The sequence below is a fragment of the Rattus rattus genome, chromosome 7, assembly GCF_011064425.1.
Source record: "Rattus rattus isolate New Zealand chromosome 7, Rrattus_CSIRO_v1, whole genome shotgun sequence".
Lineage (NCBI taxonomy): Eukaryota > Metazoa > Chordata > Mammalia > Rodentia > Muridae > Rattus > Rattus rattus.
The window spans coordinates 32,516,973-32,589,061 of record NC_046160.1 but is presented as its reverse complement, the minus strand read 5'-3'; positions in this window follow the sequence as shown (position 1 = coordinate 32,589,061).

The following is a 72,089-nucleotide window of genomic DNA, read 5'->3' as shown; positions in this document are numbered from 1 at the left end:
AAAGAGTCTAGTGATCTCACAGCTTTTGAGGTTCCCTTGACCTCCTGGGCTCTGAGAGTCTTCCCTGGAACAGAAGTAGCTTTTTCGAGGTCTGTGAATGGAACGGTTCTTCTCTAGCACAGAAGAGCATAATAAGTATTTCACATCTTAATTTTTTTTATAATTTTATATCCTGGAGTAACAGTAGGGAGATGGCGTGACTTTATTATTATTAATTATTATCATACTATTATAGTTTCCCAGTCTGGCCCTTTGATATTTACAAGTTCAGACAACGTGTGGTTTCTAAGCCAGATTTCATAACCTTAAACTACCTTCCCACTTGGCTTTCATCCATTCTATTCCGTTTTAGATCTTGTTTATGTTTGCCCTGAATAACGAATTGGCGGTGAAGTTTATTTTGCCACATGGATGGAAAGCATCAGAGGAAGACAGTTTGGATGGCACCTACAACGAAGCACAGCTACAAAGTTTGGGTGTCAATGTTTGCCAGTCCCTGGCTGGGTGGCTGAGTATTGAGATGCCCACTGAATTCTGTCTGATCCCTATCAACTGCCTCATGAGTCTATAAGCATCATGCCTACAGTCTGGAGTCTCTGTTGAAACGTAGAAAGTCTCTTTGCTACCAGACCTGGCACTGAGAGGCACACATCGTAAGTGCGTCTGTGTGTGGCCTGACGTGAAATAACATGAAAAGCCATTCTGGGAGGATGCTCTTGAAGATCCTAGGTACCAGACTGGGTTTATACCTTTGAGAGTAGGGCTGTGTGTTCCTCGGGACAGCATTGAGGCCATCTGGAAAATTGTTACAAATGCAAGTTCCCAGGCCCTGTCCTAGACCAACCGTATCTAAGAGTGCTGAGATATCTGAGCAGACCTTCCAGGAGCCTGTGAGCTACTTTTAGTCTACAAACCACTGGTATAAGAAACAGGAGCTAAAAGGAATGTGTGAAGCTGCGAGCAAAAGGGTCATGCATGTGCATCTAGAAATCTCTTATCCTAAACAAGGAGACACATCGGAGCCAGTACTGACTCGTCAACCAACCACAACTGCAAAATGTCTGTGCAAGGACGCAATGAGTATCTGAGCCAGGATGTAGCGTTGCTGCTAAAGCTCACCGAACCCAGCTAAGAGATGGCAATGAGATTTAATGTACAGTGCTTGGTCACTGATAATTGTTGAGTATGAGGACGAGAACTCAGAGATGATTCCTAGCTTCTGACTTAGGGAGATAGCAATGTTATTTAACAAAATAGAGGATATTAAGAGTACCCCATTTTTTCTTCAACCACCCCCCCCACCAAATGCCAGAGGATAATAATTCAATATACAGTTGTATTTGTGTGGTTTGGTCTGCTTGGCTAGAACTCTGGAGGAAGGATTCTGTTGAAAGGTTGATAATAAAGTATTGACCACAATGTCATGAACACAGCAAGGCTTATTGAAACCACATGCCTCCTGAATGGGAGTACATGTTATGACGGGTCTGTCTTCACTTCTCTTGGGCACCTGCATTTTCAGTTAAAGACTTGACTGTGGAGATTTCCCCGAGCCTGAGTACAGAGAGAGTCCTGTTAGCACACTGGTGCCAAGGGCTGGTTTGCGTAAAATAATGCACCCTTCACCAGGCCATGTCAGACCTTTGACACTGGTTAACTTTGCCAACACCAAGGATGTGGTTTTGACCATGGTCTGTATAAATGTAGGTATTAAGAAGCTATGCAAAAGAGTGGTTATTCTGTGTGGTCATAGACTTCAAAAGGTCAGAGCACAACAGGGTCACAGCATTTGATGGCAGAAAGAGCTCAATGATAAGTGATCAAACCTGCTTATTTCATAGATGGGAAAATTAAGGCTCAGAGTTGTTCAAGACGAGGGGCCGACTCTTTCAGGGTAAATACAGGATGCTTTTCTCCGGGACTGCTTGCACACAACCCCTAATTTTGTTGCATATCTCACTCAATGGCAGTGATAAGGTCAAGCATGCTAGGTGCAAGTAGGCACAGCAACATGTATTTTCCATGTCTCATATCCGTCTGAACATCAGAGAACATTGGAAATTCTTCCTTTAGCAATTGGGCATACAGATGTTAAGAGCATCTGGGATCTTGTTAAATCATATGGATGGCAAGGTGTTATATGGGTCACTGTTAGGGTTTGGATGTGTAAGGCTCCTCACAGGCTCACTGGGTCTCCAATTGATAGTGTTGATTTGGCTTCTATACCTTCCCCTACCCCCCCTCAGTTCTTGATGTCTTTGTGGATACCGTATCAGCTTGATGTTGTCCTGTACCCCAAGCATTGTTGCCATGTCCTGCATAGAGTCCATTGCCCCATTTGATTACAAGCTTGAGGATGAGGAGAACACACCTAATCATTTTATTCATATCTATGCATGTACCTGACACCTTTTCAGGAAGCAGGACCTCGCTGGAAGAAGAGGGTGTCCAGGGGGCAAGCCTTACGGGTTACACCTCAGCTTGGCTATTGGTCTTAGTCTTTCTCGACTTCCTGGTTCATAGGCTGTCTTAATTAAGGTTACTCTTGTTGTGATGGAAAACGATGAGCAAAGTAATTTGGGGAGGAAAGAGTTTATTTCACTCACAGTTCCATATAATAGTTCATCATTAAAAGGAGTGAGGGCAGGAACTAAAGCAGGGTAGGAACCTGGAGGCAGGAGCTGATGTAGAGACCTTGAAAGAGTGTTGCTCTCTGGCTTGGTCCTCCTGGTTGCCCATACTGATTTCTTATACAGCCCAGGACTACTAGTCCAGGATGGCACCACCCTGAATGGGCTGGACTTCCTCCATCAACCACTAATTAAGAAAATGCTCTACGGGCTTGTCTACAGTCAAATCTTATGGAGGCATTGTCTCAGTTGAGGTGCCCTTCTCTCAAATGACTTAAGCTCGTGTCAAATTGACATAAAACAATCTAACATACAGACAAGCAGCTTTATGTTCCTGCTGACATGGATTCTATACCTTCTCATATTCCCCCCAGCCCTGGCCTCCTTTGTGGATACTGTATCAGTTCATGCTATCCTGGGCCCCCATCATTACTGCGCTCCCGCTAGAGTCTGCTGTCCCATTTGATTACAAGCTCTAAGACTGGGAGGACATAGCCAGTCCATCTTGCTCATAGCTGTGCACGTATCTGACACCTAGTAAATGCCAAATGAATGCTTTTTTGAGAGAAGGAGTTGGGGGGGTGGTGTGTGTGTGGACTTTTCAAGGGCAGTGGCCATGAGATAGCCATCCCATTTTCCCCAGGCCTCAGGCTCTGGTGTCACCATCAAAAGTTTTTTCCCTGCAGAACTGAAGAAGAAGAATCATTACTTAGAGATCTCAGGTTCAGGAAGGAGATGCTTCTTCGGGGAAAGAAGGCAGTTGGTTCAGAGAGAACAGAGTAAAGAATCCAAACAAAATGTTAGGGTGAGCTTGCAGATGCTCTCCCATGCAGCATACTGTAAATGTGAGGGGAGTGAGCTACAAGGAGAGGAATGAAGCTTGGCTTTGTGTAGTACGCATACTGCTTAGCCTGCTTTCTTCCCGGGTCACACAACTGCCAGGCGTCAGTCTGAGGTATCTCACAACACTCATGCACAGTGGGCATACTATAAATGATAAATTGGTGCTTGTGAGAAATGATAATAGTGTAAATGTTTGTTCAGCCTCTCCTCCAATCTAGTTCTCCAATGGAGAGTTTTTGGCTGTAAAGTAGATTACCTCAGAGCTGGAAGAAACTGGTGTCCTGGGGGATGGAGATTGTGGTGCCTGTACAAATGGTAGGTAGCAAGGGGAGTCTGGCCCCAATCACATACCCTCCAACGCTTCCAAACCTCTAGATAGCTGGCTGTGGGTAAAATGTCATGGAACTGCACAAGGGCCCCAGGAGCATCCTTTCCTTGGAGAGCTTACTTCTATGCATTCAAGGAGCCAGAATGGTGCTTCCTGAGAGCAATTATTAATCAGCAATAACAGCAGGGAACCTAATGAAGGGTCATAGCACCAAGGTGTGGCAGCCTACAGGGCACTGAGTAATGATGGTTAGTTAGGGAAAAGCCCGTTTCCTTTCCTTGTAGGTGATCTCTTGCTCTTCTCAATAGATAGCCTAGAAAGTCCTGCCTACATAAAGTATGCTCTAGAACGTATCACGGACACTTGTAGGTAGACAAGGAATTGGCCAGACTAATGGAACAGGAAGAGAGGCATCTCGATGGGAGCTGTCTCCCTAGGGTCTTTGTTCCTATCCTCTCATACTCTCTCACCTGAGACTCAGCATCCTCTCAAAGAGCAAGAACCAGGAAGAAAAGACAGGCAGGGCCGGGTGAGACTGTTCTCAACACCATTCACTACCAATGGGCTGCCGAGCTGTGTGGTCCCCGGGAAACCCTTTCAAGGCTGGGTCTTTTGTGTGTGGAGAGGATGGTGATAAAGCTTTCCTGCTCCTGTGGACCCTGAATGAAAGTCAGTGGTTGAAAAGAGCACGTGAGCTGCCTGAGTGGGGAGGCAGCCACTGAGGGCTCCCTGTGGCATACCAGCCTCCGTGAAAGCCGGGCTGTCTGACCTGGTGTTTTGGCAGCCAAATCACTTGCTTCAGGTATATGTGTGTGCACTTGAGTGTGCAGGTGTCTGCGGGTGTTTGCCGCTGCAGACAGGGCTTGTTAGAGGGAGTGACAGTCTTGTCATCCTGTTTTTCTAACTCTGTAGGATAAACCCTGTCCCCTAAGTTTAGTCCTCTGCCTGGCACCTATCATGTGAACGTGTATTGATATATGCATGGCTCGCATGTGTTCATGTTCATTTCTGTTCTCTCTCTCTCTCTCTCTCTCTCTCTCTCTCTCTCTCTCTCTCTCTCTCTCTGTGTGTGTGTGTGTGTGTGTGTGTGTGTGTGTGTGTGTGTGTGTGTGTAGAAGCCAGAGAACACTTCTCGGGTACTAACTTGACACCATGTTTTTAAGACACAACCTCTCAGCATCCTACACTGGCCATACAGGCTGGACTGTCTGGTGAGCTGCGAGATCCACTTCCCCAAGGGCTTGGATCAGGTATGTCTCAAAAGGTCAGACATCCTTTTTACTTGGGTTCTGAATAAACTCTGGTCCTTGTGCTTGCAAGGCAAACACTTTACTGAGTGAAACATCTCCAGAAGTCCAACCTGTAGCTTTTAACTCTGCCTTCCCATGACTGAGTCCTTGTCACTCAAGTGTCTTGTCCTGAGAGCAGGGACTTGTATCCACAGTGCTCTGCAAACTCTCAGTTCACATGTGTGAGACTCACTGGGAAAATACAACTCATAGTGTAGTAAGGAAAGGAAAAAGAGTTAGTCCCGTCTGATGTCTCACTGCCTTCCATCGTTGTCCTAGACACTCTAGTCTGGAGTCTTTCCTTCTCAGATAGGATTCCAAGAGGGGGGTATTCCCCTCCCACTTTACAATGCAGTCACCAAGGCTGGGTGATGAGATGTGAGCACCAGTAGGGGAACCCAGGGCTTTTATTTTGTTTTTCTGTCAACAATTCTGAGCCATGACTCTCAATGCTTCCAAGCCCACTGACAATGGTCCCGTCTCTAAGCAGGTTCCCCAGGTGGGAAGCTTGTTCCTTTTCTTTGGATCATCCATGTTTGAGGCCGATTTTCTCTATGTTCAGCCCGTTCTCATTCTCACTCTCTTATTTCCATTTTATCTGGAGCAGGGGAGATGGCCAATGTAGAGTAGGAGGAGTTGAAAGACGGAGGAGTTGAAAGACGGAGTTCTTCACATCGGCCTGTACAACTGTAGAGAAAGTTCTTTCTCAGGTCTTATGCCTCTCTGTTAGTGATGTAAGCTTAGTCTAGAATGCTATTGTAGGGCCTCTCCGGCTCTGCATTACATCCTTAAAACATTCTTCTTTTCTGAAATCCTAGCCTCTCTCGCTGAAGCTTCATCCCTCTGGCCAGCCTGTCTTAAAGCACAGCGCCACCTTCTGGTGATGAGCTTAATACAGATCCACAACCTGCCGCCCCCCTCCCCCACCACCACCACTCCCAATCCTCCTCATACACACATATACACATATCCTTTTGGGCTAGAGTCTGGCTCTGGTTCCTCCCTTCTCCGAATGCCAGATGAAAACCTAATGAGTAACCTGTCTGTTGGCTGTGGGGACCACTCTTCAAAAACTTGCTAGGCAGAGCCAGTGGTGAGCCACAGCTTTCTTTCATCCAGAGGTCCTGATGCCTTTCCAAAAGCTAAGTGCCGAGGTGACTGAAAGCACACTGAGTCCTGAGGCCCAGGGGTGGGGGCAGCTAAAATATGTAAGGGGTGTGTTCCTTTGGAAATCAAAGGCAAAAGTAGGTAGGGTCCCCTTGCCCCCACATGCTTCCTTTTTCATTTTTTGTTTGAGGGGTAGAAGTAGGCATCAGAAAAGTATCCAAGGAAGTCCCCAGAGTTATTTATGTGTTTATTTATTTTATGTACGCAGTTGGAAAAAACAGTCAAGAAAAAAGACATAGAAGGGGCATATTTGGAGTTGTCTCTGGGCACCTGGCCTTTGTCCATTTGATGTCTGTCTTAAGTACATGCACGTAGCTACTCTCATGGTGTCCTACCCAGACTGGACTGAGGACTCAGCCACAGCCTGCCACAGGCTTTTGTTCCAGGAGCTGTCTGCTAATTACCTGTGGGATGAAGGTATATGTGTGTGCACTTGAGTATGCAGTACGGACTAGTCTTTATGTTGGAGAAACTCAATTGCCTCCAATCAGATAGGCTATGTGTGGCTCTAAGAACCTAGAAGTACACCCAGCATCCGTCTGGGGACATTAGCTGAATAAAGTCTAGACTGACAGGTAGGAAGGAGCTCTGGTCCCAGAATGACCATGTACTCCCTACTTTCTGTGTTTGCAAGCATCTTCCCTCTGCCGTCTAGAGCACCTTACTTTGCAAGGAGAGAGTAGAAACCCACTTTTAAGTCTTCTAAACTTCCTTCCAGTCCATGGTTCTAGGAGTTAGTTACCTATTGAGTTTTTATTCCGACTCTGCCTCTTAGCATTAGGCATTGTGGTAAAGCAGGAGCAGGGAAGTGCTGGGGTCCATTGCTGTGTGTGCTTAAGCTTCTAGGTTTCCCCTGTTCGCAGGGTTCTTGGGAGACATGTAGTGCTATGATGGGGCATTGCTATTGTTGATGGGACGGTTAGCACACACAGGTGCTTAGGCCAGGATGGAGCTGTGTACTGGGGATAGGGTAGGCAGAAAGACCTATTTGGGTTGTACAGGATTCCATGCTTAGAGTCACCAATGACCACCAAAGAGGTTCCCATCCTAGCTAAACTAAGGAAGTTGTGAACAGTTGAAGTGAAAAATGTAAACAGTTCCCAATGATGCGGTTGCTTGTGTCCATTCAGCCTGGTGGTCCTGCACAGAAACACTTACTTGTGTGCATAGGTGCTAAATGACAGGGCCCACAGGGAAGAAGTCCAGAAGGGTGATACTCTGCCGCCAGATCTTAGCCCTGTGGCAATTGGCAGGAGCTGTTGGTAAATCACTTGGAATCCTGTGGGTACCTTACCGTGTTCATTGAAGATATTAACACCTTTTGTCTAGAGCCAGAAGCCGGCAGTACATTCCCCCAGTGCTAGACTTAGCTTGTCCGGTGGTGGAGAAATTAACATCATAAAACTCAGTTAACGGAGATGCTATGGGTTTAATTAGTTCCTTAACAATTAAAGAAGAATTATGAGATCTTGAGTTTGAGCTACAAGAGCAATTTGGATGGATTGATGTCACTGGCTGATGTCTCCCCTGAAATTCCTGCCCGACCAAGTGATTTGGGGAATTATTTATGTTCTCCTGCTTCTAGGGGAATACATACACTTTCCTATAACCCCAAAGGAAGTACTTCCTGGTCACCTCCCTAGCAACTCATTCAGAGCCTGAGGCTTGGGGTAAAATTCGGCGAATTCTATCTTTAGAATTCTGTAACTCTACATTCCTGCCTCTCTCTCTCCTCAACAACCTCACACTGATTCTGCCACTTTCTAAGCTCTGTGGTTAGGTGGCATTATTGGTTTTCCAACTACTTCTTTACTGTATTCATTATGCACTTCTTTAGGAGACATCATAAGTGGGAATATGGCCATTTTGTTGTTTATCTGCGGCAGGGAGATTTAGTCATGGTAAGTCTGAGAGTGGGATAGCTAGCATGGCCAGTGCTTATTCTGGAAGCCTATAGTCTTCAGCCCATCAGCCTTCTGCTTTCTTCATGATGGGAACCACAATTCTGAGGTGTTCTTTGGATATGAGTCTCTTCAGTCACTAGATATGGAGCCAGCCGCTCTATAATCTTGCTAGTATGGGCTCCTGACTTTCAACCTACTATCATGTAAGGTTGAGGGCTTATCAGGAACACCTTGTCCCATATCTTCTGCATTTGACTATGTGCTCATGCAGGCTCTCCTGGCATTTTTAAGAGAATGTGGAGGTGTGAGACGCATCGGCTATCTCCCAGATTTGCTTGTTAATTCAAGTGAAGACTGGGCAGCCCGAGTTTTCTCTTCCTTAATTCAGAAGATACTCTTTCCTCCCATACATCCCCTTCCTCCATCCCTCTCTGGCAGCATCATTGTCTCTGAAGCTTCCTTGGTGGTCCAGCTTCAGCATCTTGCCAGCCCAGGCAAAGACACCGTGCCACACACTGACAGATGGCCCTAAGTAGAACAGACAGCAGAAATGAACATTTATCAAATTTGGGTGGAGAAGACCCTGTTCTCTCAGCAGAGGCGTCAAACAGCTGTCATGTGGGAACATATGGTCCAGCGGTGAGGGCATAGGCCTGGCTAATCCCACTCTTGTGGAGATTAGCTCTGACGAGTGAAAAAGTTGCGTTGTCACCAGGGGCTACTGATGAAGGGATGGTTGGGAACAGCATTGTGGCTGTTCCCAAACTACCTCCCCTATAATATAGGCTGAAAACGACAAGGTAAATCACACCAATAGAAATAAAACAACAATAATACAAGAATAATAGCATAGTACACCATAACAATACACCTACTGCTTATCAGTTGCCTGCTGCTGTGTGTCAAGTGACATACCAGGTTACTTACCTCTGCTATTTTATTAACTTTCCCCAGGAGTACTTTTAGGGATGTACTATCACGTCCATTATACAGATGGGGAAAATACATATTTGAGATGCAATTTTGGGTCTCAACGATGTCTTGGCAGATGAGGCCATACTCATGCAGACACGTGCACACTCATTGTATTATGTACAGGGCCTTACTTAGGAACCTGGTGATTGCGCTTTAAATCTGCTCTGTCCTCCCCAGCCCCAAGGCTCAAGTCTTGAGCACTTGGCTCTAAGCTGGTAGAGCTGTTTAGGGGAGATTATGGAAACTTTAGGATGTAGGGTCTAGTTCTTGGCCACAATGGGCAGGGTTTTGAAGGTTATGCTTGCCTGTCTAATGCTAGGCTTCCTGAACTGGTTGCTGGGTGAAGAATTCTGCCACACTCTCCTGCCACGTCCCAACCCTACTGATGCTTCCATGCCTTTACTGCTGCAGTAGATTGGACGCTTCCAAAACCACAAAATAAACTCTCCTTCCTTATGCTGTTTCTGTCAAGCCTTTTGTCTCAGTGATGAGGAAAGTCTTATGCTTTGCTGCATCTAGGACAATGGAAGCCAGGACTGTCAAACCTGCCTCATTCTGTCTGGTCCAGCTGCAGTGTCTATATGTCCTCATTAGAAACACAGTTTCCAGCACTACCACCCTTGTGACCGTACATCCAGGTGCCGTCAAGCAGAAGTGGGCAATCCCAAGGTTCTAAAAGCAGAAACACATTCTCATCATGCAGCTTTCAAAAGGCAAGCTTTCTTGTAGACAGAGGTCATACAGCCTGGCCATGAGGGGTTCCTGTAAGTGGAGAGAATTAAAGTAGGGGCAAAGGAGAGAGAGAGAGAGAGAGAGAGAGATGCTCTAGTCTACACTGGGGACTGGAGAGGGAGCCTTTTCAAGCCGGAGATGGCTCCAGGTGGCTGGCATTTCAGAAGTCATTGTGTTTCCTCAGCTGAGGGCTGCTCTTTTTGGATTGCCAGGTGCATTTCTCTCTTGGTCCAGGAGTGGAAGCTGAAGGGCTTGGAACCAGTTCCAGTTAGCAACTTGCATTGAGATTCTGATCTGATTAGGACTAGTGGAGAGAGAGTGCTGAATGCAACAGCAGACATTAAAACATGTCTATGTGTGCTTTGTGCTCAGAAATAAAGATTACTCAGGCCATTCCTCAGTGAAAACTCAGAAGGCTTCCTCAAACTTCCTTATAGAGTTCAATACATTGTCCTAGAACATGCCTGTAGGAATTCATAATTAGACTAGTAGGCAAGAGAACACTCTGTTCAAAGCCGTGTTTGTTTGTTTTTTACAATTATTTCTATGTGTGTGTGTGTGTGTGTGTGTGTGTGTGTGTGTGTGTGTGTACCTGTGTGTGCATGTATCCATAGAGGCAAGAAGATGACACCGAATCCCCTGGAATAGAGTTATAGGTAAGCTGTCTGGCATGGGTGCTAGAAGCTGAACACAGGTGTTCTACAAGAGTAGTGAATGCCCTTAACCACTGAGCCATCTCTCCAGCCACCAAAGTCTTTGGTTTTTTCTGCACAGTATAAAGTATTATAAGAAAAAAAGCCCTAAGGGTATGATATATACATCATGTAAGTTATAATCAGAAAAAAAATCAAGTCCATGACATATACCTTTGTTGTAACTTAGTGGGACGAGTAATAAGGGATTCTCTAAACACGTTTTTATATGGCAAAAGAGGATGTTGTAGAAGTGACTGAGTTAAGGTCCTTGAGATGAGAGATTAGCTTGGGTTATTTGAACCTGATGTAATCCAAAGAGCCCTTATAAGTGAAAGCAGAAAGTGTCTGTAGAAAGGGTGTCCTTGCTAGAATTTTCTATTGTTGTGATAGAACACGATGACCAAAGCAACTTGGGGAAGACTGGGTTTATTTCAGCTTACAGTGTCATAGAACCTTCTGTCATGGAGGGAGAGGAGGGCAAGGACCTCGACACAGGAGCTGACACTAAGGCCAAAGAAATGTTGCATGCTGGCTTGCTTCTAGTGGCTGGCTTAGCCTGTTTTCTTATAGCATACACTACCACCCATTCACTATGTTACCATTCCCTGTGGGATACGCCTCCTCATATTGGTCATTAGTCAATATGTTTCCCCACATACTTGGCCATAGACCATTCTGGAGGGGTCATTTGGGATGCACTTTTCCAAAGTGCCTTTAGCCTGTGTCAGGTTGACATAAAAACTAGCTAGCATAGAATTTATGGCTACAGTTCAGAGCCCTTGATGAGTTTGGTTCTTAACACCCACATGGCGGCTCATAACTGTCTATAACTCCAGCTACAGGGATTCTAACGCCATCTTCTGGTGTCTTATAGCACTGCATTCAGATGACATATATATACATTCATGAAGGCAAAACATTCATTCATATAAAATAAATCTTGGAGGAGGAGGAGAATGAGGAGGAAGAGGAGGAGCAGAAGAAGAAGGAGGAGGAGGAGCATGAGGAGGAGCAGCAGCAGCAGGAGCAGGAGAAGGAGGAAAGGGATACCACAGTGTGAGGCCAAGCCAGAAAGATGTGATGCTATAGTAGCAATTAGAAGAATACAGTCCAGAAGCTGGAAAAACAGTAGCAAGACTAGGGACTTCAGGAGATGCACAACATCCTTAAACATTTTAATTTATCTTAATGGGACCTATTTCTGAACTCTTGAGCTATAAGCTCATAAATGTGTATTATTTGAAGCCACTAAGTTTTTAAATGTTTGGTATAACAGCAAAAGAAACCTAGCACAGGACTCATTCTGAATCATCCTTGTGAGAATGGCAAGAGGGTGTGTCACCATGCTGGAGAGCCCAGTCAGCTGCCAGATTTCTGCCAACCCATAAGTGTTACCATGCTGGTTTGCCGTCTTGGAAACAGTAACAACCCTGGAGTCTTTATAATGTACATTAGAAAGAACATAGATTTTGGGGAGTGGGCTTGCTAGAACCAAACTGAGGGCCTTGTACCATGCTAGGCTAGCACACTGTCCCTGCAGCTATGAGGGGGGGATGTGGTACGTCGTAGTAGGGAAGTGGAACAGAGCTCATATAGAAACATTAAGAGCTTCTACTCTGATGAGTGTAGAAACTGCTAGAGGTCATGCTGGGAGAGTCAGAAAATGTACTGTGTTCAGTTTGAAGGACTGATTAAAATGCAGGCAGAGTGTCAGCAAAGACTAGGACTGTACCATAAACAAGGTGTTCAGTTCTCAGAATGTAGCTGTAAGGTTCTACACGATATTTTCTGATCTGGAAGGAATCTGGACATTGCCTACAGAGAAGATAACAACACACCATCGGCTCAGCATGCTTTAGATAAGGTTGAGGAGATCAGTTTTTGCTCCTCAAAGATCATATTGGCCATGGAGAGAATTACAGATGAAAAAGCAAAGGCCTCCTTGGAAAAAAGTCAGCTGCTCTCTTTTATCTAAGAGGAGCATGGTTCTTAGAGCAGACCCCGGAATGCCTCCTTCCTCTGTTTTGCTTGCAGGAGTAGGCTTTGTGCTCGACTGCCTGGCCCCTGAAGAACGAGGCCACACGTATTTCTAGGTCTGGTCCTTGGGTCAGGCCCTGCTGTAAGTACTCATACTTACTCCGAATGATCAAAAAGCCTGGGTTTGCTGCCTTCTGTTCTGAAGACTTAGAAGGTCATATGGGTTTCATAGCTCTTGTAATCTATCCCAAATCACAGTGGGAAGAATTCTGCCCTAACTGTAGAAACAGCCAATACATTTCTGTTCTATATAATGTGCAGTACCGAAGACTCTGGAGGCTGGAGGTGAAATAAAAAGTGCTTTGCATTGGAATGAAGGCATTCTGAATGAAGTTCACTGACCGTCAAAATTAAAACCAATGCGTCACAAAACACCTGCCCTTCCATTCTCCAAATTCCAGAGACAGTCAGGGATGCAGATCCAAAATCACTGTGACTTACAATGTCAGAAACCAACAAAGGAACACTCACTGTGGACCTACTGTGGAACTAAGGAGTGGTTGCTAATTCTGAGAGGGATAGGGTGCTTTTCTGAAGTCGCAGGAGCAGGATGGTGAGGGGCAAGTCCTTGGTTTATCTCACTTGGGTGCTTGAAAGATTCAGGGAACCTTAGCTTCAGAATGAGTCAGAGGGACAGGAGAGCTACCGAGGGCGAACAAAGAGGACTGAAAAATTAATAGTGTTAGGAGAAGTACCACATTATCATGGAACATTTGAGCTGGAGCTCTTGGCGGCCCACCCACTTGTGTATTTAATGATTTATTTCTGGGTGACTATTTGTTCACAAACTCTGTGAGAAGCAGAGAGGGTACAGGGCAGGCTTCTCTAACAGGTGTTTCCCTGGCAACGGGTCTCAAAGTGGAACAAGAAATAACGATAAACAGTAATTTTGTACCTGGCCCCTTTTCATACCTGTTAGATAGACGCTTCTTGTAGGCTCGGTGTCTTAACTTGCAGAGGGATTTCTCAACAGCTCTTTGATGGTATTTAGTTTGGAAAAGCGCTCCTTGCACTGTCATTTCATTAAGACGTTGTTTTCAAATCTCGAGATGGGTTTCCTTTTTAGACAAGTAAAAAAAAATCATCAAAAACTATCATCAAAAAATGATGTGCTGACATTCAATCTTGGCATCTTATTCTCAGAGTGAACACACACACACACACACAACGCACATGGACATACACACATGTGCATGGACACACACGCAAATACAGGCACCCAGAGGATTTCTGTCTCTGAAGTAACAGATTTACAGTTTCCAGATATTGCTGAACTTGCAGAAGCTGCCTGACATAACAAAAGTGATCTTTTCTTTTATATTATCCATTGAAGACACCATTTTGCGCACGCGTGTGTGTATGCATGTGTGTGTGCGTGTGTGTGTGTGTGTGTGTGTGTGTGTGTGTGTGTGTGTGTGTGACTACAGTGTAGTTGTCTTCAGACACACCAGAAGAGGGCATCAGACCCCATTACAGATGGTTGTGAGCCATCCTGTGGTTGCTGGGAATTGAACTCAGGACCTCTGGAAGAGCAGCCAGTGCTATTAACCACTGAGCAATCTCTCCAGCTTGAAGATACCTTTAATCAGATCACTTCTTCCAAAACTATAACCTGTATCTGTTCCCATACAGTCGGGTTGTTGTGAACAAGCAAAATGACTCCAGTCTTCAAGATTTCTTTAAAGCCTCCAAAGTCAGGAGACAAACAATCAAGGTTCAGTTGTGGATAAGGAAGGGCCCAGTTGACCCCCAGGGTTGTAACCTATGTGACTGTGTCCTACATGTGTTATTTGGGGTAAGCCTTCTGTCTGTTTGAAACCTTTATCATAGCACACAAACCAATTATCACCACTATGAAATACTTGGTGACATGTAAACTTTTTTATGTAATTTTTTTTATTCTCTGTGTTTTGCCTACATGTATGTCTATGTACTGTGTGCACATCTAGTGCCCATAGAGGCCAGAAGAGGACAATCAGACAGTTGTGAGCCACTGTGTGGGTTCTGGGAATTGAACCCAGGTCCTGTGGAAGAGCAGCTAGTACTTTTAACTGCTGAGCCATTTCTCCAGCCGCACTGTAGCATGGTTCTCAGTGACAGATACAAACACAGTGCTTTGCCCACATGACTGTGCTACACATATACCTTCTGGCCAATGGTGACCATTGTTCTTTCTAATTGCTCCTGCTAGGGATGCTCACCCATCAGTATTAGGTCTTGCAGGAAGTAGGCTGATCCCCCTCCTCTCTCTGAGAGCAGTATTTGTCATTAGCTTTTGGGTAGCTTACAAGCTCCTTGGCGACAATGTAATCGTACCTGTGTTTGAGCTATGAAAATTTCAAGTCAAATAATGCTTCTCAGGTTTCATTTTTCTTTTACATTTGGTGATACAATTTGTTAATTTTCCATGGAGAAATATTTTATCTAGCTTGTTCTGAAATGTTCCATTGGCTTGGCAGAAATGTCAATAGACTTTGTTCAAATGCTCCTTCATGTCGTGCTCTGACAAGGTTCCATTCATTGTGCTAGGAACTAAGGATGAATAGGTCTTCCATCCCAAAAAAAAATGTTATTCTTAGTATAAGTCATTATCCTTACTAACTGTATCTTTTTCTTCTTTCCTTTTTTGTCCCTTCGAATAAACCATTGTCAGTGGAAGTGTCACTGCTCCAAAGTGTGTGGAAACATATTCTGAGTCACGCTTATTTGTTTAGGTTTTGTTTTCCTTTGGTCTCGAAACAAGGTCTCTCCATGTAGCCCAGTCTGGCCTCACCCTCACAAATAGCTGGGACTGTAGACATGTACTACCTGCCCTAGTTCAGGTCATTTAAATGGTAGCAATGTAAGAAAAAAAGAAACTCCCTGAATCTCCAGGTACCCTCTCATCACACAGAGTACATCCGTCATACAAAGCACATCCATGAGGAAATGGATGGGGCTTTCTTTCAGTGTTCTGAGTAAGAATTCCTGATCTATAACAACCTAATGGGTACCAGCTGAAGGATACCAGTTTACAAGGCCTATGAACTTCTGTTTAACTAATCTAGGCTCTCATGATCTCTTTCCTGAGGTCCATTGAATTATTAAAATGGTTCACAGAACTTGGAGGAACACATTAACTAGTTTATTAACAGAAGACATAGGAAGATAACCAACTGAGTAGCCAATAGAAGAGGTGGCAAGGAGTGAGTTTTATCTATGGTGCCTTAGCAGTCAATCCATAAGTCTCTCGTTCTGTCTTTTTGGCGGAACTTTCACTATGTAGGCATAAATCAGTAACATCCCTAGTCAATGGGAATAACCTTGACTGACCTCCAGGACTTTCCCCTTTCAGGTTGAGATTAAAAGTGAATGCCAACCCTGTCTTCCTAACTTGTTCTTTCTGGACCTCAGCTACCATCTTGAGCTACTAAGTAGAAATGCTATCAATAGTCACATAGTTAACTCACAAAAGACAGTTTTAAAATATATCGGAGATCCCAATCATTTTAGGAGCTGTGTGTAGAAAAATGGAGATGAAGATTTGCTACTGTCACGGCAGCTTCTTATTTCCCATTTTTTCCATGCCCTACCTTTGAGCCAATAGTTGACCATTTTAGGATTTGGAAAATTTCACAACAAAACATCGAGAATATATTTCACTAAATTTATAATAGGCTATAATAGAATGAAGGAAACATTGCCAAGATACCCTAGTAACAGACTATCTTAAGCAAACCACACGATTGTTAAGCATTTAGTGATCATAAAGAAAAATTTCTTTGCCAAATCAGAAATAGACTTCCACTTCTAATCTGTGAAATGTGTGTGAACATCACTGGTTCATCTCATTTTCGTTTGGAACCATTCCACCACCTGTAGGCAACTGTGAGACCACTGGGGACCTCCAGGGACATGAGGACCACACTTGAGAAGTGCTGGGCTTCTTGGAGCTGCGGCCTTCCCATATGGCATTCAGTGTGGAGTACTTGGGCATCCCCTGAGTGCCACTTCTCCTGACAGCTGCCAGTATTTGTCACGGACATAATTTTTGACCTTTCAGTGGCTTCCACCTGCTCCTGGAATGAAGTCCAGCTTGCTCAAGGTAGTAGCCAAAAACTATGTGTGTGGCCTGCGGTCTCTCTATGGTGATTGCTTCCAAATTCTTTGACTCTGCTTAAGTGTCCTGTTCGTGTCTTTTCACTCAGGTGACGTGTCCTTACCCCTCCCACGTTCACTGGCCCACCTGTGAATACATGATGACAGCCCCGTCTCCCTGAGAAGTACCCATGGTGATGCCACACACTGGCATCACCTCTTGCCTTCACACAGACACACTGACATGATGGTAGGAAGACGACTGACCAGTCCTCCTCACAGCACCCTGAGTTTTGTCCTGACTCTGTGCCAACATTTTGTGATGAACATAGTAGTCTCCTTTAATTCTGGATTTTTTTTTTTTAATTTCATGAGAGCTGTGTACCTGTTCCATCTGTCCATAGCTAGAGATCCTAGAGGATCCTATAGTGACCAGAGGGTGTCACTTTGTCTAGTTCTTAATTTTCCTAATGCTGAGACCCTTTAATACAGTTTCTCATGTTGTGGTGACCCCCAATCATAAAATTATTTTTGTTACTACTCCATACCTATAATTTTGCTGGTGTTATGAATTGTAATATAAATGTCTAATAGTCAGGATATCTGAAAGGCAACCTCAAAGCAGTTACAACCCATAAGTTGGGAGCCACTGCACTGAAAGGCCATGATTTAGAGACCAGCTGACAAGACTTTAATGGCCGTTTGTATCAGGGTCTTCCACTACTCAAACACATAGGCCCATTTGAATCTGTCTTGTTCACTGTCCACAAATCCTTGAACTTGACCTCATTTGCAGCGAGGACCTACTTAGTCCTGGACTCTGGGGTGTCCATGCCTCTGCATCCCCTGTACTCCCAGAACGGAGTCCAGTTTCCTCAGTGCAGCATTCGTGGTCTTCCACAGTGAATGTCCCCTGCTCTCTTCACAGATCCTCCACACCTCCTCCCCACTAGACCTGATTGTTCCTGAGGGTGTCCAGTGCTAGTCCCTCTCTAGACCGTTGCTCTCAGATTCTTCAGGACTTTCTTCAGCACCATGAATCCTCAGGCTCCCCTGGCTCCAGTGCCTCGTTCTGCCTATGTTCTCTCAGATCCCCACCAGCGTAGGTTCTGACGTGAGACAGACCGAAGTTCACACTCTAGATCTGCCTCTGATTCATCTGCATCCTTTCGTGGCTCATGTAACCGACCTGGGGCTTAGCCTCCCACCTCTGCAGCAAGAGCAGTCATCCCTGCCTTGGAAGGAAGTTGTCAAAGTAAAAGCAACTGTTTTTCCTGCCGATTCCTTTGTCTACATTCCTTTACTGGGTTGATTTTTCTGTCTTGGTCTCTATTTAATTTTCTTCATAACCAGGAACATTATTCTTCTGGGCCTGATTTGAAGTAGGTGCCGTGTGAATTTCTGATGATCATAACTGGAATCTTTGTTATCGTTTATGCGCGATTTGCATATGCATAATTTATGCATTCGCTTTGGAGCAGTGATGATGAACACAGAACAGGTCTTGCTATTTCAGTTAAGGGCACGGTTTATCAAGAAGAGCAATTTTTTAAATTTAAGATTTGGGAATACGGTGCTGTGCAGAGAACAGGGAAGAATTTGAGCGACTCTCTACCCCAGGAGAGTAAAACAGAAAAACAAAATGGACAGGAATGTTAGAGGAAAACGTAACATAGCATTCTGAAGCTCATAGTCCAAACATCTCTACATCTCTCAGATGCAAACTATCCGTGGTTGTTTAGGCAAAGAAAGGGCCAGGGTATCAAGGGAAAACATGTCTTTTATAAGTCGATCCCAGATACTAGAGGGTTAAAGGCAAAAACATGCATATAGACACACACAACTGTTTCCCCTTGCAAGATTAGAGTTGCCTGATTTCCCCTCAGCCATATTCCTATGTGATGATCCTTTGCCACACACAAGACTGTCATTGTATATTCATTCATTAGAGATAATGATTTTGAGTCTCTGTCCCCACTGACCTGTGGACAGATGGCTAGCATGAATGCCATGTTTATCTGGACACCAGATCAGCCCGGGCAGCCCTGTGATGGGTCTGATCACCGTGTGGCAGCTGCATGTCAGACCTCCTCTTTTCTCCTCTCCTCCCAGGATGGGGGCGGCGGGGGACTGCCAACTGGGTGCACTGCATGTGAACTTCTGCAGAAACGGGCCTTCTGGTCATGACCAGTTTTGCTTTCTTTTCATGACTGTCCGATAAATGTCAGGGCTGCTTAGAGCTAATCAGTTCTGATTGGAGGGAAAACAATCTGAAGTTCTAGATTGTGGCAAGCATTACTCAGTTCGGAATAACAATTGCTTGCCCCTCTCCCTTTCTCTGCCTTAATGTGGATGTGTTGGAACAGAGCCTGGGTTGAACGGTAGGGTTATGTCTGTGGATCTTACCTGCTGAATCTGGGCTGCGTTTGAATCTCTGACTGCTGGGGTGGAAGGAGAGATCTGTTTCTGGCTGGACACGTTAAGGTGTACACGATCACTTTATCATTGTAAACACATATATTTCTGCAGTGATTATTGTTAATATTATTTTAACAAACATTGTTTCTTTTACTAAGAATGTATACAACAGGGCAGTTTAACCCAACTATTTCCTCTTAAAAAGATACTCTATGTGAAATTCACAGCAACGCTTTCCAGATTTATATGAAAAGAGCAAATATATTAATTTTTGCCTGAATTCTTTGTTGTAAAACATCTTATGAAGATAGATGAACTCAGGGCTTTTTGGAGGCTGCTATTAATTTGTTAGATAAATAATTTCAGTTAACCTCTGTATGCTGAGTTGGTTTTTTTACCTCTGTCAGGGAAGATAGACTGCTTCTCAAACTTCACTAGGAAAGGAAGAAGGGGAATTCCTGCTTAGAGTGCACCATGAATTTACAGAGCTTGTTCCGATCCATCACGGTGTATGCAGCAATTTTCTCCCTTTCAGTGTATTTTGAACTGAGGTTCTCCATGTGTAAAGGCCCTTAGTAGACGATTCCTTCTCCTCCCATTCTGGATCTTTTCTCGGCCAACAGTGGCTCCCCTCATGCCGAAAAAAGCCACTTGAGGAAATGCACAGCTATGGATTTTTCTAGTCCAATGTGGCACATTTCTTTCTAGACCTTTCTATCCTTTCCTATATTCTTTTTAAAAAAGGTTTATATTTTTTACTTTATGTGGCCAAGTATTTGTGTGCCCACATGTATTTGTATCCCATTCATGCCAGTCCCCATGATGGCCAGACAAGCTGTCTCGTAGAAACTAGAGTTACAGGTGGTTGTGAGCCACCAAGTGGGTGCCGAGACCCAAGCTCAGGTCCTCGGCAAAATCAGCAGTTGCTCTTAATTGCTGAACTGTCTCCTCAGGACACATCCCGGTTTCTAAATTCTTAAGTGTCTGAACCCATCTGAATCTACCTTACCTCATGCTTTGAGACCTAATCCAGGGTCACTTTCTCCATCTGGACCACATTCTCCATCTTTCTTCTCATGTGCATCTTCTCTCCTCCTCTGTGTCTCCTTTCTCCTCCTCCTCCTCCTTCTCCTCCTCCTCCTCCTCCTCCTCCTCCTCCTCCTTCCTCCTTCCTCCTCCTCCTTTCTCCTTCTCCTTCCTCCTCCCCTTTCTCCTTCTCCTCCTTCTCTCCCCTTTCTCCTCCCTTTCTCCTTCTCCTTCCCTCCTTCCTCCTCCTCCTCCTCCTCTCTTTTCCTTCTCCTCCTTCTCCTCCTCCTTCTTCCCCCTCCTCCCTCTTTCTCCTTCTCCTCCTTCCCTCTTCTCCTCCTCCTCCTCCTTCCTCCTCCTCCTTCTTCAGAACCCTTTCTCTCATGAAGTCTGCTTATGTCTCCCATTGCCTTCATATAAGATCCAGTCCATGTACTGACTTGGCTGTGGCTTCCAGCTTAATTTTAAAATTTGACATATTTTATAATTTTCTCTTTGCGCATATGTTGTATGTGTTGCCTATGTGCATGTGGATTTACCTGCATACACACGGAGGCAGAGATTGAAGGAGGGGATCTTAGTCATTCCCCACCTTTTTTTCCCCAAGCCAAACTGTACCCAGCTTTATTCAGAATATTTTTTCATAAACACTCATGCTGATTCAGACAGGACATGGACAGGAAATAACTAACACAAGAACTTTCAAACTTTTTTTTTCCCCCAAGACAGGGTCTCATTGTGTTGCCCTAGCTGTCCTGGAATTCGCTTTGTAGAACAGGCTGCTCTCAAATTCAGAGACCCACATGCCTCTTTCCCCCAAGTGCTGAGATTAAAAATGTGCTACCACCTCCCAGCTTTAAATCCTTTTCTTATATGGTCTATGTAAATCAGAAGGACACTGTGAAGTCCAACCAAGTCTCCACTCGATTCTTTGAACAGGGCACATTCAGAGCGAGAGGGCTAACATTTTGCACTTAGCACCTTGATTAGCAACTTCTCACAGCTGATCCTGACTTTCAGGAAATGGAATGAAGATGGAGGAGTTATGGATTTGTGAAGATCCATTGTCCTTTAGAAAGGAACCACCATTCTCGGCAGGATTACAGTTCTGTAATGTCACCGCAGAGTCCAGATTACCCCACAGACCGGAAAATCCCAGCTTAAAGGGGTTAGATCCAGTAAGTCGTTGTCTTTAAGGGAGTTAAGTCTATGCTGAAGGGGGGTGGGGTGTATAAAATCAATTTAGAATTTTCTCACAAGACAAGGCATTCTGTACCAGGGTGGCCAACATGTGACATCAGGAAATCCTTCCTGGGTCAAGAGGAATCTTTTTGTCCCCAAAAGGTATTTTTCTCCTTCTTATCCTCTTCCTCCTTCTCCTTAACGCTATTGTTGTGTGCATTCAGGTAGGCACCAACATACGCATGTGGAGAGCAGAGAAGAGCTTACTGGAGTTAGTTCTCGACTTCCACTACGTGGATTCAGGGAATGGAACTCCAGCTTCCTGGTTTAGGAACCAGGAACCCTTTGCCCGCTGAGCCATCTCCTCTGCCTGAGGAGTCTTTCAAAGCCAACAGGAAAAGGAGTTTCTCCCCCATATCTACTCAGCTTGGGACACATTCTGTGAGCTATGCCTGCTCCTTCCTCCAAAACAATGGAATGTTCTGTGTGCCAACAACGCAGCTCCTTTTAAAAATAAATAAATAAAAGGAAAACAAAATCCTGCATTTTTGTAAAGCTTGATATAAATAGTCTTCCATACTGTGCAGTCCCCAGAAGCACACAGTTATCAAAAATGCATGCCTCACACGCAGCTTCTGCCTCGTCAGCTTTCTTTGCCGGGCTGCATTTGCATTTTCTGCAGGGTTGTTCCCACTCTTGCCCGCATCATTTGCCCTTTGGATATACGCTCTCTCCTCTTGGCAGGGGCCTTTTAGGGCTTCCACTATGTGGGAACAGGTATAACAGATAACCTTGTGGTTCTTCTCCGTGGCCCCTCCTTCACCTTGGCTTTATCGCCTTCAGCATCCCCCATCTTTGGGGCACGGGGGAGGAGGAGGAAGAAGGAGTCTAGGTGTTGAATTGAAGGATGCCGCAATGCTGGGCTTTTGTAGTCCCCTCACCCCCCACCCCCACCCCGGGCTGTTCTGACTGCATCACACGGCTTTTCTACACTTGGATTTCCGAGAGTCTCTCACTGAACGGGGAGCTTATTCATTCCTCTGAATGATCAATACAGAGTTCCAGGGATCTGCTCTTTTCGATTTCTTGGTTCCGGACAGGGCCTGCACACAGGTGCTGGGGATCTTAATTCACATCCTTCTGTGTATACGGCAAGCCTACCAATCCCCAGTATACTTTACAATTTAAGCACAGTTGTAAATTCTTAGAGAGGCTGATCTGATAACACAGGGCCTCTCACATCACGGTATATATGCTATTATTAAAAAATGAGCATTGGTTCATTATTAACCAAATTACTAATCGTGTGTTTATTCAGATTTCCTTTGTTTATTGGTGATGATCTCCTCCTGGACACCACATCGAATTTTGTCATCCTGCCTCCGAGGTCCTTGTTGTTGCTAACTTTGTCAGTTTGGGGAATAGAAATCTAGTTTTTCGTAGGGAACTTTCTCCTGGGATTTGTCTAATGTTCCTTTTCACAATTAAGCTGAGAGGAAGACTACAGAGGCAAAATAACTATTTTGTGGTAGTGTATCGACCACATGATTTATGACTGTTGACACTGCCCTAGCCCCCGTGGTTGAAGTAATAATTTTCAGGTTTGCCTATTTTAAAATTACCCCTCCTCACACTTGATATTGTGTTCTTTGTGATGAAGTCGCTCTATGTAGCCCTACCTAAAGCAGTGGTTCTCAACCTTCTTAATGCTGGGACCCTTTATGGACCCTTTAAAATTCCTCATGTTATGGTGACCCTCCTCCCCCGACCATAAAATTATTTCATTTCTACTTCATGCCTGCAATTTTGCTACTGTTATGATTTGTAATGTAAATATCTGTGTTTTCTGATGTCTTAGATGACCCCTAGGAAAGGGTTAGTTGGACTGCAAAAGGGACCACAACCCACAGGTTGAGATCCACTGACCAAAGGCATGAAGAGCTACACACTAACCTTGAAGGGCTAACTCATACAACAGAAATTTGACTCTGTGAATTCTCCACAGAAATTTTGAGTCTTTTGACATGGGCTTTGCATGTTCCAGGGTCAGCATTCTCAGCACTTTCTGTATGATTCAAGGACCACTATGTTAGGGTCTCACGTGGGCAACCAGTCCTGTAGGGGGCATCTTCTATCCAGCCCATTCGCCAAGTTACACAGCTCTGGAGCATCTCACAGGACAGCTTTCTACAGCCTGCGATACAGAGCTAAGAGCTTTTATATGCAAACAAGCTCTCTAGTATCTGGCTTCCAATTCTAGTTTTCCCTCCTTTCCCTAGTCAGGCCCCTCACAGTTCTGAAGCCAAATGAATCATCACTCCACCCAAAGATCACACCATTAGGGAATTTTCTCACTGTTCATTCATACTTCCCTTCCTTGGACCACTATTAAAGCCTTCAAGACAGCACAGTTTCCTCACTCTTCACAAAGTTTTCCTCTCTTTGACTTGAACATGAAACACTATTTTTATCTTTGTGAACACTTGGTTTCCAGTAACTGGGGAGGTTGTGGAACCTTTGCCCACGAGGCCCAGATAACAGCAGTGGATTGCAGTGGGGCAAGCTTTGAAGGTGTTATACGGACGTCTCTGTTTCCCATCTTTTGCCCAAATGGGACCAGATGTTTTACACTCTTGCTGTCTTAGATCAAACCTACCCAACTGCCGTGCCTTACCTATAGTGATAAAGTGTGCCCTCTGAGTTATGAGCCAAGCTAAACTCTACATTCCTAATCTCATTTCTGTCAGGGATTTGGCCACCATCAATGAGCCAAATAACAATCGTTGATATCAAAATTGACACAGTTGCTGTGATGAACCAGTGGGGTTTCTGAGCCTTTGGGACTTGTTTTGTGGGAGGAATGTGGAAGAGTTTAGCGCTGTAGGCAATAGAAGCCCAACGATGCTGTCAGCAGAAGCTAATGTGCTCTTCTGGTGGGAATGGGCATGATCAGGATGCTAATAGAAATGCTGGGAGTATGGACTTAGTTCTTGAGGTGTTGGGTAAGAAATGTGCCAAGAACTGGGCTAGAGGCCATTTCATGTTGTATTCTGAAAATGAATTTGGCTGCCTTCTAGCCATGTCTTAAAACTCCAAGTGAGACTGCTTCCCCAAGTAATGGACTAATTTACTTGGCAGAAGAAATTTTAAGACAGCATAGCATTTGGGCTGTGGCAGAGTTATCACTGCTTTTAGCCAGATTTACAGTGAGCAAAAAGTAGAACAGAAAGTTGTAAAAAAAAATGTGAAGTTTGTCACGGAAAGGGTTGTGAGAACATTTAAAGTTTGCAGACAAGGCAACTGAGGACAAAGGAGTTGTTAAAAAGATAAACAGAATAAAAAAAAAAAGGGACTTCATGCTCTGTACCGAGACAACAGAAATCGAAGCTTTGAGGATGAGACTAATCACTGAACCTCGGGATGTAAAACCACAGAGCCACTTGCAAACACTTTCCACTCATTCAAATGCCCAAGGAAACGAAGCCCCCTGACTGTCTTGCTTCAACAGCCAACATCTCTAGTTTCTGCTCCAGCCCTTGCATAGCCATAGCTTAAGTGAGGAAGGGTATGTTTCAAACCGATAGCAGAACCTGGCACCATTCGTGTGATGTCCCATTTACTGTTACATGGAATCCAAGAGCTGATGAGGCCAGGCAATGTGTAGCAAAGTTGGATTGTGGGAGGCCCATGCATGAAGTTATGAAGGTGAAATCTTTGTTGTGGCAGTGACCTCAAGCATAACAGAGATAATGGGAGCATGAGAGCTGTGCCAATCAAAGCTATAAGCACTAAACAGAGTCAGCACAAGAGAGAGTCCATGCATTCTACATGGAACAATATTATAAAAGGACACTCAAGCTGATTGGAGCCCACATGATACTGCCGCAGAGTCAGATGCTGGATGTGGAGCCACAGGGTTCCATCCTTACCTTGCTGGCTTTTATTCTGGTTTGTCTCATCCTTCCTAATTCTTCTCTCCTTCTTTCCTTTTGGAATGGGACAGTTTACTTTGTGCCATTGTATATTGCAAATATGCAGTTCCCTCCACTCCCACCTCTCCACCTCCCTCCCTCCCCCCCATGCCCCTCATTCACAGCTATGAGTTTGCTGGAAGAGGCTAGACTTTTAAACAGTGTTAGGACTCAGATGGCAGAGACATTCTTGAAATTGTACCAATGTGTTTTATGTCACGGTATAGGGTGTGGTTGGTGGAGGTGGAAGGTTATGGGACCTCTGGAAACAGTGGCCTCGCTAGCTGGAGTGGGTTGTTAGAAGAGATGAGCCTTGAAGCTACGTCGGCTTCCGTTCTGGTCTGAGCAGTCTGCCCTCTGCTGCAATGTGAGAAGCTGGCTTCTGCTCAGACAGCCACGGACCAGGGTGAATCTAGTGATCTCTCTGAACTGTGAGGCAAAATGAAATCTGCCTCCTTTAAGTTGCTCTTTCAGATAACTGGTCACTAACAACGAGAAGAGCAAACAGAACAGCACCAGAGACTTTCTTGGCGTGCTCCCCTGTACGTCACAAGTGGTATTTTCATGACTTGTTCACATGCCTGTCTCTATAGAAAGAGCACTCTTAAGTGCAAAGGTTTTGCACTGATTTCTCGTTTCTCTGTTACTAGGTGTGGTAGCTGATATTTCACGTCTCCAGTGAACAACTGGCTGAGTCATTATGAAATGGCTTTGTGTCTATGGGGCCCAGAGGTAGGATATTAAGGTTTGAGTACAAAATGTCCATGCTGGGCAGTGGTGATGCACACCTCTCAGCATACTGGAGGCAGAGGCAGGTGGATCTCTGTGAATTTGAGAACTCAATGATCTATAGAGTGAATTCCAGGACAGCCAGGGCTACATAGGGGAATTGTGTCCCAAAAACAAACAACAAACAAACAAACAAACAAAAAACAAGCAAGCAAACAAAGAAATGTCCATACGTTCATGTCTTTGAATAATTGGTCCTCAGTTGACAGTGTTGGCTGACACAGACACACCTATGATTGTCTCACTGCATTGTAAAGTGCAGTGTCTCTGGCTTACTGTTCTTAGCATCCTCACTCTCTGCCCAATGGCCTACCTACACATAGCCGGCCACTAGCACCTGCTCTCTGGTAGCCAGTAGTGACGAGCTGAGCTTGTGTGCTGCCTCCCTTAAGGTTGGATGTGCCCTATGCACAGAGAGCAGAGGAGTATAAACAAGCCATTGAACGAAGTGGCTGCTTCATCTGAAAGCCAGTCTTGGTTGCTGAAAAAAAATGCTGACCATCCCTTAATACCGAGACAGGAAAGCGGCACTGCAATCAAACATAATTGGAAAATTACAGGATCTCAGAATTACCCTATTGCAAAAAAACTCTCTTTCATGCTAGGCGGAGAATCCCAGGCATTGATTTTTTTTTTCTTTGCTTCCCTCTTAACTTCATGTGAGGAAGCCTCTTGAAGATAATCAGATTTTATTGAGATGATACAATTTGTGAATTTCTCCATTACAATAATACTTCAGTGGACGGACATTCAGAAGCAGCGAGGGAACACATCATGAGGGAAATTCAGATTTATGTAAATCGGACTTGGTGATGCTGTCGTGTGGAACTTGCTCATTCTTGGGTTGCTTTTCTTGTTCTTCAGGTATTAAGCCCCAGGTGTGTTGTCACAACCGGGCTATAATATTCTGTAATAAGCCATTAGTCTTCCTACAGGTATAGGCCACCAAGATATACACATTTTTACGTACATGCTAGTGACTATATATTCTCTTAAAACATTATATCCTCAGCATTTTTTCATGCCACTAGCAGGGCTATAAATTGCTGCGAGCTTTGTAGAAAGCAACTTGACAATGCATTTTAAATACCCTGCAAGCGCTTGTAGCCAATCATTTTATTTCTGGGTGCATATGTTCAATTTTTTCCTCTGAAAAACTTACCATAATGAGAAATTTCAAGCTAATACAAGAATAGAAGAGAATAATGAACTTCAATACAGCCAGTCTCTGGCTTCAATCACTCTCGATTTGTGGCTAACCTTGTTTTCTGCACCTAGCCACCCCTCCTCAGGAGTGTTAATCATAAGCCTGTGTAAGACATCATATCATTTATATAATTTATTCTGGAAATACTTTAGTATGAAACTTTTAAAAGATATACGCTCTAAGAAAGTGAACGTGATGCTGTTATCACACCTTAAAAATAGTCACACTTTTCTTAACATCATTGGGCATCGTCAGTCTTCAAAATTACCTGATTATTTAATAAATATTTTATGGTAGATTTGTTCAACATGAATTTGTTCACACTGCATTAGGCTAAAAATGCTTGTTTTTTTCAAAATGATTTTATTTTAAATTTTAATTCTGTGTACATGAATGCAAGGGAGTTGTATATGTGGATTTAGTGTGTCCATGGAGATTAAAAGAAGTTATCAAGCTGGGAGTGGCTGATTGAAGTGAGTTTAGGATTGATGCAAGGTTAGTATGGCATGGTGGTGCACGCCTGCCTTTGACCCCAGTGCTTGGGAGGCAGAAGCAGGCAGACCTTTAAGTTCAAGGCCAGCCTGGTTTACAGAGCAAGTTCCGGTACAACCAGGGCTACACAGAGAAATCCTGCCTTAAAAAGCCAAGTACGTAAGTAAATATGCAAACACATAAGTAGAAAGTATCAGATTTCCCAGAGATGGCATGACAGGTGGTTGTAAACTGAGTGATGTGCTAGGTACCAAATTTGGGTCCTTAGGAGAATAGCCGTGTTCTTTGTTCCTTAGCCACTCATCTCTCCAGCCCCAGCTTCTTATGCCTCTTAAGGTTTTGCGGTTTTGTTTTGCTTGCACTGCAACTTATTTGTTGGAGAATTTAGAGTGCTCTATAACTCCCCAGCCCATTTTGCTGCTTGTTCTAGTTAGCTTTCATTCTCAACTTGACTCGGCCTAGAGTCATCTGAGAAGAGAGTCTCCACCGAGGAATGGCCTGGATCAGATTAGCCTGTGAACATGTCTGTGGGGCATTGTCTTTATTATTAATTGATGTAGGAGGCTTAGCCTACTATGGCTGGGTACCATTCCTTGACTCGTGGTCCTGAACAATATAAGAAAGATGAATGAAGATGAGCCTGTGTGTGAGTTAGTGAGTTAGCCAGCAAGCCATGCTCCTCCATTTCTCCTCCCTCCAGTTCCTGCTTTGAGCTCCTGCCCAAGTTTCCTCAATAAGGAACTGAGACCTGGGAAGAATAAATCAAGAAACCCTTTCTTTTCTAACATGATTTCGGTCAGTGTTTTACCACAGCAACAGAATCAAACCAGTAAGGGGTGGAGTGGGAGAGAGAGAGAGGAAAAGGGGAGAGAGGAGAGAGACAGGGAAGAGAAAGGGAAAAGGAGAGAGTGAGAGAGGGGAGAAAGGAAAGGGGAGAGCTAGCTAGACAGACAGACAGACAGATGATGGAGAGAAAGAGAAAGAGATATTGTTTGTCCTGTTTCTGTGCCACCTCCTCTCTGCTCCCTTATCCATCACATACACTGGAAAATTTTTCTTGAAAGCTTTTATCTAGGCTTGCTTTTGTTTTTTTGTTTTTGTTTTTGTTTTTTTTTGACAAGAATACCTTCAAGATAATGATACATACTTGTGATTTGGATATAAAGTGTTCCCCAAAATGATCATGTGTGCTCCACTTGGCCCTCAGTGGTGGCACTACTAAGGGGTGAATGGGAGATAATGGCATTACTTTGTCAGTTGGTTTGTTGGTAAGTCTATAATTGAATGGGCCATTAGAAGGTAGGGCCTTGGAGGAAGGAAGCAGGCCATTGAGGCTGTGCTTTTAAGGGTATAGCATGTCCCTGGGACCTGTTTGCTTGTTTATTTAAACCTCCTGTCCTGTCTAATGAAGCCAATTAGCGTCATCATCTGCTCTCATCATAATGTCTTGTCTCACTGTTCAGGGAAATAAAAGCAATGGAGCCAAGGTGCCATGGGCTGAGACCTCTGAAACCATGACACAAAATAAATCTTTATTTCTTTGATCTGGTTTCATCAGCTTCCATTGACGATAAGTAGTAATCTCCTTCCATACTGCTCAAAGTGATCAACATACATCCAGATGACCAAATGACTGGAATGTTTACCAAGAGCTTTAAAACTGGTTAGCCATGCAGATTTTAAAACATAATTTTCCTTCACCAAATGCCAGACTATCATTTCTATCCTACTCCAAGCTATCATTTGTACCTAAACAAGAGATAAATACTTCATCCATTCCTTTACCCACTTTCAGAATAACAAGTTGTTTCTCTGGTGTCCTAAGATGGTGATGCGTGGTCATCAGAATAATGACCCCAGAGCTGTCCACAGTCAAATCTATGGCTATGGTGAACCTGTTTTCTTACATGGCAAAAGAGACATTGCTACTGTGATGAAGTTAAGTACCCTGAGATGGGGTGATGTTCTTAAATGGTTCTGATGGATCCATCAGAGTCAGTCAAAAAAGACAAGCAGTACATGTTGGTCAGGGTCAGAGTCGATGGGAACATAGCAGAAGTCAGAGACATATGGGACTATTAGCCAAAGAAGAGAGGCAGCTCAGAAGCTAGAGAAAGAAATGATGGGAACCATTTTAAGTCAGAGATTTTGATTTGTTGATCTCTGTGTGTAATCATAGAGTAGAAGAGGTGCTTGGTGAGTGTTAAACACAAGGGGATCAATCGGGGTAGGAAAAACTAGCATGATCTACACAGACAGAGGCGTGAGCAAGTGAACTCATGATCTACCAAGTGAACCAGTGATTTAAATTGGGTTCAATCAAATGTTGACAAGCAGAAAGCTGAAATTTTCACTAGTCATCATAACAAGGCAGGAAGTCTCATGGCTGCATCTACAAAACCCAAACATAGCTTCTCTGTGAAACTGGCCCTCAATGTCTTTGGGTTAAGGTCCTTGCATGCTACTCAGATGACTTGGGATGCCCATTAAGGAGCAGGACTATCTGTATATTTCATCTTTTTAATTCAAATCAGCCTTGGTGGAATGTTTACTCTGTCGGCTTAGAAGGCCACTGAGAGTTTGGGTATCTGAACACAGAAACCAAAGAAGAATGATGTTTTCTTCTCACCAAAGTTTGAATACTGAGCTACCTATACACCACATGCCTTTCTCTGTTTTCGAGGCCATATGCCACATCTGTGGAGATGCACAGTCTCTGGCTGCTTATCATTACAATGTTGATAATGAGCAAATACAGCTTTCTTTCACTCACCTACATTACATACTTAATGAAATTAGGCGAGCATTATGAACAAAAGGAAACAATAAGAAACAGCCTTCCCCTGCCCCCGCCCATATCTGGTCCAACATTGCAGAGTACCTTTTCTCTACCGCAGAGGTCGTAACCCTGGCCAGCATGGTCATCTGATGACTCTGAGTATGGCCAGGAGGTGCAGCTAGATGTTTCCAGGTCAGGCCTGTGTTCTTGGTCACACCTACTCAAGTGTCTGTCTCTACTTGGACAGATGACAGGCTCAAAGCATAGTAAAAAAAGTCAGGGTGGGGGGGGAGAGCAGAAATCAGGTATTCTGGTTAAAGAAATAGTTTGAGAGAACAGAGAGGGAAGGAGCAGACACACTGAGCAGAGCTTTAGATATTGAAGATTTGATTTTATTTTCTGATGAGGAAACTAAGGCCAAGACAAGCTGCTGCCTCAGGCAATGGCTGAGTGCAGGGACAAGGACTCTACAGTTTCTGAACACGAACTTGTCTCCTTTTCATCACACAGCGTTTCCTCCAAACAGGAAGAAAGGAATAAGGAAGTCCAGTCCTAAGGGGAGGGCTACAGGCAGAGACAGTTCTACTACTTTGAGTGAGAGAATACACCATTGTCCCAGAAGCAAACCCCAAGGTTAATGTGAGTATTTAGTTAAACAAGTAAGTCTGATTTTGTCACCTTCCTGATGGAACCCAGTGACACTGGGACAGCAAGAGGAGACATCAATAGCCCTTCTAAGGTAGTGGGACTCTCAGCATGTGACCCTCAAACAGGAGCTGTGAGTGTATCTCTAAAATGGCTTGGCTGATTCCATGACAAAAGACGCAGAGATTTCAAATCGCTGGCATTTCACCCATCCACTCACCTGCTATTCAGTCTTTCTTTCAGAAGAACATTTATTTTTGGAGCTGGGGTTATAGTTATATCAGTAATGTATGTGCCGTGTAAACACCATGACCTGAATTTGATCCCTAACACCCATCCTTTAAAAAAATGATAAAAATAAAAAGCCAGGTGTGGTGGTATATGCTTTTAATTCTAACACTAGGCAGGAGGAGACAGGCTGAGCCCTGAGACTTGCTGATCAGCCAACCTAGCAAGTTCCAGGTTATGAAAGGAGACCTGTTTGTTTGGTTGTTTGTTTGTTTGTTTGTTAAAAATACATGGTGGATGGCTCATGAAGAATAGCACCCAAAGTTGTCTTCCTTCTGACTTCCACTTGAATGTGCACACAAATGTAACCACATGTATAGGATCTACACACACACACACACACACACACACACACACACACACACACACACACAGAGAGAGAGAGAGAGAGAGAGAGAGAGAGAGAGAGAGAGAGAGAGAGAGAGAGAGAGGGAAGGGAGGGACATCTAGTTGAGAACCAGTGAGCTAAAACTTAGTATTCAGATCTGCCAGCTTGTGTGGTTACTGCATATTTGTGAAAAGAAACCATGGACTGTATTGGTGGAACATGAGCGTGTATAGACAGTAAAACATCTTGCTAGACATTTGTTAGAATTGGACCCTAACATCTCAGTCTCCACAAAACATCTTGAGTGGTCTTGGGACCATGGAACATGGCATCTTCTGTGAAGCAAAGGAGGAGAAGGTGTGGAATTGGAGGAGGGGAGCCTCTCTGGGTGACAGGGCTGCTGGACCTTTGCTGTTGTGTGCAGGTTCATTTCCCGTCCACAGTCAGGGCTTAGCCCTGTGCTCTGCTTCACTTTATGCTGAAGAACAGGTGAGAAGATGCAGATCAAAGCATTTGGTGAAGGGAAGCTACAGGCAAGGAAAGGGCCAAGTGTCGAACACTGCATCAAACCCAGAGGCTCACCAATGGATCCTCTTGATTTCAATACCAATGGTTATTGTTATATCCACCTACATTCGTACAGAGACATGTTCGGGCTCCTGATGAGTGCCGAGCTCTGTGTTCTATTTGGAAGAATAAGACAAGATCCTTGACTCTCAGGAATCCTTGCTGAAGAGACATTGGGATGGTGAAGCCAGTTCACTCACTCAGCATTAGGACTATTATGCATTCTCCTGATGCTGTGACCACTCCAGGTATCAGAGGTGATCCTGTCTCTTTGAAGATGGAGTAGTGAATGAGAATTGCTGTCAGCTCAGGACGAATGTTTTTGTTCAAACAGCTCTACCACTGAGATCTATTCCTGGCTCAGAGAATGTCTTTAGGTCACCAGGATCAGAGTAAAGGAAGACTGATACCTTGAATATTTCCTGGGAGTTCAAAGAAATAAACAAACAAACAAACAAACAAAAAACCAAAAAAACCCTTGGGCCTTTTCTAGGCTGAGTGTACCACCAGAGTCTATCATCCAATTGGTCTTCAGATTAGAAGACTAGAATCTTATGGACACTGTTGATGATTAAACTGGATGATTCTTTGTTGAGAAGAAAGGGCTGTGCTCTATATATTGTAGAATACTTATGTGCATCCTTTGTCTCTATCCACTAGCATGTCCTTCCTAGTTATGAAGCCCGATATTGCTGGACATCAACAAATGTTTCCTGATGGGCAAAATCACCTTATCATCGATAATCACTGTGTTAGAGCAGGGCTTCTCACAACATGGCCCCTGCTTGCCACCCAAACAGTCATGGAAACCTGTCAAAAATGCTGATTTCCAGGCCTACCCCAGGTCTGCTGAGTTGGTCATGTTTAACCATGCCCTACAGCTAGTTTTGGGAACATTAAAGGATGTAAGAGTCACATGGTCCTGTCCCCAGGGTATCAGAAGACCATTTGGGAAGCTTTGGCTGTGTGTGATACATTGTTCCTCATCCTACACCAATGAAATGAGAGCACTGGCAGTTAGGAGCAGGGAATTGAAAAAGCACAACTCAACTTGAGAGCCAGTCAAGCCAAACCCAGGAGGAGGGGTCCATCTAGATTTATAAGAGGAAGCTAGCAGGGAAGAACCAGACCCTGAGGTTCCTGACTTGGTGTTCCAGGGGTCTTGCCCACTACAAAGATTTGAAGGTGACAGATTGAACCCTGAGTAATTCCATATCTATGCGGCATGTATAAATACATCTTTGATCAAGTATGCTAGTCGTGTGCAAAACGCTATCAATTCTGACATATGTGATCTGGCAGCTTTCACATGTAAGTTTTAAACAATCCATTCTTTCTCATTTTCTGGACACCAGTGAGGATTCTGGGACTCAGATGTACTTCTTTTTTGTCCACTGTCTCCACCCCCAACACCCTAAGGTTAGAACATTTGTTGATTGCTTCTCACAGGGCACCATAGGTGATGTGGTCCTATCAGGAAACACCAGAAATGTCAGCACTCATATGAAAATGTATGTCGTGGGTGATAACCCATGTAGTCACTCAAGTACCACAGGACAGAAATAGCTGAAGGAGCTTTGGAAACTCTTTAGGGGGAAGATAGGTGGTAAGTGGGCTCCACAAACTTTTCTCAGTCTCCTCACACACTGTGCAAAACAAGATCAGAACTTGACTTCTGGTGAAAGTGGACATTATCCATAGAAGGTTCTCATACTCTGTCATAATCTGAGTCCAAATGCCACACGCACTGCTCATACCAACTAACTCAGTATTATCCCCAATGTTCTATGGAGAGGAATTCATCCCTTCTCTGCAGTTGTGCAAATTAAGACCCAGAAATATTTTACTCCTTCCTGTTCAGTTGTTTTGTAAATGGATTTTGGATGTGGATAACTGAAGCTCTTAGTCATGCAGTAGGTACATGATAGCTTTTGACAGTCTACATTGCCAAAATCAAAACAAACAGACAGACAGACAGCACATCATGTGGGATTGAGCCAGTTATTCACTATATACTTTGATGCTTGAGATAGGGTCTGAAAATAATGTTTTCCAGCATGTCTTGATAGATGGCTACATCCTGGCACCAGTGGGTGACACGGGGCTCCCATTTGGTTTCTGTAACTTTTACAATAACAGTAGAGAGCTCCATCCCTAATGTTTTGTAGTAATAGAGGGTACAGTGTGTTTTCTACATTACACTACACTTGGCGTCAGTCATGTAGGAATAGCAAGACCCCTAAGCCTTGATGTTCGCTGTGACCATGCTCTTGCCACACTTAGATGTCCAACCGCTCTTTTGGGTCCTTGAAGAGACCCTGGGCACACCTATGTAGCAGGTGTTTGGTGGTCAGTGTGTGACCCTTCTTGAAGTTCTATATCCTAGTAACCACACTTATTCCTTTTTGTTCCTCAAACCTACAGCTCATCATGGCTTGCTGAATAAACTTGATACCAATTTTGGAAAATCGTGTTAGTTTTCCCAAGCCCGTCTAACCTGTATTAAATAACCTTAGAGTGGAGTAACCTTCTGGGTTCTCACTGGACCTTAGCTGACTTAAGTAAGTTAACCTTGGGGAAGGCCTTCTTAAGAAAGTGACACAATTGATAATTAGACAATAGGGAGGAGGAATCCAGGTGAAAGAGGAAGAAGGGTGGCAAGAAGGAGGAAAAACAGGTGCCAGATCCCAGCAGTGTGAGGGTGCTTGCTGCAGCATGAAGTTGCTTCCTGTAATGTGTGGAGACTTCCTACAGTATGAAATCACTTCCTGTAGAGTGAGGGCACTTCCTGCAGTATAAACTTACTTCCTCATTACCAGAACAGAGTATGGAATAGGGAAGAATTAAAGGTTAGAAGAGTATGTGAGGTAGGCTGTACTTTGAAAGGTCTTGGGCCTCTCTGTAGGGCTATTCAGTATGTCCCTCTAAGTGGCACATCCCTTCAAAAGTTTGTCATGTGATGTCCTTGCCTGTAGGTGAAAATAGTGATGTTGGAGAACCATCAAAGGTTTAGAAGAAGACTTGATCTTGTCTGTGAAGAACATGTTTTAGAATTGCTATATGAAACTGAGGTGGCTATGTCATCTATCCTGGACAAAAGAGAAGCTCTCACAGTGTCACCTAGCTAGAGTGAGACCCTTCCTCTTTGTGTTTAACCATTCCTGAAATAAGGAAGTTGGACCACATAAGGGATTGTTAGCCTAGCATCTGAGACTCCTGGGTGATCATCCCTGGATGTGCAACAGGGATGCCAGAGACTGGGTTTATACAAAAGTGATTGTTCTACTGTCTACATACTACTCCTTTGTCCCACAGGGAAAGGGGCTGTCCCTCATATTCTCTAGAAGGGTATGAATCCCCTAATGCCCCATCCAAATAACCCTGAAATACATTTGCCGTGACTGCTACTGACTTGAAATACTGGGTTCTTCTGGGAGTTGGGGGTCTCAGAATTCTTGTTGACTGAGAAGTATGTGTTGATTGTCTGGAGGTGGCTGGCCATTTCTCAGAATTGCTTTCTGCTCAGACACAGAGACAGCCACTCCATTGCTCTGGCCAGTACTTAAAGACTGGAGGATACTTGTTCACTAAGACCCAGTGAGGCAGGAGATGAGATGGCCCTATACTGGCCTTGTCACTTGTCCAACAGTTCCGGAGGCCATCATAATACCCACTATCTCATGCATAGTGTAAGATTGCCTTTGGGAAGCTGATCCTAACTACTGGCCACTACCTCTACCTGCCACTGCCCCTCACCACTGGCCGATGCCTTCATACTGATTGTCTCTCTCTCTCTCCTCTCTTGCCACATAGCTGAACTGTCCAGAGAAAAATCAAATCCAAGACAAACTCACCCTCCATTTACGTGAACTGGGCTCACTGGGGGATGCAGCTTGGTCCTGCAGAGTAGAAATTATCATCCTTTTAGCAAACTAAGTAGGGTACCAGAATGTTTGCCCCTGACACCAAAGCTGGATGCTCTGAGTGCAGGTTCTTCATGTCCTGCTTCCCCAGCTGAAGCCTGCATCCTCAACCAGGCTGACAATGGAAACTCAAATGCCTTTCCGATCACTCCTGCAGGCCCCGTCTTGCTGGGATTTTTAAAATTTCTCTGTGGAAGATCTTTATGGCCTATGACCTTGGTCACTGCAGGGCTGAAAAGACAACAAAGTTAGGACAAGCCTGGAGAACAACAATCCATGGATGCATTTCCCCAGCTTTCAGTTGGTAATTTATTTTTAAATAATCTTTCTGTTATTTATGGGTCTCAGTGGCTCTGATGGCCACAGTGAACTGTCTCTTATCAGACTAACAAAACGAACCCGACTAAAAGAAAACTATCGCGTTTCATCACAGGCAAGACTCAGAATTCTGGCTGCCTCAGAAGTACAGCTTATGCCTTGACTCCTTTTATCCTTGAAGAGCAACTCTGCTCAGGGACACTAGGAACTCTGAATGTATAGGGATCATACCTTCCTCTGGTTCTTTAGTGACTCCCAGCACAAAGCACCACTCTGAGTTGAATCTTGAATATAAAGTTCATGACACCCACTGTGATGCTTGAAGCAGGAGATGAAGAATTGCAGGAAACATCTGGCCCTTGAGTATTCACTAAACACTACCTGTGGGACTGTTATTCCTTTTTCTTTCCTTCCTTCCTTCTTTCCTTCCTTCTTTTCTTCCTTCCTTCCTTCCTTCCTTCCTTTCCACTTTGCTCATGGCTACCCTTTGAAAATAAACAGTCCGGAACCCAGGATGGGAAGACTTTCATTTGCACATGGATTTGAGGCTATCACAATATGAATGTAGATAATAAACCCACTTGGAGTTCTGAGCCCTGATGTTCCAATACCATCAGAAGGTAGCGAGGCGAGCAAGGATGGCGATTTATTCTCCCCTAGAAGCAAAGACTGGCTTCCACTCCAGCATAATTACAGTTAGCAGGGCCTTGTCTGAGGCTGATGATTCTCCCAAGTACACAACTGTCTATTGTTCTCCTGCAGCTTGTTACCATGGCGATCTAATTAAAGCAGCATTGGATGCTGCCAGCCCCAAAGGTAGGGGCTGAGTGTGTACATCTCCTAGTGGTTGGGGGCACACATCTTGCTCCTCCTGAGGGGCATTCCAAATTCTGAATGGGAGTTCAGAATATGACTCAGAAAAAACGCCTTTATTTTGGAGAAGGGGCAGTTACGTGTTACTCTCTCTGTGCTTTCTGAGGGGAAGGTGGTGAGCCAGATACTGAACCCTTTGTGACCTCCAGCAAATTGCTTACAATGTTTCCTTCTCAGGTCCCTCTTGTATAACTGGGGTGGCAATATCTGTCTCCTAAAGAAAAGAAAAGGCTGTGAAAGCATTTGGACCGAATGCAAGGGAGCATGCTGAATGTTCTCACACTTCTGCTGGATCCATTTACAACAGGATGAAGACAGAGGGGTCAAGGGCAGGAAGCTTGGATTTTGATTGCTTGGTCGAGGTCTAGATTATGGCTTCGAGGCTGGGGGTGAATGAAATTTGTGGGTTTCTTACCTAGCATATGTGATGGAGACAATAGTACCAGTTAGTGTAGCAGTGGCCACGCTATATAACAATGTGATATGCTCAATATACAACAGCTTTTCAGTAAATGCAAGGCAATGGGAAGTCCTTCCAGGGCTTTCAGTATAGGGGCCGTTACCATGATGCTCTGACCTGGCCTTCTATTAAGACCATGGCTTGGAAGGTGCTTAGAGTTCATGTGCGGTACTCAGTGTGACCCAGTTAACTTCTTCATGCTACTAGTCTCCAAACTTGTAGAAGCGTGGAGGGGTCACAGCTCAGCCTCCACACTCCTGTCTGTCAATGCTTAGAGTACAGTAAATCCCTTCTTCTGGACACCCACCCACCTCTTTAGCTCCAGCCACTTTTCTGAAGAATGAGAGATTACTCGGTGCTGACATACATGTGTGTCATCTTTTGTACCCCTTAACATCCACCCTACAATGTGAAGACTGTCTTCAGCCACTCCTAAGAAGCATGGCCACAGTTTTGGGGAGGTCAGCTGCCTCATCCAAGGTCTCTTCTTGTAAGTGGACCGGGATTCGAGCATAGGTGTCTGATCACTTCATCCCAAGCCTGTGGTTTTTCTGAACCCCTCTACTATTTTGGTCATTCCCTGGATCGATGAAATACGTGAAGCAGGCATCAGTTCCCTACTCTTCCCTATGAGACAGGATTTCATCATATACTCCAGTTATGCACAGACGTGAATAGGTATTACATGAACTCTTCCCGGGGAGATATGAATAAATGTATAGTCACCCCAGATTGGGCACCAACCACAGGCCAAAGTAACCTTTCCCTCAGAGTCCACCTGGGAAAAACCAATGAGTTACTTACAGAGCATGGGTGAGAGATGACTTACACGAGTGTCACTCCCAAACACCTGTGCCACTAAAACATCTCACCCCAGCATGGATGTAGCCTTGCTCATAGTTATACAAGTGCCTAAACTTCATATACTGCAGTACCCACTGAGACTACATGCAGATGGGGCAGGATTATATTCAGCTGTCACTGGGTGCAAGAGAGACTCTCTGGACTCTCAGGTACAGGTCTTATGACCCTGCCCAACCCTTCTTTCTATGAAGGAAGAATGGTAGTCCTGATGTTGAGGGGATCTTATGAGTAGTCACAGTTCTTTCAGTAAAGAGGGCAATGGCTGCTCCACTCAGAGGACAGCTTTTCATAATGACACGCTCAGAGAAAGACAATGCCTAATACAGTGTCCAGCCATTAGTCAATAGAGTAGCAAGGCCTCCATGTTGATTTTACCCAAATTCCAGGATAAGCATTCTCTTACTCCACTGCCTTAAACAGAAAATGTCATGTCTAATGTTAGCAACTGATCCAGTTAGCCACCTGCCAGTGTCTCCCTCCCTGCGCCTCTCCTCAGGACTTCCTCTAGCATTCCTAGAGTCCTGTGTGAGCTGGCCAGAGAACATATGCTTTTGATTATTTCCCGGCTCATCAAAGGCCCGATCTCTTGCCTTGTAGCCAGAACAGCTCAACACCTCGTCCACCCACCACAGCCCTCACTTCCTTTTTATGAAGATTGGGGAGCAAAATCATTTCAAAGGCTACCAATTAAATGAACCCTGCCAGGCCTGTAACCACAGTGCACCTTTGGAGAGCCAGGGAGTTACAGCCTCTGTAACTGACAGGCCAGCACATGTGGTCTTTATGACCCTGTAGCTCTTATCCCCAAGACACTGACTGCTTCCCCCTCCATTCCTGATGTCTACTATTCTTCCAGGCCATTCAAGGGCAGGGCTCTACCTGGCATCATTTCTCATTAGATTCTGCTAGACACACATGCTTACCTATAGGCCGACAAGCCAGGACAAGTTCCTGGCCTTAAAGTGGTGTTGACTTTTATAGGAGGAAGATAGAAATCTCTACCTTTGATCGCCCTCTGGATAGCTGTTGAGCCTTCTCCAACTCTTCTCTCCAACACCACCTGTCCCTGTTAAGGCTTCACTGTTCCCCTTCTAAGATGTGACAATTGTCTCTAAGTGACCTTCTTTCTTCTACTGCCAACTCTAGACTCTACCTACCCTTTACACGGCCATTAAGAAGGTTTTCTGGGATACTGAAACCCAAAGGCCCTTAAATTCTGTCAGTGACTCCCTCTTGTCTATGACAATCTTCCATTGTCTATGACAATCTTTTGGGGCTGGGATGCTGGCATCTATGATGGTTCTCAGCCCACTTTCTGTGTCTGCTACTTCCTAATTTGACCTCTGACCCAGCAGCACCAAACAGCATGGTGCCTATGCACACTAAGCCCTTTCTGTGTCTGTACCTTGCTTTATCATCTGCTCTGTCTAGGAAGCCCTTCCAAAGTTCTTCACAAAGCAAATTCAATTTGCTCCCTGAGTTCATGGCCTTCTTTTTGTGCTTCTTGGTGGGTTTCTTTCTGTGTAGCACTTTTCTAATACCCTAATGATCTCATCTTTCATTCTTAACTTCTGGAAGGTTAATAGACTTCTGTGAATTAGGTTCTATTTCTTATTAATCGTCTGGAATTCTGATCCCTCATTCAGTTACTGTCTCAGAGTAGACACTCAATAAAAGCTTGGTAAATTGATTCAGTTCTGAGTTAGCTCAGGTAAAAAGGAAGAGCTAGCATTCTGGGAATGAGATGTTTAGCATGTTGAGGTCATCTATGTGTTTGGCTAACTTGAAGATAAAGAGCCAAAAAGGAACTCAATTTATCGCTGTTCACAGGGAGGCTAATTCGACAATTTCTCTGTCTCTGTCTCTGTCTCTCTGTCTCTCTCTCTCTCTTTCTCTCTCTCTGTATCTCTGTCTCTGTCTCTCTCTGTCTCTGTCTCTCTGTCTCTCTGTTTCTCTCTCTCTCTCTCTCTCTCGTGTGTGTGTGTGTGTGTGTGTGTGTGTGTGTGTGTGTGTGTGTGTGTGTTTACCGTCTTAGTCTTAAACCAAGAAAGAGCTGAGTGAGCCTTTATAGGATCTGGATTCTATGAGTAAGTCATGTCTCAGAGTGGGAAGCATCTTTTTCAACATTTCCATTTCTTGCCACAGGAATGCCAAAGCAAAAGACATCATTTCCCTAGAGTGGTAGCTTTGGAGCTGAACTCAGTAAACGCATCATAAAATGAGCATTTGTATTGAGTAGAGTAAAAGGAAGACCTTGGGAAAAGAGGAATGAATGATCCCTGACTTTTGCCCATAGATGTTTGTAGTTAGGTGCAGGGTAGGATAGCCATGGTTAGGTGGCATGGAAAATAATACTACCTGGGGACAGTACTATCAGCAGAGAAATCCCAGGGTAACAGGAAAGTCTCAGTGTCTAACTGTGTGGTCTAGAAGAGGGCACTCATGAGTACATTTTCAAAGGACCATTAGGAGAAACCAAGGATGTGGGCAGACGGAACTGCTTCAGTCAGCAGACCTGTCAGCCTCTGTGAACACTGTGTCATGCTGCTTGGAGTGGTTTTAGGCAATGCAGGCCATCCCATGTTGACTGCCACACAGAGAGAGGATCTGGAGGCATTTTCCTGGATCTCTTAGAGGTTTCAAATATCCTAGCCTTCTGCTCTACCCTGCAGCGGGGTCCTTGCCAATGTTCTTACTTCCAGATACTACTTACTCTTGATGCAAGGGCACAGTGGGAGTATTTTGCAGATGTGCCTGCTTGTGTGCAATGTTGATTGCACTGCTGTTGACTTCTGTAGTTGACTTATTTGACATAAGTCCCCCTTAAGTCTCCCAGCCATAATTTCCCAGATTCCAACCTCAATGGCCCTAGGGGAAACTCGCTATCAGTTGGACGTGGGAGGGGTATGAGACTTTAAACATGGTATGCTAGATGGAGGCAACTACCCCTGGGTTTCCTGTTTGTGTCAGGCAGGGCTGTAGTTCATTGGATGCATTGCAGCTTGGACTGTCACTTCAGTCACAAAGCCTCAGAATTACCCTGCAATGCACACAGGTCATGAAGTAATAAAACGCCTTTTAAAATGTCATCCACTGCACTGCAGATTCCAACTAATAAATTTCCGTGACCTAGAGGTACCTGGGGGTCAAGCATTTGTAATATGGCCCCTGGAGCTGCCCTATTCCCTGGGAGATGAGCCGGCTTTATGAGTTTGTTGTTTGATGGTTGCCATAGAAGCCAGCACAGTGGAGAGGGGGACACAGGGCCTTGGTAATGTCTTTCCATTAGTACACTGTTGCCAGTGAATCATTTTCCAGGATTTGAAGTTTGAAAAAAAAAAAAAAAGGAACGGAGACTCTCCAAGGACCAGCTATGTGCCATGCAGTGTGGTTGCCACCTAGGCCAGGAGAATAGGATGTAGGCTTTGGCTCAGTCTTTAGAGAGGAGAGAAATAGAAGAGTTACTGACAGCATCAGAGAGAAAACTGACAGAGGCAGGCATTTCTGCCATGAAAGGATGCTGAGTCAAACACCTTCTCATCTCCATGAACATCTCAGCACTTCTTAGAAGTAGGCACCAGGGAAGCTTCGTAAGCTGATGACTTGTAGATTCTTGCAAATCCTTGTACACTCTCAGGACTTCATGAGGAGTGTGCAGGGCCAGGATCCCTTGGATTTCCAGGCTGAGTCGTTGGGGTTCTTTTTTCCTGCCTTTACTCCTTTGCGATACTGCCACCCAGTGCAAGGGATGTTTCCTTTGTAGAGGTCAGTCTTCTTGCAAAGGTCGTTCCTCTCATGTTGTGGATGAACAAATGATGGCTTGGACAGTGGAGGAGGACCAGCTGAAGCAGCCTTGGAAAGAGATCGAGCTTTGGGTGGTCTCTAGGGGACAGATTGTCTCTGGTTAGGAAGGCAAAGATCACCAGTCCAGGAACTAGCATTCCAAGGGATCTGTGGATCCTAGAGAAACTGTTGGTGGGAGTAGAATGATTTGTTTCTGTGGTCTCGATTGGAAACTGTAGTTTCTGTGGCATGACATTCCAAACAGAGTTGGAGGCTCTCATAAAATCACCTTTGTAGGGTACTCCTTGGTAAACCTTCCGAATATAAGTCCTTATGCTACTGTTCTCTCCCAACATGTACCTTGCTGAGGTCCTAGGCCAGGTTCCATTTCCCTCACATAGCACCTTACTTCTTCTGATGTGTTATGATGTTGTCCTTAATTCTCATCCCTTAAAGAGTCTACTTTCCACAGGTTTGTCCAAGGCTTCCAGGAAAACTATCTGCATCTATTGAAAACTCTTTGATTTCCTTGATATACTCAACTACCAAACAGTAGTGACTCCAGTAGTATTGAGGTGCATGACAACCATACATAGTATAATAATTTAGTCATTGAATATAATTGATACATAACAATTTCCTATTCTGACTTGACACTGTCTCTCTACTGAATTTTTGGCTGTACCCTTGTTGTATAGAGCACCATGTGACAAACAGTGCCTGATAAGTTGATTAGAAAACCAGGTCTCAGTTGATTTGGTGTTGCCATGGAGACAGAGAAAACAGAAAAAGGAAGGGTGACCATACTGTTGTGCTTGATAGAATGATTGTGTCATTGTACTCCTTTTTGAAGATAATAAAAACTACTGGAGTAAGCCTTCTATGGCTACCCATTGCTTCAATCTAATGAGTCCCCAGAGATGGGAAATCTACTTATTGGAACTCAAGTGTTATGCAGTCCTAAAAACAAGTATCTGTATAAGCAACAGAGAAACATTAGTCCATATGCATTCTGCCTTGGTTTGCCTTGTTTTGTTCATGACCTCAGTTGTTGCTGTTGTCATTACTGTTGGTCTGAGATGGGGTCTCACTATGTAGCTCAGCTGGTCTGGAACTCATTATGTAGACCAGGCTAGCTTTGAATTTCTGTCTGCCTGGGCCTCCTGAGTTCCAGGATTAAAGGTGTTGACCTGCAGTTGGGATATCAGCTTATGTGAGGTCCTAGTCTCTGATTTCCCATGGGCCTAGGAGGCCTGGAAATGGTGCTGGCGTCATCTACTCTGAAGCTTCCCTTTTGTTGCTGCTACAGACAATGGAAGGAGTGGAGTGTCACCACTGCTTCTTCCTAGCAGAAAAGATGGGATGTGGGGATGCATTAGATTTCCTATGCAAATGTCATGGGTTAAAGCAGACTTTGCCACAGGGAAGCATTGATGAGGTTTTCAAAATAATGACCCAGTTAATTAATGGTGAACTTTAACTGGCTTCCAGGAGAAGTCCTCTGAACCGTTTCATTCACAACATGAATAGGAAGTGGGAGTGACTGAGAAGGCTGGTGCTCCCAGCTTGCACACCAAAATTTCTAGAAGCACAGGCAATGGTCATTCTGTCTCCTCTCTAATACCTGGGCTAGTTGTCATTGGTCACACAATGGGTGGTGGTATTCTAGGTAAAATACCCAATCTGGGATCAAATGTAGTAATTCAGGGTTGGGAAGCTGGCTCTGAGAATAAAGATCTTACAGGGTAAATGTGAGAACAAGCGTTTGAACCCCCAGCATCCATATAAATGCAAGGTAGATGTAGCAGCCCATGTATAATCCCCCACGTGCAGGTATAATATCCATATGTCTGTGCAAGTCACAGACAGGGATCCCTAGATAAGCTGGCCAGCCCAGCTCAATTCATAAGCTGTGTTTAAGTGAGAGACATTGCCTCAGAAACAAAGTGCAGAAAGATAGAAGAAAATATCCTCTATTAACTTCTAGCCTCCACACCACATGCTCATATGTACATGTGTACCCAACACACATGTGAACACACACACACACACACACACAAACACACACACACACACACACACTTATGCATGTCACACGGCACAACAGAGAGCATGGAGGTAAAATACCGGTTTAGCATGTCTGAGGCCCTTGATTCCATCCTCAGTAATTCTGAAACAGAAAAAAATAAAGAAAGAAAATTAACTCCTAGTTTCAAAAGTAAAACCCACACAGGTAGAGAGAACCCACAATGTGGAGCTGGTGAGACCCTGGGCAGGTAACTAGCCTTCCATCAGCTAAGCTTTCTTATCTGGATAGCTAACCGTTCAGGATGGATGAAAATGGACCCAGGGAACATCTGAAAATGATTCCACTCAAACAGATGCTTCACACAGATGCTAATGTACACACCCAAAGCCGTCTCTATCACTTGACATTCACACGGCACAGGATCCCTTAAATATTTGTGAAGATAAATTCTAGACTTCTGTTAGAGAACCGCCTGTCTTTAGAAGCAGATGGCTGGTGGTTTAGTAGCAGATAGATTTTAAAGGGCCGATGGAGAGCAGCACGGAATATACTTCTTAATAAGTGCATTATTACTTTCTCAAGATACTTTTTCTTACCACTCAGCTCTCCACAAACTACTCTCCTAAGTTCACTACCAGTTATACCGTTCTGTGCTTTTAGGAGGAACTTGAGCCACTTCCCAGATCTGGATTTGATGTTGGAAAGCACAGGCTCTATGTAGACCCCTGAAATAGCATCAGTATCCATGGGCATGATGCGGACATTAAGGAACTATTTTTTCTTTCTCCAAAGGGGGGAAAGTGATTATATGTCCACAGTCATGTTCAGCTATACATACAACGGGTGCTTCCGTGAGGCCTCTGCAGGGGGCTCAGAGCACTTTACCCAGAATCCTCCAGCTCTGTGGGCCTTCTCACCTCCAGCGATCATGACAAACCACACTTGCCCACTGTCCACTTCTTTCTCTGTTTTATTTTTATCTGCGATTTGTGAACTTCCCTATTTTAGTAGACATGTCCTGGACATTTTGGAATTGGACCACTCTACCTTTATGGCAAAGTCACCTTTATTACTTGTCCCAGAGGCTAGAAGTCCCTCTATGAAGAAAGATCAGTGGGGACTCTTAAATGGAAGTAAAACATGGGCCATAACAAGCAATACACAGAGTTTTTCATTAAGTATCTACTATGTGGCAAATTCTCTGCTAAGCCCTGTATAAACACCGACATCAATGTAATCTCCCCGACCCCATGCTGAAGAAGAAACAGTTACACAATCATCTGCTTCCCTGTGCAGACTATAGGAGCAGCGAATATCGTGGGGCTGGTTTGGATCCAGATCTGTCTGGCCTCTCTGAGAACGCAGTTTTTGTACAGTTGCATAGAATAGGACAGTTTGGTGGTGGTGTCGCACAGGAATGCACCTGCTATCTCACATGGCCACCTTTTCCTATGGCGGCTGCTCACCACAGAGAGGTGGCCTTTTCAGCTGTTGTGATCTTTCCAGTCTCCCGCTGTCTTGAACTTAGATGAAATCAAAAGAAGCTTGTTTTGGCTTCTGATTCTGAGGCTCACAAAGTCGCATTCTTTCTCTGGTGATTGAAACAAACCAGTAAGGTTCTCTTCTCTCCTCCGACTCTCTACACCTCCCTAATGAACCTGGGAAACACCAGCAAGGCAGCCAATGGTTGTTCGTACCACCTAGGCTCCAGGTCCTTGATTGACAGGCAGTCCTGGCTTCCAGCATACTTACCAAGGTAGGACCCCTGGCGGCTTGAGTACTCCATCTCCAAAAGGGTCCCCCAAAGACAGGCCCCACAAGGGGAGCTTTTGGCGGGCCTGATTGCATGACAAACACCACGCATATTGAAACACTCTGGCAGTTTCCCGGTGCTCCCAGTCAAAGGCCTGACCCCTTTTGACCTCAAACATCTTATTAAAGCCCCTAGAGCCCCAGCCTCCGTGAGGGAGAGAACCAGCAATCCCTGGACTCATTCTCTTCCCTAATTCATTCAAGTAAGCCCGGCTGAGTGGGGCCTGGGCCTTTGATGTTAAAGGCCCCTAATTGGAAGGAAGTGAAGTGTTAGCCTGTCAGCCTTTTAGTCTCTCATCAAATACTTTAAGAGGTATCCACACAGTGCGTTCTCACACTGGTGCGGAGCAAGCGCAGAGTGGACTGCTTTCTGTTAAAATGTTTAAACTTTGCATCTGTCTAACATAAAGTTCACCACACATGTCACGGTTCCCGGTGGGTTCTCTTCCTACCCTCCTCCTTTCCCTTCCCTCGGGTGCTGGAGTTGGGGCAGGGGGTGGGTGGGTGGCTTGTCTTGGAGCCCACAGCTCACCCACAGGAGAGGAAGGTGGCGGCAGGAGCTAATTACCGACCCCAGACACAGGCTTGCAAGCTCCTGGTTGGGGCCTCTCCCGTGGAGCCCCTTTGATCTCCCTGTTTGGGATTGTGTCACTCCCCAGGAATGTGGCTCTCCTCCCCCAGCATCCCCCAGTGTAACCCTTTAGTCTCGCCTCTCCATTTCACAGCCAGCACCCCTGAAACCCTGAAAGGGAAAGTGGCTTGCTCAGATTTTTGTTGTTGTTTGTTTTTGTTTTTGTTTTTGTTTTTTTCAGGGAGCTGGTGGCGGTCAGGTCCACAACCCCAGAAAAGGGACAGGCTCTGCGTACATCTCTTTGCCCCTCTTCAGTCAAAGGGGGTGGTGGTGTGAGCAGCTGCAATTTGACAGAATTTACATATAATCCCTAGAGTCGTGAACAATAGACTGGATTAAGTCACCCCAGGGGGCAGAGGGCCGAGCCCGAGGGTGCAAAATAGTAGAACAGCTTCTTGTCTTCATAGAGTGACACCCCACTGGGAGAGAAGGCATGGTTGCACTCGTGGATTGACACCACAGAGAATGCAAAAGAGGGTACAAGACAGAAAGAAGTCTCAGACACAGAACCTATGGTCAGCAGGTCACCCGGGTATGTATGTTGGGGGCGTGGCAGGAAGTATAGTCCCCCTCCACCCACAAGGGCTAGAAAGAGAAGCCGTGAGAATGGTGGGTGGGAGAGGAGAGCAGAAATCTCTCTTCTAGGGGTCTGACACTTTGAGGCATTTGAATAGCAGGACTTTCCACGGCTCTCCAACATCAAGTTCCCCAGTGTTTCTGCCAGGGATGGACTGCAGACCCAGGGACAGGGCCCCCTATCCAGAACATTGGGTTCCCGATTCCTTTGGACTGATGTGGAGATGGTTTCTAACTGTTTCCAGGTTGATGCAGAGACCAGGAAACCGTCTACCTCCCAAGGCTCCCTGAGGTCTCTACAGGTGCCATTGTGCGGAGTAACACCAATTATCTATTACGGAGCCACACAAAGGCGCTTTCTTGTTTTGATTTTCTGCAGTTGAACTCAGCTAAGCCAAAACCTGAACCAACTCAACCTGTACAGTTCACTTCTGGTCCTAAGGTTCTTTCTTTTGATTTACAAAGGCAAATGAATTGGTTATTTTGAGGAAACTCATTCACTTACTCCTTTATTCATTGCTCTCCTATTTGAGGCTAGAATGGAGGACTTCACATCCAGCGTTTTATAACAGTACCTTCTGTAAAACACAGGATGGGGTGGGGTGGTTAAAATCTGCTGTGTTCTGATCTTGCTTGATCTATCTATCTATCTATCTATCTATCTATCTATCTATCTATCTATGCATCTATCTATCTATGTATCTATGTATCTATCTATCATCTATCTATGTATCTATGTATCTATCTATCATCTATCTATCTATCTATCTATCTATCTATCTATCTATCTATCTATCTATCTATCTTCAAGACAGGGTCTCACACAGCCCAGGCTGGTCTTGAACTTGCAGAAACCTCTCAAGTTCTGGGTTTATAGTCATGCGGTGTCTTGCCTAGCCGAACCATAATATCTGCCATTTTATGTATGAAGATTAAAAAATGGTCAAAGGGGGCTGTGTTGCCCATCCCGGGCCTTTGATTATTTGATTATGGTCAGAGATCATTCCTACCTGATACAATCTGAACCTGTGTTGATGTTTACATTTTAGACACTGTTTCTGCCTTGTGTTACCAACTGTACTTCTCCATGACGATGGAGAATGTGTTTGACCACACACTTTCCAGGCATGAGTACGGTGGTGAACTAGAATTGATGGACCTGAAAGATCAGCCTTCACCAGCAAAGCCCTCAACTCGGCTATGTGGTGGAGGACACAGTTTGAGAACTGAGTTGAATCTGGCTACATTTGTCTCTGAGATCTGACAGCCTAAGGAAAGAGTTCAAGAAGGAAATAGTGGCCCGGGCAGTGAGCAAGCCCTAGGCTTGCCCAATGAACCCTTTTATCTGCTGTACATTCACCTTCAGCCATCCCTCGGTGTCTGCACTTTGAGAGGCCGTTGCTATCCTCAGGTCAGAGGAGACTCTGGCCAGGGAGGGAGAACCGAGCTGCTGTCCGTACATTCCACATGTGCATGTGTTTCTTCGTCCCCTAAGTCCTCAGAGTATTTCTAAAATGAAGCAATTAGAATAGATTAGCCTGAAGATCTGTTCCAGAGTGAGTGCTTCATGATATGACTCGGGCACCAGCACACATGGAATAGTTTAATTATCATTATTAAATATGATAGCCCCCAGGTTGCCAAGTATGTGAATACCAACAGAAAGACAAGTCCCCCCCTTTTTTTTGCTCGAGTCTGTTTTTGAAAGCTCCCCCATCGTCTTTGCTTTTAGGCTTCATCTGGATATTTTGTGTCAGTGTAATCCAACTCTGACAGACCTTGTGGACGATCCAGGGAAGTCTGCATCCTCACCTGTCTCAAGTGAGGAAGTCAAGGCAAAGAGAAAGAGAACCGGCCTCAAATCTCGAGCCACAACACCCTTACTCCTGACGACGTCCTGAGCACTGTGGCCAGCTGTCGGGTCACACAGGCTTTCTAGAATCCTGATGAAAACCCACTGTTGTCATGTGGAAGCAGGGCCGGCCACTTTCATTTTCCTCATTCTTTTGAATGTTACAAACAATGCCAGGAGTTACTCTTCTTTAAGGTGGTACCCAGTGACTGTGTAGCAGGTCGGATGTTTTCCTTGCGGTTCTAATTGCATGGAAATACCTTAATCTCACCGAGCCAATTCACTTGTAGCTTCTAAGACTTTAATCGACCAAAATTTCTGTGTTAAAGCAAAACCAAACAAACTATGCTAAGATGAGAAAGAACCATATCTAATCAGCCTGACTCCCACTTAAGGTATTTTTGCGAGAATCTTCTTTGACCCCTCTCTAATTGTCTAATTAATGCAGTATTAAATTGACACCAAGCAAATGGGAGCTGGATTGTGTGCTAACAGTTTGGGCAAGCTGAGAAGAAGTGTAATTTCTGCACGTAAAGCCAGATGGGAGGAGGGGACAGGAAGAGCCGCGTGCATGCTAATTTGCAGTTTGACGGACTCTCGTTGTAAAAATAAACACTTCGGCAGAAAATCTAAGGAAAGCAAATGCCACCCGTTTCACATCACACAATGCCTACTTTGGAGACAGGGAAGCGTGCTCATTTCCAACTGTGTTTTGCAAGTGTCACATCGAGCTAAAGCAGAGAAATTCGCGGCTTTAGAGTATTGCTGCCATATTGGCTGCTGGCTGCAGAGACTCGAGCAGAAGTAGGAGGTACGCCCAGCATTGTGCTGGGAGGAAATGTTCCGAGTTCCTTGTCCTGGGACTGGTCAGGGGTTCAGAGGGCAACGCAGAACTCTAGGTGACCACACTTAGCAGATGCAGGCATGCCATTGGTCGCAGTTAGGGATGGATACAACTATTCAGGCCATCCTCTCCTATCAATCTTTTAGCACCGGGTCCGATGGAGACGGAAGAGATACAGAAGAGGCAGTGGTAGAATCAAGGGCAATTAGGAGGGCCAATGACAAGCATAAAGATCATCTCTAGAAGAGGCAGACATGGGGACATGCACCTAGATCCTCCGAGGAAGCTCCTGCTGACACAGTGATTGGGATTGAGACCAAAGGACACCTCTAGCTACATGAAGGACTGCTATGGCTGCAGAGACCTGCTTTGTGCCAGGGTTACACCTTTTCCAAGTATCTGTGTCAGGTGCCAGTGCGAAACAAGAGAAACATGGAGACCCAGCATGGATGATCTCAGACACAGCTCCCTGAGCCAATGCTGGACAGTGAGCCTACATCAGAGCTTATCATCCACTTCTGCCCCATGTCTTTTTCCTTTGATAAGTGCCCATCTCTAATAAAAGATCTTCCTTTCCAATCCCCTTTCTCAGAATCAGCTTCTAGAGTACTCAATGGGAAACATTGCAATTCTATTCATTTAGCCCCAACCTATTTTCTGTAAGCATTAGCCATAAGATCCCCCCCTCCAAATAAAGACTCTTTGCTTAGAATGCTTACAAAGTAGAAACTATTTTTGTCCTGCTTAGGACTTTAGGCACTTAGGGGTGGTTTGGAAGACCCCAGGGTGCATGTTTTGGAACTGTATGTTGTGTGCCTGGACCCATGGAGTAGTGGAAAACAGGGACTGACAATGAAGTCAGGAGTTAACTCCCTAACTCGGAGGTGCTAAGCAGACTGCTCTGAGTAGAGAGGCCTCTGGGGATGCAAACAGATGAATCTAGATAGCCCAGGCAATTGCTTCTAAATGAATTGAATTAAGCCCAAAGGCCAATTCAAAGCTGAAAAATAGCCTGGAGTTGGAGAGGGCGTTGCATTTCCAAAGAAAACAAACAAACTGAACCAAACGGCTTGTGTTCCTTTGGGAACAGTAGATCCCGGATCCCCTGAAATGGGATCTACTCTAGAGCCAAGTGTTTCACTATACAGAGATAGAGACTGTCACAAAACACCTAGCAGAGACTAGCGGGATACTAGAAAAACCATCACAACTTCAAAATGCCCTGCATAAGTGGTATGGGAAGATCCATCCTCTAAATGTCTCTGCCTCTCATCTCAAGTGCCACAAGGAGCCTATTTAAGGAGTCCTGCTTAGGGAATTCGATGTAGCCATCCATAAGGAATGAAAGCTCTCACACCCAGATGGTTCACTAGGGCAAGCGGAGGCCCTCACCAGAACACAAGAAGGAAATGCCATAGTTCAATATTTACATGAAGCTAATTGTTATTTGGGCTTTTTTTTTCGTGGTTTCGAGAGATGGCTCCTAATTAAACCTGAAGTGTCTCAGCTACCACTGCCATGGCAGAGAGCTTCAGACCCAGAGGCAAAGGAAGTTTGTTAATCCAGAAACTGGCAAAGCAAGAATTATTAGAAAACATACTGGCATCTGGTGATTAGAGGAGAGAGGACCCTAAATTGAAAACAGGAGACAAAACCACTGTGGATTTTTTTTTCTACAAACCACAGGGTAGGATGCAATTTCAGCTGAACTGAAACAAGCAAGACTTAAGAATGGAAGGAAGATTAAAGATAACTCATTCAAGGACGTTCCAATGGTCCTGATTGGACACTTGATGGTCCATTAGAATTCTTGGAAAGTATAAAGGGAGAAGTAGGTTGTTGACGATTACCACAGGGTCATCAGACACACACCTTCTGGTCTGCCTTCCTGGTGGCCATTTGGTGCCTGGATTTCCATTTTTTTAGTGACTCCTCAGAGAACCACAGAATCTTAGAAGGATAGGGGTTGGGGTAGGGATGGGGGCAGAGGTGAGGGGGATGATGATCTTTTGTGTCACTGATGAGGAAACCGAAGGGGATGGGCTTTGCCCAACTCCACCCAGCTCTCTCCTGCCATGTGGGTACCAGTCTTCCTTCTTTCAAATCCATAGCTCTTAAGGGCTTCAAGCAGCCAAACAGAATGCCTCTTTCGATGTACCCAAGTCCTCTTGAATGTCTCAGTATACCAGGCAGAAGCTAGGGTCTTGCTAGGCTTAGGAGCAGTGACTGTAGCCTGTCTTACACCCTTCATACACACTTTCGTCTTACATCTCTACTTACTCTAGTTTGCAGAGAGCAGCTTGTTTGATTGGATTTTGGCTATTGGTGTTCTCCTTCTGGTGGGCAATTTTGCAGAGAGGGTTGAGCCCTTTTGCGTGCCCACAAATAAAATGGTGTAACACCCTTTTGCACAGGTGCGGACAAATTGAAATCCCCACTGTCTTACTGGTGGAAATTTTGAATGGTGAGGTATCACGCAAGTGGAATTACTGTATTATTCAGCAGTCTTACATCTATATTCATACTCCAAAGAAATAAAAGCAGGCGCTTGATGAGGTATTCGTACATCTGTGTTTCCTAGCTGCAGTTCTTGTTATAGCAGACAGGAAGAAGCAACCCAAATGTTGAGCAATGAATGCAAGCATAACACAATATAGTGTATTCATATCAGGTACTCCTATTCAACCGGGAAGAAGAAAGGCACTCTAATAGGTAACACAAGTCCAATCAACCTTGGGAATATGACACTGAGTGAGATAAACACAAATGGCCAGGCATTGTCATATAACATGCTCTATATAGAATAACCTGATTCCTAGAGAAAAAAGTGGGATGGTGGCGATTGGAAGCTGGATGGAGAAGGTAACAGACAGCTGTCTAATGGGTACCAAATGTCAGTTGGGATGAGGACAAACTTCTGAAGATGAATGTACGGCAATAGGCGTACCACTGAATGATGTACTTCAAGACAGCTAAAATGGTAATGTGTATACATTGTTATGCACCTTTTACCCTGGCAGGAAAGGGAATGGGTTCCTGTGTCTGAAGACCCAGCATACCTTCTGTGGTTTCCAGATAGACAGAGAGATGCAATATGAATCTGAGGTTAAAAATGCAGTCAGGCTTATTTAGGGAATCTCCCAGCCTGAGGATCACCTCAAATTCTATTACCTGGTCCAAGTTGCAATTACCTTTATTGTTCAGAGATTTTTTTAATAAACATTACAAAACACTTACTAGCAAAGTGAGAAATGTAAAAACATTTCATGCAAAGTTTGTTTCTTTGTAACTAGACAATGCTATCTTTGAAAAAATACATATTTATCTAAAAATGCAGAAATCGGGTCCAATAGGTATGCATTGAGATTACTAAATGTGGTAGGGAGTATGTTAGCTTTTCTTTGTATAGTTAGCTTCACATGTGTTGAGCATATTTTATTAAGTATAAAAATGTAAAGTTGCTATAACTGTCATTTGGCAAAATCAGCTCCAGGGAGGGTTTATTTCAACCTGAAGTCCATCATGGAGTGGAAGTCAAGGTAGCAGGAGTTTGAAGTAGCTAATGGCATCACACCCACAGTCAGGAAACATAATGATGAAGTCTTGTATGCAGCTTGCTTTCTTCTTTTTGTACAGTCTAGGGTTTCAGCTTAGGGAATGGTGCCACCCACAATGGTCAGGTCTTTACACCTCAATTAATCTGATCAAGAGAATACTCCATAGGTAAGCTCAGATGCTTGTGTCCCAGGCAATTCTAGATCTCATCAACTTGACAATTGATATTAACCATCACATCTTCTAAATTAGTTGAAATGAAGGTCCTCCCCACAAAACACAGGACATAATCTCAAGAACTGAGAAATGAGATTGCATGAAATTCCAAAGTTTCTGCACAGCCAAGAAAACAGCCTATAGCATGGTGAAAGGTCTTTGAACATCAAGCAGGGTATTCTGCTTCCCTGTCTGCTGCTGTGACAAACATCATAATCAAAAGTAACTTAGGGGAGTAAGGGTTTATGTCATCTTAGCAGTTAAAGGCCATTACCAAGAGAAGTTATGGAAAGAACTCAAACAGGAACCTGAAGAAGACACCATGGAGGAAGGCTTTCTGCTGGCTCATTCACTAGCTCACTCACGGGCTCTAGCTAAGCTTTCTTATATAGTCCAGGGCCATTTTTCTAGGAATGGTGGCACCCACAGTGGGGATAGGTCTGCCTACAGTAACTAAACTCAGACAATCCCCTACAGGCATGCTGCCCACAGGGCAATCTTCAGATGAAGCTATCTCTTAAATGACTGTAGTCTATGTCAAGTTGACCATAAAACCAAATGATGGCATTTGACAAATACAATCCCTTAAACCATAACTTTTCAGTTTCCGGTTTGCAAGGTTAATATTACCATATAAAATACGGTATACCTTTAAAAATCCCAAATCCCTTTAAAAATCCAAATCTCTTCACCATAGACTTCAGTTCTTTTTAAAGCCATATATATTTTTATTGCAAAAGGAAAGAACAATCGCATCAAAGCAAAACTCAAATTCAGCCATGTAAATCCAGCCAAGTGAGTGCAACTGGAAATCACTGTGTTAAGTGAAATTAGCCAGACCCCTCCACAGCTCCCCTCAAATCCTGTGTTTTTCCCTTAGATGTAGCACCTAGATTTAAAATGTGTGTGTGTGTGTGTGTGTGTGTGTGTGTGTGTGTGTGTGTGTGTGTGTGTGTGTGTAGGTCACAAAAGTGTAAGGGGGATCATGAGAGGGGAGGAGGTCTTAAGGGAGGTAGGAAACATAGAGGCCAATGAAATACATGCTAAAATAAAACAGTAAATGGGCAAAGGCAGCCAGGCGGCCAGAAGGAGTATCTACTTGTGGTTCCTCTGCGATCTCATTTTATGAATTTCTTCAAAGGAATTGTCTTTACTAGGCCTCTCTGCTTTTCCCCTTATATATGGGAGTTAACATGAATAGAAAAATTTCTCTATTTCTAACTCAAAAAATAAAATTTTCATATCCAGAAAAAAAGTTGTCTTTTTATTGGATATTTTATTTATTTATATTTCAAATGTTATCCCCTTCCCCATTTCCCCTCTACAAACCCTCTATCCTCTCCCCCTCCCCCTGATTCTATGACAGTACTGCCTCACTCACCCATCCACTCCTGCCTCACTGCCCTAGCATTCCCCTACACTGGGGTATTGATCCTTCACTGGACCAAGGACCTCCCATTTCATTGATGCCAGATAAGGCCATCCTCAACTACATATGCAGCTGGAGCCATGGGTCTCTCTATGTGTACTCTTTGCTTGGTGGTTTAGTTCCTGGGAGCTCTGGGGGATCTGGTTGGTTGGTATTGTTGTTCTTCTTATGAGATTGCAAAACCCTTCAGCTCCTTCAGTCCTTTCTGTAACTCCTCCATTGGGATCCCCGTGCTCAGTCCGATGTTTGGCTGGGAGCATCTGCATCTATATTGGTCAGGTTCTAGCAGAGCCTCTCAGGAGACAGCTATATCAAAAGTCAAATCTTTTACAGTACTATGATGTAATATTATTGCAAAAATATTTTGGATATGCTATAAAGCCATTTTGATCCATTCTTCATGGCAGAACCATCATCATGTGACTGTGTTCTTTTTACTATGGCAAAATACCTGGCAAGAAGCAATTGGAAGAAAGAAGTGTTCATTCTGGCTTACAGTTCAATGGGCTATATTCTCTATTGTCACAGAAGATATGTGGTGAGCATCCAGCTGCTCATAATGCTTTAGCAGTCAATGAACAGGAAGTGGGATCAGACTGTAAAACCTTAAAACCCTACCCTAGTGACCTCGTTCCTTCAGCAAAGTTCCATAAAGTTACACAACTTTCCCAAACAATAGCACCTGCTGGGGAACCCAGTGTTCAGACACATGAGCCTCTGGGAGACATTCCAAAAACCTTGGCTTTTCTGGTTTGGTGGCTTCAAAGGAGATCTTTCTAGGGTGTGCACGTGAGCTTTAGCATCAAATACACAGTACACACAGGCAGACCTTACTGCTGATTGGACACTGACCATGATCATGTCTCTTCATCATCCAGTGTTTGCTTATCAACCAGAGAAGTCTAGCAAATTTGTAAAATACTCACACACACTAGTGCATGTTGTTAAAAAAGCACAGCTTAACCTATGGTAACGTTTTGCCGTTTAACAAAAAACGGTTTCATTTTGTCGTTTTATTCCTGATTGAGCATGTTGATTTTCCATCAGGAGGAAGTTTTTATAATTCTGACTTTTATAGGAATTTTTCCCCACAGTCACGGAGAAGATTACTATTGATCTGTAGATAACCATGGGAAATTCTGCTCAATACAGTCCAGTAAAGGGTTCATGTTCTTGGAGGCAGAACTTTTCCTGTGTTCCTCATTAGTGCAAACAAAATTCCCCAGTCCTGTGGGAAGCTTCCTAGTGAGTTGTGGACTGCAACCAAATGAAAATTGATTATTCATGTAACACAGTTAAAAGCAACTGTAAAAATCCCTCTCTCCTGGCTTAAGAAACTGTCTCACTCAGGCACCTCAAAAAGACTAAGCTAAAATTAAACATTTTCTCATTTTGGCATGGAGATCATCACCAGCATGGATCTTTGAAGGGCAATGGGATATTGATGGAGGGATGTTGACAGAAGATAATTTCTTCAAACAGTAGTGATCAAAACAGCCGTGAAAAAAGACACGAGCACAAGACATTTTTCTAAGTTATGATGCGTAATAGCAGGCCATGGTGATTTGAAATGTTGAGCTCAATGTTAGAAAAGGAAGGGCTGTGATCACACAAGAGAAAGGGCTCACGGCCCAGGCTTTAAAGTTCACACTGATGGATACCCAAGGAAGGGAGGTTGGAAGATTTGGGGTCGATCAGAGAAGCTCTGAGTCACGGTTGAGGACACATAACGGCATGAATGGCTTTGGTATTTTGCCTCACCTCTTGACTCTCACGCATCTTTAAATAGTAGACTTTCTTCATCTCTAAAAGAAACACTCTTGTTATCTGGTTCGTGCAGTTTCTCCTGTGTTGCACTTTCGTGTGTATTGCAGGATGTTTGCCACCCAGAGGGCTCTGCCACAGTGATATCATTAGTACAACCGCAGTGATGACAACTGAAAAATGCCCCCTACAGGGTGGTACTTCCTCTAGCTCAGTGATTCTCAACCTTCTCAATGCTGTGACCCTTAATAAGGTTCCATGGGTGAGGCAACCCCCACCCAAAAATTATTTTTGTTGCTACTTCATAACTAATTTTGTTACTGTTACGAATTGTATTATAAATATCTGTGTTTTGCAATGGTATTAGGTGACCCCTTTTTAAGGGTTGTTGGACCCTCCAAAGGGATTGTCATCCACAGGCTGAGAACCACTGTGCTGATCACCACGAGCATCTCTTGGCCTCTGCAATCTGTTTTGCCTCCAAGCTGTGTTAATTTCTCTCTGTATGTCATGCACTTTTACCACAGATACATACCCTAGGGGACATGGACCTATCACATTTCGGATGGTTTGAAAATGTCATTCCATTTTCATGACTCAGGTCTACCAAGATTACTATGTCCTGGAAACTATCTCTGTTCGACCTTACAGGTGCTGCCCGAGACCTGACTTCTGTCCCTGTGGTATAACAGTTGCCATGGTGCCCAGGTACTACCCAATCCATCTTTTTCTGGGCCTCAGGCTGTGAGTTCAGTGAGAATGCAGACTGTACCATGTTTATCCTCTATCATCAGCAAAGAACATAGCTCTAGCATATAGAAACGCCCTATAAAGCATTGATAAATGACGGAGGAATACTGAAGTGAGAGCTTTTCCTTTTCTTCCTCACATGTAACTTGTTTGGAGGCAGGAGTAGTTGTGAGTACTTGCTGTTTTCTTCCAGAGCTAGAGTTCAGTCACCAGCACCCAGGTTGGGCAGGATAGCTCAAAAATGCCTGAAATGCCAGCTCCATGGGATGTGACATAGTATTCTGGCTTCTGTGTGCACCTGCACTCATGTGGTCAGGTACATGCACACACGTGGGCGCGCACACACACACACACACACACACACACACACACACACACACACAGAATAAAATGAATCTTTGCGAGAACATTTCATTTCCCTCTAAAGGAGTTTTTACTATATTATCACATTAGAACAGAGAAACAGAGAGTTGAGGAATCATGTCCGATGATAATAACAGCAATTCGACCAAAGCAATCCTGAATAGCCTTAAGTTGGAGCCAAGTCATAATTATAAATATTGTTTCTGAAGGTCTCGTTCTGGGTCAGGCTCTTTTGCAATCCTCATTTGCTCTGTTCCATGTTGGAAAGTGAACACAGGCTTCAGTCTCAGCTGTTGACCCTATACTTACAAGGCCCTGAGCACGCGTGCTTGGCTTACAGAGTCCAGTTTGTCTTCCAGAACGGTGACTTTCCTCTCGGATAATTTTTCTTCGCATTGGGAACTAAGGGATAAGGGAACTAAGGCTTGGAGAATTAGAATAACTTGTTCATTCAAGCAGGCAGTGGGCAGCAGAAGTAGAGTTCAGATCTAAGCTCACCTGACTTGGAAGCATATGCTTTTAATATAGGACCAAGACTGGTATGGGGATGGGAGCAGTGTCCTACTGGTCTAGTTTAGCAGTGTGAGAAACTGGAGAGAAAATAAGAAGCTTTATAGCATCTTGATGTTGTCCTTCTAAATCCTATAATCAGTGTTTGCTTGAATGGATTCCAGGTGACATGGCATGGGGTAAACAAATGAGCAAGCTGGGTGACTGGTCCTTGACAATCAGTCAGATCGAGAAGCATTGCTTGGGGTAATACCTGAGACATGGGGGCATGCATTTATTTTCAATTATTTACTTGCTGTTATGAGATGAGCATATTAAAAGAGTAAAGGCAATAATGTGAACTTCTCAGGCATTATTTGAGTTATGTAATTTTCAGTTGAAATATTTACTTATTTTGTGTGTATGTGTGTGTGTGTGTTTGAGAGAGAGAGAGAGAGAGAGAGAGAGAGAGAGAGAGAGAGAGAGAGAGAGAGAGAATATGTGTGCATGTGCTTTGTGAGCACACACACATGTAGGTTAAAGGACAACTTTGTGGATTTGATTTCCTCTTTCCACTCTTACATAGTTTCCAGAGATTGAGTTCAGGTAGTCAATGTTTTGCATAGCTCATTTCCCCGCCCAGTAATCTTACCCTTGCTAATTCTCACCTTTTAAAAGACATGGTTGGTATCTTATGTAGATGGATTTGAGGGGGATGTTCACAGTGCAGTTCACACTGTGTAGGAGGAGTCTCAGTGTCACATATGACCCTCTTTCATTTTACTGGGTCATGTATTGCTGTGACACAGTATAATAATGGCCTACACATGTGTAAGTCCCCTCTCAGCTCAGGAGTCAAGAAAATTCTATGAACTTGCTCCAACCTAAATAGTTCTCATAATTTTAACTGCTTTCCTATCTTTAAATAAACCTCTGTTACGTTGAAACTTTGTATGGCTGTGCCTGCGTTAGTGTACATGTGTACAGGTAACATTGGAGGGTGGTAGAGGGCATCAGATCCCTTGTAACTGAAGTTAAAATTATGAGCTGACTGATGTGGATGTTGGCAACTGAACTCAGGTCTTCTGGGAGAGCCCAAACACTCTTAACCAGCTTGCCTCTCTTATTTCCCAATGTTATATCAGCAAGAATTAACTGCTTTGTAGCTATGGACATTGTGGCTCTCCATTCATCTTCATCATCACAATATTCCACCATAGGAATATCTTTATTTTCTTCTGGATTGACACTTTTGAATGTCACCTACACATCCACTGCCTCATACCATCCTCCATTGCCTTTCCCACAGTAATGGATCTATGAACATTGTACCTTCATCAGTACTGGTAAAGAAGAAAGACTTTCTTGCACTGTTCTTAGAAGGCCTTTGCTTCGTACATGTATTCTCTAAGGACATCTAATAATCCGTGGCAGGCCAGCGAGATGTGCCATTGCTCTATGGAAAGCTTCCCATGGATCCCTTTATGCGCTTTGCAATATGCTAAACACCTTGCCTCATCAGATCACGATAGCGTCTCAAAGAGTAGTCAGCCATTAAAGGATTAAAGTTACATCTCTAGCAAGCCATAGCTCAGACCACTCCGTGAAGCCTCAATCTGCATTTCCCTTCTTCTGTGCTAAGTCAGCACTAGGGGCAGTGGCCGTTAGTCCCGCCCCTTGTGGCAGTTAGTATCTTATAGAGGCTTAATGTCCTCTGTTCCAAATACTGAGTTGTTACTTCATTTCTTGAAGAACACTGACTGGCATGGTTTCTTTCTGCAACTTTGCTTACTGTGCGTGTGCTTCTATGACTATTCTTACAGAGTCTCCTGTGCACAAGAGCCATAATTTTGTGTTTGTATAGAAATGCAACTGCACCACCGTAAAGTATGCATAAGCTAAAGTTGATGAGATCTTTCCAAATTACTATGTTAGCGTGATGAGAAAGCCGCGGTGCTCATTCTTCCCATCCTTTTTATTGTATAACTTAATCTTTGTCAACCACAGGGGCAGAAAATGACCACGGTCCCTATTTGTATTCTCCTGATTAAGTATGAACTTGCACATAGCTCAACATCCTTACTGATCATGTGTTTCCCCTCTTCTTTGACTTACTCTTTCACACACCGCTTATTTTTCTTAAATTTTATTCATTTGCATCCTCATCCCACCAACTTTGTCTGCCGCAAGGGTCTTTGTCTAATTTACCCTTTAAAAACTTGAGGACAGAATTTTTACATTTTATTACTGTAAAAATTCATCAATCCAGTTTTATGGGTAAGAGTATATCTTGAGAAATTCTTATTTATGCTAAAGCCAAATATGTTTGCCCCTAAATTATCTCCCAACTTTTTGCAATTTTGATTTTGACATTTGGGTTCAGGAGGCTAATATTTGTATATGAGGCTGTAACCTCATTTAATCTTTGCATGATATATAAGTATATAATTTACCCTTCTTTTCACTAGGCTTGTTCATGCCTCTTTGCCATATGTGAAAATTCCTTACAGGACTGGATCGGTTTCTGTATTTTCAATTTTGTTCCTTTAAGAACTTTATTTTCTGTGTATGAGATTAAGGAGACCGAGATGATGATAATTGGTTACAAACGGGCGTTGACAGCTATGAAGAGTCTATGAAGAGACAGCACTGTATTGGGCAACTCGCTTGCATTTTATCCTTTGGTCCTTGGCAGTGTCCTCTGAATTACGCACCATCATTCCTACTTCACATATGAGAAAACTGAAGCTCAGGGGCTTGTGTGACTTGTCTCATCTCATCCAGTTTGTAAGTGGTGGAGGCCAGGATGCCGATCCAAATTCTGTGGTTCTTTCTATGATACTATATTGTTTTTCCTAAATCATCCAAACTGAATTAATTCACATCTTTAAGAACTGGAGCTGGAGTAAGATCAATGTAAGAATAATTCTATAATTTAGGCATTTCTTATCTTTGGAAGACAGACTTTGGAACACGAAACTGAGCCGAAGCCTGCGAGCATCTGTAAGCTTGTCCTTGGCATTAAGAGAGTGGGCTATGGGCCACAAGCTCGTTCTGTCACCTACCAGCTGGTGGAGTTGGATAGTCATATACCATCCTGTCTGTTCCATTGGCCATGGGAGTAGATAGGGTGGAACCCATGGCATGCGAAAAGAGCAGAGACCAGCAAGCTTGGAATTCAGATTCTAGCTCCCCCACCGCTTGCATAGATGTGGAAACATCATTTTCTGCTAACCGAGCCTTTGGTTTTACATTTGTGACATAAGGGAATGAGACGTCACCTTCTATTTCTTTTATCAAGCAGGAAATCTCTCTTGAACATCTAGCACCGTGGTTGGTTCACAAAAGGCAGTACATAGATAAAAGCATTCTATTTCTCCTTACAAGTGAGTGACAAGAAAACCAGAGGAGACTCTTGAGACAGTTAGCAGAGCTCCTCTCTGGAAACACGCTTCTCCATGGGGGGGGGTTTGTCTTGTCAGGAAGGACTTCAGTTCTTATGAGGACTAAACACAGTATCTAACACTACCCAAAATTTCAGACACTAATGCCCCTCCAAAGACAGGAGGGACAAAGAGAACAGATCATACCTTCAAACTTGTCTGTTTCAGAGACTGATTAAGTTGTAAGGTGAGTGAAGAAGGAGTTCAGGGGTGACTGATGCTGGCCTAGTGATGCCGAAAATGATGAGAAACACAGGTGTACTTCTGGGGATGCACAGTGACGTGAGATAGTAGACCTCGTTGGTCCAGCTGCTACGGTTACCATGCCATTCTCTAACTTCCTCTTTTCGTTGCTCCAATTAAGATGGCGACTCAGGTTCGACAGGGCTATGGTGGCAGTCACACACCCCAATCAATAGTCACCATTTTCAAAATACTTCCTATGCCTGTTAAACTGCTCTGGAAGTCTAATTCACAACGGTACCGTGGAGGTACTATTTCTGCCATTTTCGAAGATGAGTAAGCAGACATTGAAATCTCATTCAACCTGCTCAAAGCTGCTGTGCTTCTAAGTTTACTTAAAAAATATTTATTTAGGGTTGGAAAGATGGTTCAGAAGCAAAGAACATTTGCTGCTTCCTGAGAATCCAAATTTGGTTTTCAGCACCTGTATCAGTAAATTCATAACCACCTCCAGGAGGATTTGATACCCTCTTTTGGTCTCTATTGGCACCCTCACGAACATATTCTGAGACATACATCTAAATGTACTTAGCCAACACAAAATGGATTCTTCGTGTGTGTGTGTATGTGTGTGTGTGTGTGTGTGTGTGTACTTTTTGATTTTAGTATTTTTATCATGAATTTTCTTTTTCTCGTCTTAGTTTGTTGTGATTTTTTCCTGTTTTTTTTCCCCTGGGGGTGAGAGAAGAGGAGGAGGAGATTGGGTGAGTAGGGAGGTGAGGGGGATCTGGAAAAAGCTAAAGGAAGGGAAAAATATAAAAATATATAAAGACTATAATAGACATTTAAATCTTGAAATTATTGTTTGTTTGTTTGTTTATTCTGATGCCTGGGATCACACCCGGTACCTTGCAGACACTATGCAACATATTCCTACTTATTTGGACTTTACATTTTTAAGTCCCTTCATGCAGGTTCTTAATTGCTCTGGTGCAAAGGTTACAATGGGACTATAATGACAGAAGGGGATCCAAGCGATTCATTCTTCAGTAAGGAAGGACAAAGCAACTTGGGTGAGCTCAGACTTACTGTCGAGCATCACCACTGCAGCTTGCTTCATATTTCCCCCAAGGACTTCCGTAGGAGTTTGCAAACAAATGGTAAAAATGCTGCGATGAATGCCTATCCCAAGGAAGAGTGAACGAGCTGCCTTCTGGAAAACTTAATGACATGATATTATTGAAATGTGTCCAAAGGGTCAAAAGCAAGATCTAGGTAGTGGACAATATTAAGAATTAAATGCCAGAAACTCCAAGCCTTGTATAATTTCATTAGTAACTGCAAGTTCATAGAAGTAGGCATCATTTATGTGCACATCACTGGGTGTCATCTAGGTAGGACTTTAGAGTTGTCAGACCAGAAGGGATTATTTAGTCTCATTGCTACATCATTTCAAAGGGAATGTTTTGTTTTGTTTTCCAGGTAATCTTACTATGTGGCTCTGGTTCTTGTAGAACTCAACTGTGGAATAGGCTGGCCTTGAACTCACAGAGATACACTTGCCTCTGTCTCCCAAGTGCTGGGATTAAAGGCATGTGCTTTTAATAAGTGCCTTTTCAGCCATGTGTGGCTGAAAGTCATAACTTTTAAAACAAGTGGGCTGACAAGTCTGTGACTACTCTTGTATTTAGTGCATTTGTCCTTTCCCAATGCCTTAATAGCTGTTGTTTGGTTGTTATTGTTTTAGATACTAAGTATTTATTATAAACTTTTAACTACACTATCCAAATCAATTAAACAATGAGAATAACCATTAAAAAAAATGTAAGATTTCACAGAGCAGAGAGAAAATACTGTTTGGGTCAAACATGAAGCTCTTGGCCAGTGAGTATATGGCAGAGAATGCACTGCAGAAATACCAGGATGTAAACAAAAAAGAACAGATGTCAAACAGAGAAATTTAAACATCAGAGTCCTCGGAGAAATGAGTAAGGTTCTTAACTTTATGTGTGTGTGGCTTTTCAAGATAGGGGGTCTCTGTATAGCTTTGTAAACCAGGCTGACCTCGAACTCACAGGGATCTGCCTGCTTCTGCCTCCTGAGTGCTGAGATTAAAGACATGTGACACCACTACCTGGCTCGGAGCGAGGGTCTTGGTTTTATTTTGCTGGAGAGTATCATCATCTTTCTGAAGCAACAATCTAAATAGGAATGGAGGATGTTCTTGGATAACAAGGCACAACAGATGATTTTGCTTGGGAAAAGAAAACATCGCAGGCACTTGCCTAGCATGAGAGGCTCTTGGGTTCGATCCCTTGTCCTATATAAATCAAAGTAGTGGTGAGTGCCTATAGTCACTCATGATTGAGTGAGAAAGGAGAGTCGGAAAAGTTTATGCTCATCCTCGACTTCATAGCTAGTTCAAGGCCTATTTGAGCTTCCTGAGAGTGTTTAAAAAAAAAGACACTAATTTTCATTACACGTCACATTATCAACCCCCTTTGCTTAAGCAAAGGGTGAAAACACATTCTGATTGGTTTACAAACAAAAACTTGCCCTTTTATGTCATGAACTGCTTCAGTTGGTGGAGCGCTTGTGGCTACACAAACACGTGGACCTGAGTTTGAATTGCCAGCACGCATGTGACTAGCTGGGCTTGGTGGTGCATGTTCTATGTCTGTATTCCTAGCACTGGGTGCATATATAGAGTGAGGTGTATATAGACAAACCCTTGGAGTTCATTAGCCAGCCAAACTAGTGTGCTCAGGTTTAGTGAGAGATCCTGTTTCAAAAAAAAAATATAAGATAGGGAGTTATAGAGGGAAACACTCAATGCTGATCTCTGGCTCCCACCTCCTTGTACATACATGTGTACATGAAACCACATACACGTTTACACACACACACACACATATACACACACATACACGACAGATACTATTTTAACAAGTAAGTTCATCATGGAGCTATGACATTTTGGTCAAGTCTTGTTGATGATTTCTGTACCACATGACTGAAGGGACCATTGATGGCGAAAATGGCTGGGAGGCTTCTCGGAGTCAAAAGGGGACACTACTTGTGATTGTTAGCTTTAATGATCAATTTGCTACGATGTAGCATTCATTCTCTGGGAAGGGAATCTCAAGGAAAGACTGTCTAAATCAGGTGTCCCGTGGGCCTGCGTCTGTGGAAGGTTATGGTGATAATATTAGTGGAGGTGGGACGGTCTGCCTACAGGAACAGACATCATTCCTTGGGAAGCTGTGAATGCCAGACGATCAGCAGTCATGATCTCCTGCCATTATAACACTATGACTTTCCATAATAGTAGACGGATACCTGGAGTTCTGAGCTGAAACAAATCCTTTCTTGTCAAAGTTGCTGGGTTTTGTTTGTTTGTTTGTTTTGTTTTGTTTTTGTCAAAATATTTTATCACAGCAGTAGAAACAAAGCCTAAGAAATTATTAATGATTGCACTTTGACTGTTGTGCTGCTGTGGGTAAAGGGGATGTGTGGTCACTGTTTTTAATAGCTAGCTCAGAGGAAGGAAGCCCAGGACCTGTAGGGTGTAAGTCCTGGTGTGTGGTTCATGCCCACATCCTGCCCATTAAAAGGGAGGCCATTACTCCAAAGATTAAGACTTTGTTCTGTGAAGGCAGAAACTGTGCCAGCTTGACTTAACCACTACACAATTAATAATCTAGCATAGCTTAATAAACCATGCAGTTATAATGGTATGGAACTATACCTATTATTTGCAGGATGGGAAAACATGCCAGCTTCCAGTTTCATAAATCTAATAACTTGGCAACTCAGATGTTCATTTTATTATGATTTTATCGTGATTTTATCAACATGTTAGCTAATACTTTTAAGGAAACAAGCTTTGTCAAGCTTTTGTTGGACAAACACTGCCTTTGTGAAATTCACGCCACCATACCCTATCAATTCTCTGGGTTATTAAATGTACAAATGACCCTGGCATTATAATAATATCCTGGTCTGTCCCTTGCACACTGTCTGGGTTTTGTTTTGTTTTGCAATATTTTTACTATAATGTATTTAATCTACATGGAGTTGTTTTCAATGTAGGATGTGACATAAAAAAAAATCCAAGTTCTTTTTCTTTTTAAATTTTGTATAGCTAATCAAAGGGCCTAGCCCTAGTCGTTATTCAATGACTCGCTTTTAGTCACTGGGTTCCAATGAAAGGATCACAATTTCCCATTTCTGCTTCATCCTCTTATCTATTAGTTAAGCTTTGATCCAAACTCAAAACATAACATGTCTAATTTACTCAAGTTGTATCATCTCACAAAAGACTTAGTTACTTCTATTTTATGCGTGTGAGTGTTCTGCTTGTATGTATTATGTATGTGCATCGTGTGTATGCTTGCAGCCCACAGAGGCCACAAGAAGGCTTTGGATTCCCTAGAACTGAAGTTACAGCTTCTTAGGGCCACCATGAGGGAGAAGGAAACTGAATCCAGGAGCCTGTGCTCTTAACTGCTGAGCCATCTCTCCAGCCCCACTTTAGCAAGTATTGATAATGAATTGAGAAGGTTCTCCCGAGTCCTGGTTTATCTTTCCTGTATTACACTTTGAAAAATTTCCCACATTTGATTTTCGAATCACTTATGTCTTGTGAAATTTTTGTTCTGATTTAAAATTGCACAACTCTCGCATTTGATATCTTTTTGTCCCTTCTAAGTTGTTGTTATCTGTATCTCTCTTTCACTCACACACAACACACACACACACACACACACACACACACAGACAGAGACAGATACAGACACAGACACACACACACACACACACACACAGACAAATACAGACAGACAGACACACATGCCCACACACACACAGACACACACATACACACAAACACAGACAAACACAGACAGACACACGCACACACACATGCACACATGCACACACACACACACACACACACACACACACACACACACACACACACACACATGCACACACACACATACGTTTCTATATGCTGATAGGTCTATCCTACCCTGAACCACAGGGTGCATTAAGGGCCTCTGTTTTTCCTTACCTACGGTGTCTCTTTCCAATGCAGAGAAACTTCGTTCTCTCATTTCACACCCATTTGCTTCCCCAAGTTACAGTTTTCCGTACAAATATCAACATTTGCTACATTTTGAGGTAGTTCTTTTTTTTGTAATCATTATGTACCTGGATTTATTAAAAAAAAAAAACAACAACAAAACACCAAACCAGGCTGGGTGCCTTATTAATGTATAGTACTTTCCAGCCCTTTTGCATTCCCTGTGACTATGACTCTGGTTTTTTTGTTTTTATTTAGTGCTTTCTATTGACTCTCCTTTCTCTTCACCCTGTCATTTTCTGGCAAAGCATTGTTTTTGTTGAAAAGAATCATCTCACTGCATATGGCAAGAGCTCTTCAACCTTTCTTCATTTTTAAACTCCTGAAGCAAAGCTGTATCACATATGCAAATACTGTGACTTGCAGGGCAGTGAACGCGTAACATAGCTCTTGATCATTTTTGGGGGGGGGTCTTCTAAGCCCAGGGCTCATCTTGTGCCTCAGGAGCTTTGAGAACCCTGACTTTTCCCTAGACATAACTAAGTTGCCTTAAATCTCATCATATTTATCCTGCAGATGCATTGTAAAAGAACAGACTTTTAAGAACTGACATCTGGGAGGCATTTGTTCTTAGAAGGAGAATATCTGAATTTCAAATGTCGGATTTTGGTGACAGGGCAACCTTGGTGAGAATGGAAGCTAGCGCCCATGGAGAACAGACATCTTCTCTTGGACCTTGTTCCTGAGGTGAGGATTCAAACTTATTCTGCAGAACGTTCTCTCTGCCATTTAGATCCATCCTCTGCTTTTACCTCCTTCTCCCCTTCTTTCTGTTTACCTATCCTCCCTATCTCTTCTTTCGTTTCTTCCATTTTCCTTTCCATCTCCTTTTGCCCCTCTTCAGTCTTCTGTTCTTTCTGACCTTCTCTTCTACTTCTTGAGTTCAAATCTCAGGTCTTCCTCTCATTATCTCAGCGAATTTAGCAGTTAGCTAACTTAAGTAACTCGAATTATCTTTTACTGTGAGATATGGTCTCCTCTCAAGTCATTGAAGAGTTTGTGTGAGACATAGACACATGCCAGACCACAGGTATTGAATAAAAATGGTAGGCATAATCATAGCTGTTTTCTCCTATCAGTCTCTGTTCCCTGTCATTCAGTTGCTTCTGGTAGGTTGAAGGCAAGCCATGGAGGTCCCCAGTTCTGGTAAATTTACATCTGCATATATCCCACCAGGGCCAGAGGGGTGGGAGTGGTAATTTTCCATTTGTCTACAACCAACAACTTTGAACTCAAAGGACTAAGACTGAAATTAAAGGCCTACTTAAGAGCCTGCTTTCGGATAATTATGTCTAATGTGATGAATTACAATTCAGCTTACACAGTTCAAGAAGGTGTTCTAGACACTTAAAACAACGAGGGTTTAAAATAAGAATCCATGAGAAATTATTTAGCTGCTACCAGATAATGTTAGTGATCAACTAATAATAATTTACTATCTATAAAGCCCTTAATGCTGCTGTTTTATTGGGTATTTTCAATAACATTATGAGGCAGTCATTATTATTATTATTATTATTATTATTATTATTATTATTATTATCATTACTACTATTATTATTATCTTCTACAGGGAAAATGAAATTCAGAATGAAAAAGTAGTCATGCAACCTAAACCTTGGGCAAATTTCTGGACTTTTCTGCAGTTGTTGGCCAGTGTCATATGGTGGCTCTTTTACCTTCAAACTGGGAAGAAACATGCACAAAGGGACTGTTGTGTGACCTTGGGAGCAGGCCCACAGAAAGCCATAGGATGAACTCCCATTAATATCTAGGCACTATCTTCCCATGGAATGAACCCTGACCAAGTTGATGGGAGAAAAGTACTGGTTCATTTTTCTTCAATCTTTTCTCCCATACAATTTCATACCATGCTGTGTTAATTTTCTGGGGGCTTCCATAATGAAATATCACAGACTGATGTCTTTACAAACCAAACAGACAGCTGTTTTCTCCCGGGTCTGATGACTGCGCATTTGAGATCACAGTATGGTCAAGTTTTATCTTTCCTAGGGTTATCAATTCCTTCGTTGTTACCTTGTACCTACACATTCTTTTCTCTGAGCATTCACATTCCTGATCTCTTTTTGTCTCCAAATTTCCTTTTCTTGTGACACCAGTCAGATTGGATTCAGACAGTCACAATGTCTCATTTTAACTTACTCACACCCTCACTAAGAACACTGTGTCCAAACACCTTGAACCTGCCACACATTTGTAAACATTGGTATATATATATATATATATATATATATATATATATCTTTAGACATATCTATCTATCTATCTATCTATCTATCTATCTATCTATCTATCTATCTATCTATCATGTTTTCTTTAGACTCACGAGTAGAGAGTATTGCATCTCCTTACATATGGTTGTGAGCCAACATGTGGTTGCTGGGAATTGAACTCAGGACCTCTGGAAGAGCAGTTATGTTCTTAACTGCTGAGCCATCTCTCTAGCTCCACTTAATCATCCTTTAAAAAGGTCTGTATTCAAACACAATTACATCTGGGGGTGCAGGGAGGCAATTAAGGCATGTTCTAATTATTTTTGTGTCACCTTGACTAAGATAACTAGGAGAATAACTTAAAAAGATGTTCATGATTTCAGAGGGTTCAGTTCATGGATTCTTGGCCCCATATCCTTGGTTAGAACATTATGGTGGCAAGCACACGTGGCAGAGGAAAATCATTATATTGTGCTGGACAGGAAGCAAAGAGAAAAAGGGACTGAGTATCTGCTCTACAATATACCCAGAGACGTGCTTTCTCTGGCAAGGTCCCTGCCCTAAGTTTCTACAACTTCATAATAGCATCACGAAATGGAGACAGAATGTTCAAAACATGAGCCTATGTGAGGCATTCCATATTCAAACCATAATATTTTGTTCTTGACTCTCAAATGCAAGTTACTTTAAAAAATCATTGTAGGCCAGTGGTTCTCAGCCTTCCTAACTCTGTGACCCCTTAATATATAGGTCATATCATGGTGTGGTACATCCTAAACATAACAGTATTTCATTGCTACTTCATAACTCTCATTTTGCTTCTTTTGTGAGTTGTAATATAAATCATCTAATATGCAGGGTATCTGATATGCAACCCTCCAACAGGGTCACAACATATGACTGAGAGCCACTGTTATAGGGGATCATAGCTACCAGTTCTCCTTGAGTCTCAGAAGAGACTGCAAATACTTGGTGACTCCTAGAGATGGACTAAATGTGTTTTACTTTACAAAATAGATATAATAGTTGTGAGAACCAAGAAGCAGCTGTTATAGTTTGAGTATGAAATGTCCCCTAGAAGGTCATTCTCAGTCACGGGAACACTAGCATTGAGGGGCAAAGTATAGAAGGAGAGTTTCAGTACCCAATGGCCTCACACCCTCACGAAGAATACTGTGACCTCACTAAGAATACTTGAACCTGCCACACATTTGTAAACATTGGCCTTTTCTCTTGTCTTTTCTTCTGCCCAGGATGATCTCACACCTCTCTATTCCTCCATCTAGTGTCTACCAATCTTAGACACTGCTTTCTGTGACCTTCTCTGTAAAATCCTCCCCCACATACCCTGCAGCCAATTATCTCCTTCTCCTCCTCTGTTCCCATCACTCTTCTTAGCAAAAATTGACAGAATAGATCAATAATGCTTTTTTGACTAATGATACAACGCTTAGCATTTCATTAGTGGTAATTATTGTGTCCATGTTGTTCTTGTTTTCTCACTTTACATAGTTCCCTCGGGTCAACCCTTGTGTGTAACCTGGTCTTGTGCCACCATTATATGCAGCTGGAAAATATTGCGTTGGGGGGAATGTGTACAAATGCAGAAAGAGTTGTGAAGTTAGCATGAAGCATGCTCCACAGGCAAGAAAAGGCTCACGAGCAGACAGAGCTAATGGTCATATGACACGCACCTGGAGAATGCCACTCAGTATAGAATAAAGCTAAATCATCAATTGATGAGGGGGAAGCGTTATTTAATGGGTCGTGTGAACCAAAAGGTTTGATACCAGAGAACATTCTCAAATAAGATTACATCTAATGAAGCACAAGGAACAGGGCGTACCTCCAGAATGCACCTTGCAGAAACATTGGGAAAGCAATAGCTGAGAATTTTCCAGATTTGGATAATGATATGAGCCCTCGGGTAAACTATAGCTAAATTCTGATCAGACACATCAAAGCCCATAGTTAGACATGTCATAGAAAACTGCAGAAGATCAAGAAGAGAACGTAACACATGACAGCACACACTAAAATTAGTTAGAAGTCATAAACATGAATTTCTCTTAGACTATTTCCATGAAGACATATTTCCCAGACTTGATGGTGATACTGTGTGCATGACTAAGAATGGCAAGGTGTAACTTAATGACAAGAATGGATTGATTCTTATATTTTTG